The sequence below is a fragment of the Pelmatolapia mariae genome, linkage group LG14 (genome assembly GCF_036321145.2).
Source record: "Pelmatolapia mariae isolate MD_Pm_ZW linkage group LG14, Pm_UMD_F_2, whole genome shotgun sequence".
Taxonomy (NCBI): Eukaryota; Metazoa; Chordata; class Actinopteri; order Cichliformes; family Cichlidae; genus Pelmatolapia; species Pelmatolapia mariae.
The window spans coordinates 30390665-30462753 of record NC_086239.1 but is presented as its reverse complement, the minus strand read 5'-3'; the positions used below and the strand labels follow the sequence as shown (position 1 = coordinate 30462753).

At 41.4% G+C, this 72089-nt stretch overlaps 7 protein-coding genes across 7 annotated transcripts in view; 2 read left to right on the top strand and 5 right to left on the bottom strand.

The window, feature by feature from the left end:
• Window positions 1-8379: 8379 nt before the first annotated feature.
• LOC134640686 (olfactory receptor 2T5-like) lies at window positions 8380-9318 on the bottom strand. The gene has a single exon (XM_063492589.1). It carries the CDS (start codon window positions 9316-9318, stop codon window positions 8380-8382), a length of 939 nt encoding a protein of 312 aa, XP_063348659.1.
• A 6122-nt stretch (window positions 9319-15440) lies between these two features.
• On the bottom strand, window positions 15441-16379 carry LOC134640781 (olfactory receptor 7A42-like). The gene has a single exon (XM_063492700.1). It carries the CDS (start codon window positions 16377-16379, stop codon window positions 15441-15443), a length of 939 nt encoding a protein of 312 aa, XP_063348770.1.
• A 4491-nt stretch (window positions 16380-20870) lies between these two features.
• Window positions 20871-21809, bottom strand: LOC134640838 (olfactory receptor 10G4-like). Its single transcript, XM_063492841.1, has one exon. It carries the CDS (start codon window positions 21807-21809, stop codon window positions 20871-20873), a length of 939 nt encoding a protein of 312 aa, XP_063348911.1.
• Window positions 21810-36005: 14196 nt separating this feature from the next.
• On the bottom strand, window positions 36006-36944 carry LOC134640839 (olfactory receptor 10G4-like). Its single transcript, XM_063492842.1, has one exon. It carries the CDS (start codon window positions 36942-36944, stop codon window positions 36006-36008), a length of 939 nt encoding a protein of 312 aa, XP_063348912.1.
• Window positions 36945-41932: 4988 nt separating this feature from the next.
• On the bottom strand, window positions 41933-42871 carry LOC134640840 (olfactory receptor 5P68-like). Its single transcript, XM_063492844.1, has one exon. The coding sequence runs from the start codon at window positions 42869-42871 to the stop codon at window positions 41933-41935; it is 939 nt and encodes a 312-aa protein (XP_063348914.1).
• Window positions 42872-59801: 16930 nt separating this feature from the next.
• LOC134640685 (olfactory receptor 6N1-like) lies at window positions 59802-60740 on the top strand. Its single transcript, XM_063492588.1, has one exon. It carries the CDS (start codon window positions 59802-59804, stop codon window positions 60738-60740), a length of 939 nt encoding a protein of 312 aa, XP_063348658.1.
• An 11288-nt stretch (window positions 60741-72028) lies between these two features.
• LOC134640507 (olfactory receptor 10G4-like) overlaps window positions 72029-72089 on the top strand; it is a 942-nt gene continuing 881 nt past the window's right edge. The window contains exon 1 of the mRNA XM_063492334.1: window positions 72029-72089. This exon is cut by the window's right edge and continues 881 nt beyond it. Within this exon, the coding sequence (XP_063348404.1) occupies window positions 72029-72089 (61 nt within the window).

Here is a 72089-nt window from a genome sequence, read left to right as displayed (position 1 = left end):
ACTCATCTCAAAGCACCAGACAAATATATTTTAAATCTAAAGTCATACACAATTGTTAACAAAAAAAATAACTGCAGTAAAGCCAAGCAGCTTTGGGTTAACCCGACAGCATGCAGGCTTTGTCTTTTTAAGTCTCACAAAAACCCTAAGATATCATTTGTCAGTTCCCTCATCCATTCACAGTGGCTATAGAGCATGGTAATTCTTCATATTTACATGTCACCAGAGATTGCAGATACATGATGTCATCTCCTCCAATGGTGCAATTAGAATGGATTGAATTACCGTATTTTTCAGACCATAAGGCACACCGGATTATAAGGCGCACCGTCAATGAACGGGGTCTGTTTTCATACATAAGGCGCAACAGATTATAAGGCACATTAAGCGTAACAAAACAGTCAGATAAGTCAACTCATTCTTCTTGCTTCCTCCACTTCCGTACCATTGATTCATTAATGTTGAATTCTCTCGCAGCTGCTCTATTCCCATGTTGTTGCAGTATATTAATGACTAACCTCGTATTGTGGATGGATTATCTCAGTTGTTCTCCTGACTGAAGTTTGGTCCGTTTACAGCATCCTGCCATGCGATTGCATTTGTCCCTGACCATCGGGAACCCTCGCGTTAACGTTTATCGTGTGGAAAAAAGTTAGCATTCTTCCTCCAGCTTCACTGTGTTTATGTTATGCTGACATAGCTTTGTCGCTAGCAATCACGTAGCACTTCATTATATACCAGCTAGTCCAACTTCAGTAACCCTACAAACGTTACTGCTGTTTAGTTTTCTGTCTTCATTTATGTTGGCAGTGATAGCAAAACTGTACGTTTAAATTTTTTCAGAAATCTCTCAGTCAGAACATGGTATATCATGTTTAGGTGGAAACTAGCGAGCTAATTTCCTGCTAACTTCTAACTCCATTAAATTTAATAAATTCTGTTTTCATGGATGCCTGGATGTTAAACTTAATTGTTACACCTGGCAAAGCAGCAACGCTGATCATTTTATTAAAGATGAAATAATTTAGACCGTTTTTAACTCTCAGTGATGCCGCAGTGTTCGTTTGACTTTGGGACCTGAAGCGGATGGAGTTTTGGACCCAGATTACTCCGCGAGACTCATATCTACGGTAGCCGTAATACTCCGACAATCCATCAAGCGGTGCAGCTTCGTTGCTTACCAAAGTCGTACTAAAATATTTTTTGACAGTTTTTTGAGCGCCATGTACCACATAAAATCGGTTCGAGGTCAGTAAGCATAACCAGAATTCATACATAAGGCGCACTGGATTATAAGGCGCACTGCCGATTTTCAATTAAGTCAATCTCACCACTCACAGACTTTCATTAACCTTTATCTAGACGCTTTACATGAAACAAAAAGGAAAGCATGACATTTATAACTACACCACTACATCTTGGTATGGAGTTCCCTTAAGTTTAACAGAGAAAAAAAAAAAGCAAGAGCCACAAATCTATACAAATCTGGACTTTGCATGTGGATCTTAAATTCTTGAATTCTCATCTTGTCTTGAAGCAGATCCGGAAGCCATTAAGACACAGACTCTCTCTGCTTTTTGATTGTGCCTATAAATTGAGTCCATAAAAATTGTGAACAGAATCGATGACAAAGGACACCCACCAAGAATGGGTCTCACATTCTACTGCAAGAGATCTGAGAGTCACTGCAGGTCCCTCTTCTAATGATTAAACCATTTTGGGCTGGTTTCAATGTGTCAGTCCTTGTTATCTGGACATTTCAAAAATATTTCTCCAGCAGGTGTTCCCCTGACAACAGCAAGTCCTGTGCTTGGCCTCCAAACTTTTCCTAGCTCTGCATGTTTTCTCGAGAGAAACCTGGATTTTGTAAATATTCTTTTGTAAATAGCTCAGTCACTGTGTAAATATCACTTAAGCAGAAGGGTGAACTGCCCTGGCTGGCACTTTGTCAACTAGATACTAGGAATAGGATGGGATGGAGGCAGATTATCTGCTGTGGCAACTCCTAATGGAACAAGCAGACAAAAAGCAGACAAATGAAAAAAGTTAACAATGGAATTAGAAATCCCAACTTAACAGAGACCTTATTTCCACTGTTTGGCATCACCAGATATACAGCCACATCTGTCGTAGTCTTTGTGCCTTACAACCGTACACCTGACTCAGCGTTAAACAGTAGAGCTCTAACAAGAGAATATAACTCTGCAGTGCCACCCATACATGTGCAGTGCACATTCTACACATTTTTCTGATTTGCTGTGTCAGTCAGCTTGTGGACGCTGAAAAATCCACTGGGAAACATCTCACATCCATGATTTTAAACAGGCTGGAAGAGCTGAAAATTCCCTTTGAGGACTGCTGAGGTCAGTCTGATGACAACGGGGCCAACATGAGGGGAAAAAACAAGGGCATTTAAGCCAGGCTCCTAAGCATTAACCATCTGTCCTGTTTATCACTGGACCATTTGAGTTTTGGAATTGAAAACAGCGATCTTCACTGGTTGGGAGGCGAAACATTCTGGTAAATATGCCCCCAAAGACCCCTGAGGCGCTACCAGCAGAGGATAACAGCTATGTCAGTGTTAGCTTGCTAAAAGCTATGCGGGAACAGCAAAGAGAGTTTTACAAAGATCCGATTCATCACAGCAAGATAACTTTAAGACATTTGTCCAATTAATCATGGATTGAACTAACAAAAGGTTGGACAGCATTCTAAGGGATGTACAGGATGTTAAATCCAGCCTGCAATTCACGGATGGTGTTGTCAGCGAGTTGCAAACTGAAGAGAAGTGCATTAAAAGCAAAATAAAAGAGATTGAATCGGCAGTCAGCAGCATACGTGCCCCACGTGAACATAAAGAATTAACAACCAAGATGGAATATTTAGAAAATCAATCGAGGAGGAACATCCTAAAAGCAATAATGACGTTTTTAATGGTGTCAATAGCAGACCTATTAGTCTGCTCCTTGTTCTAAGTAAAATTATGGAGAGGATTGTTTATGAGCAAATTCAACATTACTTAACCCTTTAAGACCTACTATAGAACCAAGTCCGCCAGAGCTTATATTATATTTTTACATGTTGTAGTGCCATTTTTGGGAGTATTTCAAGTTGATATACATCAATACAACCATTATAGCCCAAATTTTAATAATATGCATTAAGTGCATAGTAATTACATAAATTGCAAAAAAGTGCAATAAACTACAAAAAAATTGTTTTTGTTTTTTTAACATATATTTCTAGTTAGAGAAATTTTAGAGGCTTATCCCTCAAAACTGTAAATACAAAAAAGTTGCACAAAATAGTTTCCCACCACAGGAAATTTATTTTGAGAGTCTTCATAATTTTATTTTTGAAATACACCAATGTTTATATACTGCAGGAAAAACGAAAATAAATATTATAATGCAAATTTGCAAAAAAAAACAGCATATGCATCAAAACAAACTATTTCCAGCAGTGCAATATGAGTCCTAAGCATCCCAGAAATGACACAAAGTCATAAAGTGGATAAGTAAAAACAACATGGTTTTAAATGTATCTAAATCCAAATCTATGTTAATTAGAATTAGATTACGCTTAGTCAACAGCCCACAACTGAACCTTTCCATAGCTGGATCGGTATTAGAACAGGTCACCCACATTAAATTACTTGGTGTTACCATAAATCACCACCTTCCATGGTCTCAGCACATAGACTCTGTTATTAAGAAAATGGGACAGGGCATAGCTATGGCTAGGAAATGCTCCTTTTATATTACTTCTTCAATTATGAAAGATGTCATTAATGCACTAGTATTATCTCATCTAGAGTATTGTTCAATCATTTGGTCAGCAGCTAATAAGACAGATCTTATGTCAGGGTCGGACGGTGCCCCGACCGGTCGACCTGCCTGTGTGTGTATGTGTGTGTGTTCTCCTCTCTCTCGCTCTGTTTCTCTCCGGCTCCGTCGCTATTGTTTACGGAGGTCGCATAGCAACGAGAGACCTCCGACCCGGAAGCGCTGCCACTCTGAGCTGCCTCACCTGCGACCGATTCTTCACCGGCTGCTGCCAATCATCCACCATCTTAGGCAGGACTATTTAATGGTGTGGCTGAGTGACAGACAGCGCTGGAGTAGTGTTACAAGCCATTCGCGTTGCTAAGTGTTGTCAACTCTATTTGGTTATTTACTGTTTGTTGTCTGTGTGCGACTAGGAACTGGGATGGAGGATTCACGAGCACAAGGAGACACTTGAAGGAGAGACGGGCACTCACTACCACGCACGGTCTGAGCACGGGAAGGAGGATGCACCAACCACTATTTGCACATTCAAACTATTGTCAACCATTACCCCACTCTAAATAAACGCACTGCTTATATTCAGATCTCCGCGCCTGAGTCCACTCTATCCTCAACCGTGACATCTTAACAGACTGCAATTAGTCCAGAATAAGGCAGCCAGATTAGTGTTAAGGTGTTCATACTATACAAATATCGATAAAATGCAGAATAAACTTTCTTGGCTTCCTGTACAAGCTAAATTATACTATGGCTTACTGGTATTTATAAAGAAAGCAATACTGTTAAACATACCACATTTTTTTTCTGCTCAGTTGTAGTATCCAGATGAAATACATAATCATACTACATGATTTTCAACAAACCGAAATTTAGTAATTCAGCGAGTTAAAAGCAACTTTTTGAAAAACTCTGTTATATTTAGAACATCTTCTAAGTGGAATAAATTGCCTTATGTAATTAGAGAATTGGCTTCTATTCATAATTTCAAAATGTCTATTTAGGCAGCTTTTAGTTATTGTAAATATTGTAGGAGGGCAATGTGATTTGTAATGGATATTTGTGCATTTTGTCTCAATGTTATTGATATTAATATCTCTATATTTTCACAATTGTAAAAATCTCACTCTGGATGTAAGAGCAAAATTATGTGGATTTTTTGCATTCACTTTATTGCGTAATGGTTTTTTTTTTTTTATTGTATTTGATGGCTGGGCCCCAGGAAGACTAGCAACCACTGTTGTGGAAACTAATGGGGTTCCTTATAAATAAACAAATAAACACTGAATTTAGTTGTGGCTGATGCTGCAATGGGACCTATTGCCACAAGTTACTTTGGGGTTTTGCAAAAACTTTACAATTTGTTTTCACCCTTTATTCAGAGATGGGTCATCCAGAAAAAACATGCTAATATTACACTGAAGACAGCGTTGCAGTGAGAATTTGATTGAGGTGAGAGACCATACCAAAGACCCAGTCATAAAGATTTAGGTCGAGTCTTTGGTCTTAGGACTGCCCCTGTTAATAACATGTTAATAACCTATTAAAGCAAACTTAAAACGTGTGAGATTATTACCTGGAGACACCTGTGGTAGTTTCTGTATAATAAGCATGAATACAACAGCCTGCAAAGAGCTGGCTGCCAGTAGGTGGCAGACTGCTGCCTACTGGGAGTCTGCGCTTTCTATTTTAGCTTAATTGACAAAGACAAAGAAGAAGTGGGGCACCAACTGCTAACTTTAGCCACCATCTCTGTCCTATGGGAATCAACCCATATTCTAGCTACTGTAGGACTGAAAGGTAAGTAAAAGGTTTTTCATTCCTTAAGTTATATTTAGGACCATGTCGTTTGTAGTTATTAACTTATGCTACATACTATCAACTTAGACCACTAACAAAGTAGCTAACTGTAGGTTAACAGCTAACATTAGCTTAGCTAATAATACTCAGAATAGTCATAAAAACTAAAGTTGCATAAAGGGCGGTGGTGTTGCACTCCCCCAACCACCACCACAACCCTGAATAGACAAACAGGAGAACATGGATGGCATCTTATTTTTATGTATTATGTATGTAAAAATGTGCTCCACTTTCTTTCTTACCTGAAATCTATTTATTTATATTAACATTTTGCATAAATGTTTCCAGTTCAAAACAGACTTTCTGATGTTTGGTTTAATCAGCTATCATGTAGCAGGTATTAAATTGCTCCTTATTACACAGAAACTGCCACAGGTGTTTCCTGGTAGACACTACTATTCTTAAAGTTTGTTTTAAAACCTGGTTATTAATATATTATTAAATACAAACAGGCAGTTTTTCATTTTACAGCGCTCTTACCTGCTTATTACACAGAAACTACCAGAGATATTGCCAGGTAATAAACACACTTTATTAAAGTTAGCTTTAGTAGGTGTTCATATGTTTTAAATAGAAACAGCCAGTTTTGCATTTCGCACCTCTGTTTCCTGCTTATTATGCAGAATCTACCATGGGCAGTTGAATGGTAATAACTTCGAAATCACCATATTATTACATTCTTGTTTCTTCCTTGTTACCGAGCTGTAATAAAAAGTGCTACCCAACACATTACTTCATTTTTATTATAAGAATATGAACATACAATGCATGTTTACCCTATGCCCAGCTGGCTGTGCATTGTGTTTCTGGCACACCAGAATGTCCCCTTTTGAAAGTTTAAAAGTTGGCAGATGAGAGCAAGCCTCATTCCAAAGCATGTCCACTGCAGTTGAGAAGTCAAGAACTGAACCATCTGTAAACTTTGGAAACTTGCTATTTTGGACTGGAAAATAAAATGCTTTTTATTTAATTTGAAGTTTTATTTAAATTTATGGACAGAAGCCGCTTTAGTTTTTATTTGCACGTGATATATTTGTTTGATTACTACTACCATTTGTATTACCTAATATTTTTATTTATTTCATTTTTATTCTGACCATCCTCTTGAGTAATATTAAAAATATAGGTGATTATTTTCAAATTCATATGTTTCCTGGGTCATTATTTTAATTTGCTGTGGGATGAGACTACCAAAATAACTTTTGCACAATTGCAAGTGGAACCAATAAGTGGAATCAATAGGTGAGCAGACTAACAGTTCCTAGGAAGTGAGCAACTGTGAACCGGTTTTCCACAAGACTCTCATCCTTACTTTCTTCTTAAATAATTTCTATTCCTCATCTACTATTAAAATTGTTGAGATTGGTTGTAGTGGAGGATTTCAACGATACATATCGATGATTACTTAGGTCTTACTACCATAAATTATATCAGCGTCATGGATTTTTTCATGATGCAGAATATGCATCAGGCCCCACATTTATGATAGGACACACAATGGACCTTGTTTTTATTTTGTTGTAAATATTGACTGTATTTGTTCCAAGGACATTTATTTCTGATCAATACTGTATTATTTTTAACTTATCTTTTCTTTCCTGTTCAGTATCTGGTTAGAACTCCCATTTTAAATTGTTTTTCAGTTGATTTTTATTTCATTATTACAATGTTCTCTTACTTGCTCTTTTGCTCTTGTCTTGTTTAATTAAAGTATGTCCTAATAAAGTTGTTTTAATGCCATCCCCTCAGATAAATCATCATATTTGCTTTTTAAAGGTTCTTTTCTGTGGAAAAAAAAAAGTTGACATCAAGTATTTCGGCACATTCACCTCCTTCATTTAAAACTTGTTTCAAATTCTTTCAGCAACTGAATCAAAGATGCAATGTTTCAAAGAGCAGGTGTAATCTAGGGGTGTTATTTGACACCGTTAATGATATTACTGCTCGAACTACACATGCAGTCACACTTTTTTGTGAAAATTTTCTTGCGTATTTTGTAGGGGGGGAAAATGAGTCAGGTGAGAATTTATATTTCTCCTTTGGCATTTTTCCTTTTTTTATGTGTTGCTTCCCCAACAGAGCTTCTTGTTTTAGAAACGTTTTTACCTGTGAGGAAAATTAGCCGATTCAATGAAAGCGTTCTCTTGCTCTCTTGACATTTTACCTATTTCTTTGTTAAAAAATCTTACAATCCCTGCCCCTACGTGCTCGCTATAATCATTGTCTCTTTGTTATCTGGTCAATTCACTGCTTATTATAAGAATACTGTCATCCATCCACCTAAAAAGAAAGAAATAGCAAACACACATACATACTAAAACGTTAGTAAGATAACAAATGTCATTTTGTTACTTTGGTTCAAAATGACAAAGTAATTATTTTATTAACAGATTAACTGTTGTCACATAATGCTGCTCACAAACAAACAGTGCATTTTAATGAAAACTTAAAAATATATCAAAATTAATAGGAGCAGTTTGTGTTTCAACAATTCAGTTGTGTAAGTAAATAATCCCGAGGCTATTTGGTTAAAATGTGACTGTTATATAAATCATTTATAAATGATCATAACATATATAAAGTTATGATAGCAGTTCACAGGTGGATGCTCCTCTCCTAAATAGGATTCAGAAGTTCGCAAATCCGACCAGAACAAAGTTTAGAAAATTCGTACATGAATTTTCCAATGATTCTGTCTATTTTACATGTAAGTGCATTCACAGTTCACGAGCCTCTAACCAGCTATGTTAACCTTTCTAAGTATCTTAAAAATCTTATTTTTAATTTCCTTCGTCCTAAGACAATACACAAAAGGATTTACAAGAGATGGACCGAGGATGGTGCCAATTAATAAACCCTGCCGTTCTTCAAGAGTCAATACCACACCAAACCTGGTCAAAATAACAATGAAAAACAGAGGACAGTATAAACATACTACACAAATCAGGTGACTCACAAGAGTGCTTCCCAATTTCTTTCTGTCATTATTTGATGATAATTTCACAAAAAACAAGATCACACAATATGAAAGACAAATGAAAGTGAATGTGAAAAATAACAGAAAAAATGATACAATGGCACCTTGATTGAAATATTTCTCTGGGTCAACACAAGTGGTTCGTAATACAGCAGCATAGTCACAGAAAGTGTACCTAAGCCTCAAGGTGCAGTGAGGGAGAGGGACAACGATTGTAGATGAAACAGCCGCTATATTAGAGGCAACAAACCACAGAATGTATGTAAGTACCATTATACGTGCATTTGTTAAATAACTATGGTACCGAAGAGGATAAATTATAGCTATTAATCGATCAAATGCCATAATTGTTAAAGAAAACAACTCCATTGTTGCTCCCAGCTGGAAAACACACATTTGAATTAAACACTCCACATATGATATGGTATTAACACCAGCAAGTAGAACCCGGATCATTGTTGGAGTGGAACTAGAGGTATACAGTATGTCAACAACAGCAAGATTGCAAATCAGAAGATACATTGGTTTATGTAACTGCTTATCAGAAACAATGAAGAGGATATTGATCAAACTGCCAGTAACAGCTAGTAAATAAGTTATCAGCATAACCACACCAACTGCTACAGGCCTTTTGACTGTGTCAAAGCCACCTATAATAAAATAAGTTAGTTTGATTGAAGCATTCTGTAAAGACATATTTAACAAATATTAAATTACAATGAGTTTCAAATTTCAGTTGATAACGTAATAAGACAAAAAGGAAAAACAAAAAAAACTCCTCAAACAAAAGGTGGTTAGAGATATTGCAAATCTTTAGCAGCAATAGACAGTGGTTAAGAACAAAAAATAATAACCCAGCTAAACACAGATAGTTTGGGGTTAACAACAAAACACCTGTGCTTTCACATTTTAAGCCTCACAAGGACAGTACATTTTCACTCGGCATCCAATGACATCCAGTGACACCGCATGTAGGGATGGACGATCTTCTGTTTACATATCCCTTGAGATTGCAGAAACATACTGCCATCCCCTCAAAGGTGGGATGACGATGGCTGGATGCTTTTATTTACTTTTACTTTGGCTCTTAAGGAGTTTCTATAGCACAGGAGGAACAGCAGGTTGTCTACTATTTGTAAGGTTGGTGGTTCTATATCTGCCATTTACCACATGTGAAACAATGAACTAATAATTTTCAGACCATACCTCAGCAGCTATATTGCTCTGATCCCCCATAATTATTATAAATCAGAAATTACAACTTAGCTTACAACTTAATTTGTTTTTATAACATCTTTCATTTTGATTAGGGTAGTTCAAAGTAATTCTCAGACAAATCACAGCTAATGCTAAAAACTAATAAAACAAAAACTAATAATAAAAAATGACAAGTAACAACCTAATTCTTAGAGGAAGACATGTCTCAGTCTAAGAGGATAATATATATTGAATACTAATACAGGAGGATATACAGAATTAATTACTAAACTTTAAAATGCAACAGTAAAATAGCTGTCAAAAAGCAAAGACTTGCAATTATATGTTTTTTTATATCATAGCAATCCCACCACCACATTGTCATACGAGTCGGTCATTTTACCTAATGTTTTAGAATTTGGGGGCTTTTTAGTGGTTTTGTATATTCTGTGCTGATTCTTGATTTGTTGAATGTTTGTATTGCGCTTGTGTATTGTTAGTATGTTTACTCTACCATTCAGTTTTTAGTTATCTCAAAGTTTTGTATTTTCAGTGTTGCCCATCCTCTTGTGTTTTGTTATTTTTGTCTCCCATGTCAGTCTTCTCTTTGTATTTAGTTACTGTTTTCTCTTCTCTAAGTTTGTGTGTTTTACTCCTTGTTTTAGTTTCCTGTGTTTTTCTTGTTCTATCTTGATAGTCCCTCGTGCTTTATGTTCAGTTTTGCTTCCCCTGTCTCATTACGTCTAATTTGTCCCTGCTGCGTTTCCCAGCTGCCTTCACTCCCTTAATCACCCCCCTGTGTAATTATTGTGACAGTCTCACTTTGTCCTCTGTCAGATTGTCAGTGTATTCTCCCCAGTGTTTCCTAGCTCCCTGTGTCTCCAATGTTTTTGCTTAGTTTAGTTCTGGCAATTTGAAAGGTTTAGTTTCTTTTTCCATTCCATGTTGAGTTTTGGTATTGGGATCAGCCAAATAAATGGCTTGCCTGTTGTTAAGATTATCCTCTCTCCAATAGTCTCTTTTTGGGTTCCCCTCTACACTTGGTCTGTTCATTCTGCAGACGTTAACACTCTCCTGTTTGTATGGGTGCAAAGTTAAAAACTATAGTTAGTAGGTGATGTTGCAATCAGCTTTGTGTTGCCCGTGTCATCGAGCCATGTTTGAGTATGAAGCACAAAGTCCTATTTATTGATAGCAATGATGTCATTGAAAATAAAAGCTTCTTTTTTGTGTTTGTTGTATAGACTTTAGAAAGCATGAAATATAAGAAAAATAAATGGCTTATGCAATGATGAAGAGTGGATTGAGATGTCCTGATTCTGTATGAGCTGTCTATTGTAAGCTATTGAAATTACAGAATAGGTATCACCAGACAATGTTCAGTTGTTTATATGCAAACTGTGCAACCTTAAATGGTGACTGCCCATAAGTAAAACTTGCCATATTTGAAGATGAAAATGTTTGTACTTTTTTTATACAAATTTTTTTTAAAGAAAATTCATATTTCTCCTTTTGGCAACTTTCATTTTGCTATCTGTTCCTACCCCAGCTGAGCTTGTTATTTAAGAAACAGTTTTATCTGAGCTGGTCAAAGTAGTTGAATCAATAAAAAGATCCCATTTCTCTTCACATTTTATCTTTATCTTTGTTTAAAAATTCCCTTCAATCCATGTGTGCTCACTATAATAATTCTCGCACTGTTACTACTGATACTGACGACACAAGATGGCGCCGGTGTACGTGGCTGCTCGTCTGTCACTGTCAGTTTTGTTTGTTTTTATATTGCTCCTGTCATGTGTCACTCAAGAAATCGGGTCGTTACTGGTGTACGATCACCAATCGCTTCTGAACCTCTGAAGTTCTGGACAAAATACAGCTCCATTTTCTAACGGAGGACAGAATTCCTGGTGTCCGCTGTTGTCACATATCCCGACTTGCCTATGCCGTGCTGTCATGCTACCTCCCCGGCGAAGACGTCGGGGTAGGCGCAGTGGTCGGCTGGTTAAACTCAAGATCTCTTTGGCGCACCATCCCACTACTGTCAGAGGAATACATAGATTATTTCTTGGAGTTTTTGTGCACCGACGTTTCCTGGACCCTGTGGATTCCTGCCTCATCCCCGTGGTCTGCCAGGATGACGCGCCACTCCTCCGTGACCCCTGTCCTCCTCGGCTCAATGTACGCCGGGCGAACCTCCGCAATCTGAGGCCGCTGTGTCAGGCTCCCTATGCTGCTGAGGCTCATACCTCATCCCCGGCTCCTGTCAGGATTGGGCTGGTAAACGCCAGATCGCTGGTGAACAAATCTTTTATTCTGAATGAGTTATTCACCTCCTGGAAACTAGACTTCATGTGTGTCATGGAGACTTGGCTACGATCATGTTCTTATTGTGGGAGATTTTAATATCTATGTCTGCTGCCCTGATAAACCTCTGGTGAAGGAGTTTTTAAGCCTCATTGACTCTTTTAATCTGGTCCATTCCATTCCTGGTCCCACACATGAACACGGACACACACTAGACCTGGTCTTGTCACACAGTCTACCTGTGTCTAACGTGGAAGTGACTGACACTGCTTTCTCTGACCATATGGCTGTATAATTTGATGCTGTGTTTTCACGCACTACAGTTCAAACCAGCGCTCCTGTTCGCCGCTGTCGGATTATTAACCCTTCCACTGCTGCCCAGTTCTCTGCTTCTTTTAGCCAGCTGTCTATCCCCGCCGATCGTACTCCCTTGGACACAGAGGACCTCAGCTCCTGGTTTCAATATTCTTGCCTTACTGTTCTGGACTCTGTGGCACCATTAAAAACCAGGAAGCCCAAGGCTAAAACTGACCCTTGGTTTAATGACGCCACTCAGGCTGTGAGGAGGGAGTGTCGTAGAGCTGAACACAGATGGAAGAGGGACAAACTGCAGGTGTCTCTTCAAATCCTAAAGGACTGCTGGCGCCTCTATCAGGATACAGTCAAAGAGGCTAAAAGAAAATATTTCTCTAAGATCATTTCCTCCAACAGTCACAATCCACGTGTGTTATTTAAATCTATTGACTCAGTCTTAAATGCTCCACAAAGTGGCTGTTTGGAGGCTTCTCATAAACTGTCTAATGATTTTATGTGTTTTTTCATTGAGAAGGTTGCAACCACGCGGGCTCTCATTTCTTCCCCTGAGTCTGACCCCTCTGTTTCGATCCCTTGCTCTGCTGTTTTTAACCAGTTTGAGCCTGTGTTTCTTTCTTATTTAGAGGATGTGGTCGGCCACCTGAGGCCCTCTGGTTCCCCAAATGATCCTGTCCCACCACAATTTTTTAAGGAGATTTTTCCTAGCATAGGCCAGGCTGTTCTTACTGTTATAAACAGCAGTTTAATATCTGGTGTAGTCCCTGCTAATTTTAAGCATGCAGTAGTACAACCCTTGCTTAAGAAACCTGCCCGGGACCACACTGTATTGGCTAACTACAGGCCTATCTCCAAGTTGTCTTTTATGTCTAAAATCTTAGAGAAAATTGTACACTGCCAATTGATGGATTTTTTAAATGAGAATGGTATCTTAGAGGTCTTCCAATCAGGTTTTAAAAACTTTCATAGCACGGAGTCAGCACTCTTAAAGGTTTTTAATGATATCCTCCTTTCCAGTGATTCTGGTAATCATGTTGTTCTTGTCCTCCTTGACCTAACAGCTGCCTTTGACACTGTAGAGCACAACATTTTACTGTCTCGCTTGCACCATCTTGCAGGCATTTGTGGTACTGCTTTGAAATGGTTTAGGTCTTATCTTTGTAACAGAACTTTTAGTGTTAACTTTTTAGGGTATGAGTCTTCCTCTGCCACTTTTCAGTGTAGGGTCCTGCAGGGCTCAATTTTAGGGCTTCTGCTTTTTTCATTATATTTACAGCCCCTGGGAACCATCCTCAGAAGGCATGGAATATCCTTCCACTGCTATGCTGACGACTGTCAGATTTATCTGCCTCTGAAGCAGAAAAAGGCCTTCTCTATTAAGCCACTTCTAGCATGTCTAGAAGACATTAAATCTTGGATGTCCCTAAACTTTCTAAGATGTAATTCAAGCAAAACTGAGGTGATTCTGTTTGGTCCTAGTGGACCTTATGAACCCTCCGCTATTGATTTGGGACCCCTGGCAGAGTATTTTAAATCTGTTGTTACAAACCTGGGTTTTAAGATGGACAGTGATTTTAAATTAGACGGTCAAATTAGGGCTACTGTCAAGTCCAGTTTTTATCATTTAAGGCGCTTGGCAAAGATAAGACCTATTTTATCCAGGCCGCATCTTGAAACAATAATCCATGCTTTTATTTCGTCTCGTTTAGATTACTGTAATGCACTGTATTTTGGAGTTAGTCAGCATCTTCTCTCTCGTCTGCAGCTGGTCCAAAATGCTGCTGCACGACTTTTAACCAGAACTCGTAAAAGAGAGCACATAACTCCCATCCCGGCTTCACTCCATTGGCTGCCTGTATATCTTAGAGTTCATTTTAAAATTCTCATGTTTGTTTTTAAATGTTTAAACGGTCTTGCCCCAACTTACCTCTCTGAGCTTCTGCATCCTTACTCACCCCCCAGGTCTCTCAGGTCAGCTGACGAGCTGCTCCTGGAGGTACCCAGGTCCAAGAGAAAGCTCAGAGGGGACAGTGCCTTCTCTATTGCTGCTCCTAATCTGTGGAACAATCTTTCCCAGCACATTAGAGAGGCCCCTTCACTGTGCACTTTTAAAACACGTCTTAAAACCCATTTTTACTCCTTGGCTTATGACACAGTCTGACCCTGATTTTATTGTTTTAAATGTAATTCTCATCATCATTTTTATATTATTTTATTATTGTTTTTGCTATTTGTGCTAATTTAATTATTTTAAATGTCATTTTAATAATCATCTTATTTTTTATTTTTATTTTTTTTTAAATATTTATTTTATATTTTTTTTTATTTCTTATTTTTTAACATGTTCAATGTATCATTTCTGGCATGTCAAGTGTACAACACTTTGTGTTCAGCTGGGGACTGATCTGAAAGTGCTATATAAATAAATTGCTTGCTTGCTTGCTTGCTTGTTATCTGGTCAATTCCCTACTGTTTTAAGAATGTTGTCATTCACCCACTTACAGAAAACAAAACAAAACAAAACAAACATTTAAAACAACTAAACAAAACAATTTAACCTTTTCTTCTCAGGCATTCCAGAATTTAATGACAAACATTATTTTGGTTCCAAATAACAGTAATTACTTCATAAATTGTTATTGTCAAACAGTGTCGCTCACAAACAACAAAAAATAATCATGATAAAGAATCAATGAGAGAAATTGCTTGTTCACTATTTGAATCGTAAGCTCTTTGAGCTGTCAGTGCATTTAATCCAAAACTCAAATGTGCCACAGTGAATTGGAACATTTTGTCTTTCCAAATTTTGTGGTGTAAGAAAATCATCTTCAATCTACTTTTTAAATACGACTGTAAGTGTAATGATTTACAGGTTGATTCTTCTCACATAAATAAGACTCAAAAGTTCACAAATCTGACCAGGACAAAGTTTAAAAAATGCATATATGAATATTCCAACATTTCTGCCCATTTTAAAAGTAAGTGTACTCACAGTTCACAAGACTCTAACGAGCTATGTTAACCTTACTAAGTATCTTAAAAATCTTATTTTTTATTTCCTTTGTCCTAAGACAATACACAAAAGGATTTACAAGAGATGGACCGAGGATGATGCCAATTGATAAACCTTGGCGTTCTTCAAGAGTTAATACCACACCAAACCTGGTCAAAATAGCAAGGATAAAAAATGGACAGTATAAACATATTACACAAATCAGGTGACTCACAAGAGTGCTTCCCATTTTCATTCTGTCATTATTTGATGCTAATTTCACAAAAATCAAGATCACACAGTATGAAAGACAAATGAAAGTGAATGTGAAAAATAACAGAAAAAATGATACAATGGCACCTTGATTGAAATATTTCTCTGGGTCAACACAAGTGGTTCGTAATACAGCAGCATAGTCACAGAAAGTGTACCTAAGCCTCAAGGTGCAGTGAGGGAGAGGGACAACGATTGTAGATGAAACAGCCGCTATATTAGAGGCAACAAACCACAGAATGTATGTAAGTACCATTATACGTGCATTTGTTAAATAACTATGGTACCGAAGAGGATAAATTATAGCTATTAATCGATCAAATGCCATAATTGTTAAAGAAAACAACTCCATTGTTGCTCCCAGCTGGAAAACACACATTTGAATTAAACACTCCACATATGATATGGTATTAACACCAGCAAGTAGAACCCCCATCATTGTTGGAGTGGAACTAGATGTATACAGTATGTCAACAACAGCAAGATTGCAAATCAGAAGATACATTGGTTTATGTAACTGCTTGTCAGAAATAATGATGATGATATTGACCAAACTGCCAGTAACAGCTAGTAAATAAATTATCAGCATAACCACACCAACTGCTACAGGCCTTTTGACTGTGTCAAACCCACCTATAATAAAATGTGTTAGTTTGGTTGAAGCATTCTGTAAAGACATATTTAACAAATATTAAGTTACAATAAGTTTCAAATTGGAGTTGATAAAGTAAAAAGACAAAAATAAAAAACACCTCTCAAAGCAAAAGGTGGTTAAAGATATTGCAAATCTTTAGCAGCAGTAGACAGTGGTTAAGAACAAAAAAATAATAGCCCAGCTAAACAGACAGTTTGGCTTTGATGACAAAGCACCTGTGCTTTCGCATTTTAAGCCTCACAAGAACCGTACATTCTCACTCTGCACTTCCGTCATCCAGTGACACTGTATTGTGGCATAGACAATTTTCTATTTACATATCCCCAGAGATTGCAGAACCATGCTCCCATCCACCCAAAGGTAGGATGAGGATGGCTGGATACTTTAATTTACTTTTACTTTGGCTCTTTAGAGTTGCTATAACACAGAAGCTATCACCACAAGGAAACTGCACCTTTGAAAATATTAACTTAACTAATGGCAATTATTAAAACTGACAGTAGATCCATCAGGGATGAAGCAACGACAAAATAACAAATAGTTTTGTACTTGATTAAGATTAACTACATTCTATGTAGTATTTTAATAGTTCGTTTAAAGAAAATTTCACATATACAAAGGCGCCGGTTTAGCTCACTGGGATAAGCTGGCTGAGAGAAGCCGCCCGGGTTCGAATCCAAGCTTTGGCCCTTTTCAAAATCAGAGATTCTGATTTATCTCTCTACTAGATTCTGAGATAAATCAGAATCTCTGATTCTGATTCCGGTTTATCTCCACCTCTGGTTTCCTGGTCAACCCCCTAAAGTGATTTGCCTCATTTGTTCAGTTATTTGTAGACTTTTTGTTAAACTTTACAGAGGAAAAGAAAATTTGAAAGTGGTAATTAATAATTATAAACCTGTGATACTTAGTTCTTGTCTTGAGTATTGGTGTGATGAAATTTAAGATAAACTGGGAAAATGCCAGACTGTAGAAAGCTGCTGATAATATTTACTAGATGATTTGTTTGGGTTTTTTTTGTTTTTTTTAAAGTGAGATACACAGTTTTGTGTGTGTATATAACACTGGAGATGATGGCTCGTTTTTAAGCACACTTTATTGTTTTTTTTGTTTTGTTTTTTTTCTTCGCCTGTCCCGTTTGGCTCTTTTGCCATCAGAATTATTGTCTAACGGTAAAGAAAGATGCCCAACGGATTTACTTTACGAAATGGACCATGCCAGCCTTGCCGTAATGGTCTATTTGATTCACCTTTTATTGTTTATTTTATTTTTTATTTTCACTTGCTAGATATGGGACAGACTTGAATGAGGAAAAGAAAAGGGAGAAAGAAAGAGGGAAAAAAACAGCGGAGAAGAGGGACAGGGATAAAGGGCAAAAAACAAAAACCAACAAAATAAGCAGACAAAAATACATATATCAATCACCTGGATCACCTGTTGAGAAAGAAAAAAGAAAACAAGCATTTAACAAGGGATAAACAACATCATGATGATCTATGGGAATATAACAGTAAATACTAAGTGTTAAACATTATTGTGCAGCACGTAAGATCGACAGCGCACAGCGTGCTTTAAGGTAGGAGCCAAAAAGGGTGTAGTTTGTGTGTGTGAGTACCCGTGTGTACACCTGCAGCAGGGAGGCCCCAAATTCCAGACCCCAGTCGGACGGCCAACTCCTCCTCCTAGCCCCCCCGCTCCAGCAGGCCACAGAGAACGGGGGTGTCAGAAGACTCCAAACCACACTTTATTGTTAGTGAAAACTGTTAACATCCGCCAACGGGTGCGGAAACCCCTGACTGAGGAGTGGCCGGGCCAGTGGGTGCGGAAACCCCTGGCTGAGGAGCGGGAGAGCTCACAGCTGGCTCTGGATGCTGTGGCTGCAGGTCCGGGAACTGAACAGGATGGTGAATGAGTGACTAGAGACTGAATAGGAGATTGGGCAACGGGCGACTGAACTACAGGATACTGGATGACAGACTGAACTGACTGGACTACAGAAGACTGGACAACAGACTGGACAGGCTGGAGGACGGGCGACTGGGGGATAGGAGGCGACTGGACGGGCTGGACAGGAGAAGACTGGAGAGGACGAGACTGGAGGACAGGAGACTGAGCTACAGGGGCCTGGAGGACGGGAGACTGAGCTACAGGGAACTGGAGGACAGGAGACTGAGCTACAGGGGACTGAGGAACAGGACACTGGGCTACAGAGGACAGGAGGAGACTGATTTACAGGTTGACTGGAGGACATGAGGAGACTGGACAGGAGAAGACTGGAAAGGACGAGACTGGAGAGGACGAGACTGGAGGACAGGAGACAGCTACAGGGAACTGGAGGACAGGAGACTGAGCTACAGGGGACTGAGGAACAGGACACTGGGCTACAGGGGACTGGAGGACAGGAGGAGCCTGATCTACAGGGGACTGGACGACAGGAGGTGACTGAACTACAGGGGACTGGACGACAGGAGGTGACTGAACTACAGGGGACTGGACGACAGGAGGTGACTGAACTACAGGGGACTGGACTGACTGGGCTGGAGGCTGAACTGCAGGCAAGGGAACTGACTGGACTGGAAGCTGAACAGCAGGTGAGTGAACTGACTGGACTGAGGAAGCTAAGGCATGAACAGAGGTTGGCGAGGCTAACGACAGAGCTGAGGTTGGTGTGGCTAATGGCTGAGCTACAGACTGAGCTAGTGAAGGAGATAAAGCTACAGCCTGGGCTAGTAAAGCTGGTGCCTGAGCAGGGGACAGGTTAGCTAGCCTAACCAGGGATAGTGTGAGGGCGTGAAAGGCTGGATCAGGAGGTGGATGAAGTGGTGGACTGACAGGTGGAGAGGCTAGCTCTTCCGAGCCTCTAGGGAGGTCAGGCTGGGTTCTGGCTGCCCTCAGCCTTGGCGCTGGGACAGGCACGGGAGGTGGCTGGACACCAGTCACCCCCACCCGGGGAACGGGAACGGGTGTGGAGGTAGACTGGGTCACAGCTGACCTCGTCCTGGGAGCTGGCACAGGTGTGGATGTGAGCTGACTGATAGGGGTGGAGATGATGACTGGGTGAATGATACTGACAGGTTAGGGTGCAGGAATATTTTTAACAGTGTCCCGGGCGGAAGAAACCGGAACAGGCTGACAGGTAGGTGAAGAAACAGTGATCTGGGAAAAGTTATCAGCCTGAGCGGCATTAAAGTCTTTAATGGGAGACTCTGAGGGCAAAGCAGTCCTTTTAGAAGCTGCATGGTAACAAGTGGCAATGGGATAGTCCAGAATGTCATCACAATATACAGTCTTTGGGTTAGATTTATGGCGAACGGTCTCTGGCTTATGGTGAGGTGAAAGAAAAAAGTCCATTTTGCTCACCGACTGATACTGCTGCTCCAAACGGGAAGAGCAACGGCAGCGTGAACTGTAAGAAGTAAGAAGCACAAAGTCCTATTTATTGTCCTATTTATTGATAGCAATGATGTCATTGAAAATAAAAGCTTCTTTTTTGTGTTTGTTGTATAGACTTTAGAAAGCATGAAATATAAGAAAAATAAATGGCTTATGCAATGATGATGAGCGGATTGAGATGTCCTGATTCTGTATGAGCTATCTATTGTAAGCTATTGAAATTACAGAATAGGTATCACCAGACAATGTTCAGTTGTTTATATGCAAACTGTGCAACCTTAAATGGTGACTGCCCATAAGTAAAACTTGCCATATTTGAAGATGAAAATGTTTGTACTTTTTTTATACAAATTTTTTTTAAAGAAAATTCATATTTCTCCTTTTGGCAACTTTCATTTTGCTATCTGTTCCTACCCCAGCTGAGCTTGTTATTTAAGAAACATTTTTATCTGAGCTGGTCAAAGTAGTTGAATCAATAAAAAGATCCCATTTCTCTTCACATTTTATCTTTATCTTTGTTTAAAAATTCCCTTCAGTCCATGTGTGCTCACTATAATAATTCTCGCACTGTTATCTGGTCAATTCCCTACTGTTTTAAGAATGTTGTCATTCACCCACTTACAAAAAACAAAACAAAACAAACATTTAAAACAACTAAACAAAACAATTTAACCTTTTCTTCTCAGGCATTCCAGAATTTAATGACAAACATTATTTTGGTTCCAAATAACACAGTAATTACTTCATAAATTGTTATTGTCAAACAGTGTCGCTCACAAACAACAAAAAATAATCATGATAAAGAATCAATGAGAGAAATTGCTTGTTCACTACTTGAATCGTAAGCTCTTTGAGCTGTCAGTGCATTTAATCCAAAACTCAAATGTGCCACAGTGAATTGGAACATTTTGTCTTTCCAAATTTTGTTGTGTAAGAAAATCATTTTCAATCTACTTTTTAAATACGACTGTAAGTGTAAAGATTTACAGGTTGATTCTTCTCACATAAATAGGACTCAAAAGTTCACAAATCTGACCAGGACAAAGTTTAAAAAATGCATAAATGAATATTCCAACATTTCTGCCCATTTTAAAAGTAAGTGTACTCACAGTTCACAAGACTCTAACGAGCTGTGTTAACCTTTCTAAGTATCTTAAAAATCTTATTTTTTATTTCCTTTGTCCTAAGACAATACACAAAAGGATTTACAAGAGATGGACCGAGGATGGTGCCAATTAATAAACCTTGGCGTTCTTCAAGAGTTAATACCACACCAAACCTGGTCAAAATAGCAAGGATAAAAATGGGACAGTATAAACATATTACACAAATCAGGTGACTCACAAGAGTGCTTCCCATTTTCATCCTGTCATTATTTGATGATAATTTCACAAAAAACAAGATCCCACAGTATGAAAGACAAATGAAAGTGAATGTGAAAAATAACAGAAAAAATAATCTACTGGCACCTTGATTGAAATATTTCTCTGGGTCAACACAAGTGGTTCGTAATACAGCAGCATAGTCACAGAAAGCGTACCTAAGCCTCAAGGTGCAGTGAGGGAGAGGGACAACTGTTGCAGGTGAAGCAGCCACAAAACCAGAGGCAACAAACCACAGAATGTATGTAAGTACCATTATACGTGTATTTGTTAAATAACTATGGTACCGAAGAGGATAAATTATAGCTATTAATCGATCAAATGCCATAATTGTTAAAGAAAACAACTCCATTGTTGATCCCAGCTGGAAAACACACATTTGAATTAAACACTCCACATATGATATGGTATTAACACCAGCAAGAAGAACCCCGATCATTGTTGGAGTGGCACTAGAGGTATACAGTATGTCAACAAAAGCAAGATTGCAAATCAGAAGATACATTGGTTTATGTAACTGCTTGTCAGAAACAATGAAGATGATATTGACCAAACTGCCAGTAACAGCTAGTAAATAAGTTATCAGCATAACCACACCAACTGCTACAGGCCTTTTGACTGTGTCAAACCCACCTATAATAAAATGTGTTAGTTTGATTGAAGCATTCTGTAAAGACATATTAAAAAATATTAAATTACAATAAGTTTCAAATTGGAGTTGATAAAGTAAAAAGACAAAAATAAAAAACACCTCTCAAAGCAAAAGGTGGTTAAAGATATTGCAAATCTTTAGCAGCAGTAGACAGTGGTTAAGAACAAAAAAATAATAGCCCAGCTAAACAGACAGTTTGGCTTTGATGACAAAGCACCTGTGCTTTCGCATTTTAAGCCTCACAAGAACCGTACATTCTCACTCTGCACTTCCGTCATCCAGTGACACTGCATTGTGGCATAGACAATTTTCTATTTACATATCCGCAGAGATTGCAGAACCATGCTCCCATCCACCCAAAGGTAGGATGAGGATGGCTGGATACTTTAATTTACTTTTACTTTGGCCCTTTAGAGTTGCTATAACACAGAAGCTATCACCACAAGGAAATTGCACCTTTGAAAATATTAACTTAACTAATGGCAATTATTAAAACTGACAGTAGATCCATCAGGGATGAAGCAAAGACAGAGATTCTGATTTTTATTCTGATTTATCTCTCTACTAGATTCTGAGATAAATTCTGAGATAAATCAGAATCTCTGATTCTGATTCCGGTTTATCTCCACCTCTGGTTTCCTGGTCAACCCCCTAAAGTGAACTGAAACAAAACCAGAAAAAACAAAGAATCCGAAGCACTCAGTCCAAATACAAGGGCATAAGAGTCGGAGACCCTGTTTCAGGAGGGCGACCATGATCTCGGCAGAAAAGGAGTTCATGGCGAAGTAGTTCAGGTGGCCGACCTGGAGGCCGATGGCACAAGAGTCCAAAGTCAGGCGGATCAGGGGGTCGACCTGGAGGTCGAGGGCACAACAGTCCATAGGTCAATGGTTCAGGGGGCCGGCCACGAGGTTGGCAACTCAACAGGCCACGCCATCTCATATTAGGAGGCTGACCGTGCAGAAGGCAGCGGTGGTGCAGTTCAGGAGGCCATCCAGGACGGCAATGATGCCCAGCTGACGGCCCGGAAAGTGGCCGGTGACGGGGCAGTCGTGGGTGTGTCTTGGCGGGCCCCGGGCCTGGACGTGGCTTGGCGGGCCCCGACGAGGCAGGAGGCCAGCCGGGCTGCTCGGGCCCTCCAGCAGATGAGGCGTGGGACTGGACGGGCTCCTCGGGCCCTCCAGCAGACAATGTGTGGGACTGGACGGGCTCCTCGGGCCCTCCAGCAGGCGAGGCGAGGGGCTGAACGGGCTCCTCGGGCCCTCCAGCTGACTTGGCGTGGGGCTGGATGGGCTCCTCGGGCCCTCCAGCTAACGTGGCAGGAGGCTGGACGGGCTCCTCGGGCCCTCCAGCGGAAACATGAGAAGGTGCAGGCGCCTGCAAGGCAGCAAGCGCTCCCCCATGGGTTCTTAGTATGGGTGTGGAGCTTAGCTTCGCCCTGGCTGACCTCACCCTGGGCACCGCAGTGGATGCAGGGTCAGACCAGATGCCAGCCACTCCCACCCGAGATGTAGAAAAGGGTGCAAGAGATGGCTGACCCACAGCTGCCCTGACCCTAGTAGCTGGAACTAGAACAGGCGCTGGCTGGGTGACCGCTGCCTCCACCCGGAATTCAGGCATGGGGGTAAGGTCGCGCGGCACCTCAGCCACCCTGGAAGTAGGAGATGGGTCTGGAACATTAGTTTCGTGGGTTAGCATGGGAGCAATGCATGAAACAGTCCTTGAGTTTATTAAGTCTTTAACACAAGTCATGCCGTCTTCATTCACTCTTTCTAAGGGGCAGAGCACAGTTCCTTCTGACTCACATGACTCTGTCCGTGCTTCAGCCTCTGAGGAAGACAGTCCAGCTACAAAAACAACACTCACATCTTTGCCCAAAGAAGGATTATTTATAAAGTCACACCCAGTACCAGCCTCTAGGGCGGCAGGCTTGTCCCCCCGAACTTTATTCTGAAGATCATAGTCTTTGAGTGCATTGTTAATGAGTCTGAAACAGGTGTTAGTCTCCTTGCTGGGAGACTCGGAATTGAGATTGAGAGGAGTGGCTGTGCTAGGGCTAAATAGTTCAAAACCATGATGCTCAACATCTTGAGAGAAACAGAAACCAGTCATTGGGGTTTCAAAATCCAAATTGCTATGAGCCACATTCATTTTCTCATTGTCAATATTCAGGATGGGTTCATGATTTGCTCCTTTAACTTTTAACTCACTGAGCACAGGTACTGCAGGCAAAACATGGTCCCTAGTAAACTCAAGCAGTCTCTTCACTTTTTAGATCATGAATGGCTACTCTGGAACCACAGACACTCACCGAGATTCCAGAAGGGACAGGAGGAAGGATGCCACAGTTCTTGACAACAGGCTCGGAAACACTCACCATGGCTAGTTCATTAACAGGGGGCATGACTTGGGGACTGAACAACTCAGGTACAGAGGCACCTTTATTATGAGTGACGTGCATAGACATAAGCCTTTCCAGAGAGTCAGAATCCCCATCATTACCCACATTATGAACACCATGGATCATGGACGACTCATTAAATTTAACTGTGGAATCTAAGATGCCTGCAGGACCGCTACACTTGTCTATGGTAGCCTCTGCAACTGAATTTTGTAACCATGGCTGTGCTTTACAAAACCCACATTTTGCCTCGGCTAGCTCAGAAACAGTGTCTTTATTCATGCAAACCGCGGCACACAGATAGTTGGATTCATTGCTAACATCGGTCACTTCCAAACTATGAGTCTCTCTGTGCTTTTCAAACGCTGGTAACACAGTACCATTCTTCCTCTCCTCGGTGGAAGTTTGGGATGAAGAAACACCGTCACTCACCTCCGACTGTTGCGAGGGGTGACGACGACGCGGACGTCGTTTCCTTCCAGTAGGAACCCGTGAGCCCAACTGTGGAGCCTCCTGCGCGCTGGATGGCGTTGCTGAGGCTGGAGAGCTGAGCGCTGGTGGTGTGAGTCTCTGGCGACTCAGGGGGCCCCCGAGAGCCAGACGAGTTCCCTGGAAAAGGTGCTGATAATCGGGGGTGAGCCACGGCTCTCCCCGGAGCTCCTCCTCTAGCTGGGCACAAGCTGCTTCCGCTCATTGAGGTCGGGATCCTTGACACCCGTAGTAGATCCCTCTGAACAACTAAACACAGTTCTGTCAGCTTCAGAGCACAATTCCGCTATAGTTTCCGGCCCCGGCAAATCAATGCTCATCTCACTCTTCTCCACAGAAAGATCGTGAGGCACAAAAACACAGTCACTCACCGGAGTTAGCGCGGTGCAATGGCGGCGCCGGTGCCGCTTCTTTCTGGTAGCAGGTGCGATGGACGCTGATGCCTCCAAAGCAGAGGGTGACGTGGCGGCAATCTCATCTTCTGCCCACATCCTCGCTAAAGACGAGGAAGGGGAAGTGAAGTCTGAGCGGGGCGGTGAGGGCGAGCAGCCGGTCCAAGGCGAAGCAACAGGTGAGAGCTCCCTGTCGGGAAGGAGCCAGGGCTTCCAACGGAGCTCTTCCTCCCGATAAGCCCGTAACACCTGCTGCCGCTCTTCCTCACCAAAGTCTATGGCTTACGTCGTCTCCGTGCGCCGCGCCGTGCGGCTAAACTGTGGTGAAGACGCAGAAGCACGAGCGGATGGTGTATCGGTGGTCAGTGGCGGTCCTAGCCTGTTTGGCGCCCTGGGCGAACACCCCCTCTGGCTTACCTGTATCGTTGTAGGAGCCATAATTAAATGTATTGAATTTTAATGATCACTGGGTTTTCATTTGTTTGGTTGCTATGGTGATGTGTAACGGGAGTCATGTGGGTGCTAGCGGCGACATTAAGAGGGCGTTGTCAGTCTGTCATTCACTGGTTTGATTTTGACAGAGAGGAGGGCTGGGTAGCCGTAGTTTTTGTTGACCGCAGCACAACGAGTTTCCCCTTGTTGCATTAGAGCCTGTGATGTTTTAAGAGTTTGAATCGCGAGCCGATCACATTGCTCTGTAAACTTTTCAAGCACTTTAATAAACAAGCAAGCAATTCCTCCTCTCGCATTATTGCGTAAAGTTGACAGCGCGTCAGGCAGGCTCAGTCCTCGGCCTCTAGCGACTGTGGAAGTCGCTACACTCCTCCTCTTCTTTTCTCTTTTTTTTTAAACTTTAAAAATGGGTTGTGTGCGAGACTTTAAATCAACAAAATATAAAATATACATTTTAAATTGTTATTGATCCCTTTACCCCGAGTCCTAAAGTGTATATTTACTTTTTTTACTCTTAAATATTTATTGTTTGTTTACTTGCACTGCTGTAACTGGAGCCTCGTCGTCTCGTCTCTCTATATACTGTACTGTATGTAGCGGAGATGACAATAAAGTTTACTTTGACTTCAGCAGCGAGCAGGCGCACCGAGGGCTCTCATGCTCACTTTTCGCGTATAGAATTTTGAAAAAACATCGGTGCAAATTATAAGTCTGTATCATAATGTCTGGTGTTTTCGTGTTTGTTGGTTTGTTTTTAATTTGTTTTATTTTGCGAGTTGGTAATTTTTGCTGCTCCAGCCAGCCAGAGAATCCCCCCGCCGCCCCGCCCTCTCCTCCCTGTGATGCAAGCAGCAGGCGCACCTCGCAAACGGAGGGTGCCCTTACTCCCAGCAAATGGGCGATAGAAAACCGATCGGTGAGTTGGAGAGCGGTGACGAGAAAGTCAATGATCAGCGGGTGTAGTGCCCCCCATAACCAGGGAAATATAGACGCGCATACCCCTACTTGGCGAGCTAACTCTTCTCGTTCCTCCCCTCCTGAACACTGCAACCATTTACTACATAGCGACTCTACCATCTGGATGATCTCCCTCTCTTGTGTCACTGGGTCCGGCATGGTCAGGTCGTACTGTTACGGTTTGTGGAGACAGACCGTCCGGAGATGTGTGTGGTGGACCTAGGTGCGAACACAAGTGAGGATACGGGAGTGAACTTAAACAAAAGCGAGCCTTTTATTGTGGCTGATGATCACCAAAGAAACAAACGAGAATGAGGGCAGCAGAAGAGCAATAACTAAACAGAAACCTAAACTGGGAACAAACTATGAAAGCTAACTATGGCTGTGACTCTGACTATGGCGAGAAAAACAGACGACCTGACGACGAACAAAGGAAGACTGAGGACTTAATACACACATGAGGTGATCAGGGGAAGTGGAGACACATGAGAACACAGCTGACTAGAATGAAACATAATGACAATACAGGGGAGAGTAACACTAACTACAATGAACAAAGAACACCAGACTCTTCCAAAATAAAACAGGAAACGTGAAGAAGACATGACAATACAAACTTGATAACATAAGACATGCAGTCAAAACAGCCTCACAGACAAAGGGTGAGGGAAACGTAAATACAGGGGAAGAAAATACAAGAGGAATCGAAATAGACAAATGAGCTTAGGTAATCTAATGAACTTGAAAATAAACCATAAACATCAAAAATTACCTAAAACTTATAACGCTGGGTCAAAGACCCAGGATCGTGACACAGTGTGCTTTAAGGTAGGAGCCAAAAAGGGTGTAGTTTGTGTGTGTGAGTATCCGTGTGTACACCTGTGAGCATGAACGCGCTTGTTTTTAAAAGGTTCCTACATGTAATGATCTGTTAGAGGGTGTGGGGAGCCACAGCCCCGTCCACCAGGGCATGAAGCAGGTATGGAGGAGATCAAGACTCCAGACATCCAGAGGCCCTCAGAACACAAGAGACCAAGGAAGACCAACAGAGGGGCAGCCGCGCCACTATCCCAGAAAGAGCTGAGGAGAGTCCCAGATGAGGGGTCACTCAGCAGCCGCGGAGCATAAGCCATGGGGGGTTGCAGTGACGTGCCCCGAAGCTCCACCGGCAGCCAGCTGCGCCACAGTGACCGAGCCCCAGGCCGAGAGGCCCCCGAAGTGGCCCGAGCGAGCCCCAGGCTCCAGGCCCCGATAAGCAGCCACCAAGGAGTGAGCCGGTGTGTACCTGGACGCCCATCCCCGGACACAAAGACCCACCAACGCACCGATGCCTGAGGGCGTCTGCCACTGGCAGGGGAAGTGGTGGGGGGAGATAGGCCTCCATACCTTGGAGGGCCTGAGATGTCCCCAGAGAGGTGGCGCCTGATACCCGACCTGACATATGGACACAGACATACAGGCACACACAGATACAAACATCCCTTCCCACCCTCCAGCTCTCATATGCAATTACTCAACACTCACCCAACGTGGAGACAGACATAAAGAGACACTGTACACACAATCACACTCCCCAAGCGTACTCTAAGCCTCGGGTCTAGGTACCCTTGCCCCTGGAGGGGGAAACTACACCCAGACCCTGGTGGTGTTACCCTTTTCCCTGCGGTGGGGAGATGCAGACCGCCCCAACACCACAGCAGCAGGGATGCCCCAAATTCCAGACCCCAGTCAGACGGCCAGCTCCTCCTCCTAGCCCCCCCGCTCCAGCAGGCCGCAGAGAACGGGGGTGTGAGAAGACTCCAAACCACACTTTATTGTTAGTGAAAACTGTTTACATCCGCCAGCGGGTGCGGAAACCCCTGGCTAGGGATGGGTATCGAAACCCGGTTCTTGTTGAGAACCGGTTCCCACTGTTTCAATTCCTTGGAATTGTTTGCCATTTTTGCAAACAATTCCCTTATCGATTCCAGTTGACCCGAAAGACGCCACCGCGTTGCGGCGCGTCATTTACCTGACAGGAAACATGGTGGCTCAAACGCTAAAAAGTTTGGTCATACTTTACGAGAACGGATGACAACACGGCAACTTGCAATACTTGCAAAGTAGATATTTCATTTAAGGGAGGAAAAACTACGAATATGCAAAAGCATTTGCTCACAAAACACGCGATGACCTCAAATGAATGTCGTCTTTTTAATTCCGCTCCGGACTCGTGAATCTCAACCCAGCAGCAGCGGTAACGTTTGCACGTCCTCTCCCGTTAATGCGGCAGGTAAATAATCAACTAACAGTGCATATTATGTTAGCGCGATCTGCCTTATTACAAAACCTGCCATTACTGTGCATTTAGGTGACCATGATGAGAGAGACAGGCAGAGTCTGGCTGGCTCAGATGCTGGCGGTTTTCGCTGCAGTCTACCGGTAGCGTCTCCTTTCAGGCCAGAATGTCACCGAGCAGTGACTAAGTTTGTGGTAAAAGGCATTTGCCACACCAGATGCCCCCGATTTTCGGTAAGTGAATGTGTTTAATTGTAGGCAGGGAGATTACTGGATATTCTTGTGTAATTGCTACAGAATAATTTATGTTATACTTTGCTATTGCTACAGAAGAATATTTATTTTATCATTTTACATTTACAATTTTTTCCCCAGGGACCCTGTGACACCCCATTGAAGAGCCATAGGCTGTGGATCTCTTAAGATCTCACTGTTGGGTTTGTAAGGCCATGTTACTCCTAAATTTCTATCTTGTTCAAAGAGAAGATATAAAACAAAGTTCTAAGCTAATCGACCTTAGTGTTCTCCTTTTTTTTTAAAAAAAGGAATCGATAAGAGAATCGATAAAGAATCGAATCGTTAAACAGAATCGAAAATGGAATCGGAATCGTGAAAATCTTATCAATATCCATCCCTACCCCTGGCTGAGGAGTGGCTGGGCCAGCGGGTGCGGAAACCCCTGGCTGAGGAGCGGGAGAGCTCACAGCTGGCTCTGGATGCTGTGGCTGCAGGTCCGGGAACTGAACAGGATGGTGAATGAGTGACTGGGCCAGAGACTGAATAGGAGATTGGGCAACGGGCGACTGAACTACAGGATACTGGATGACAGACTGAACTGACTGGACAACAGAAGACTGGACAACAGACTGGACAGGCTGGAGGATGGCCGACTGGGGGACAGGAGAAGACTGGACAGGAGAAGACTGAAGAGGACGAGACTGGAGAGGACGAGACTGGAGGACAGGAGACTGAGCTACAGGGGCCTGGAGGACAGGAGACTGAGCTACAGGGAACTGGAGGACAGGAGACTGAGCTACAGGGGACTGAGGAACAGGACACTGGGCTACAGGGGACTGGAGGACAGGAGGAGACTGATTTACAGGGGACTGGAGGACAGGAGAAGACTGAACTACAGGGGAGTGGACTGACTGGGCTGGAGGCTGAACTGCAGGCAAGGGAACTGACTGGACTGGAAGCTGAACAGCAGGTGAGTGAACTGACTGGACTGAGGAAGCTAAGGGATGAACAGAGGTTGGCGAGGCTAACGACAGAGCTGAGGTTGGTGTGGCTAATGGCTGAGCTACAGACTGAGCTAGTGAAGGAGATAAAGCTACAGCCTGGGCTAGTAAGGCTGGTGCCTGAGCAGGGGACAGGTTAGCTAGCCTAACCAGGGATAGTGCGAGGGCGTGAAATGCTGGATCAGGAGGTGGATGAAGTGGTGGACTGACAGGTGGAGAGGCTAGCTCTTCTGAGCCTTTAGGGAGGTCAGGCTGGGTTCTGGCTGCCCTCAGCCTTGTTGCTGGTACAGGCACGGGAGGTGGCTGGACACCAGTCACCCCCACCCGGGGAACGGGAACGGGTGTGGAGGTAGACTGGGTCACAGCTGACCTCGTCCTGGGAGCTGGCACAGGTGTGGATGTGAGCTGACTGATAGGGGTGGAGATGATGACTGGGTGAATGATACTGACAGGTTTGGGTGCAGGAATACTTTTAACAGTGTCCCGGGCGGAAGAAACCGGAACAGGCTGACAGGTAGGTGAAGAAACAGTGATCTGGGAAAAGTTATCAGCCTGAGCGGCATTAAAGTCTTTAATGGAATTGTAACAAATGTAGCATATTTGCAGCTCTGGAGGCCAGGATTACTGAATTGGAGACTCGGCTTCGCACCCTTCATTCACCCGTAGCTAGCCAGGCCCCTGTAGCTGGTGCAGCCGAAGATAGCTTATGCCCCGCTAGCTGTTCCCCGGCAGAGCCCAAGCAGCTGGGGAAAGAGGGCGGCTGGGTGACGGTGAGGAGGAAGCATAGTCCTAAACAGAAACCCCAGGTACACCACCAACCCGTTTATGTGTCTAACCGTTTTTCCCCACTCGGCGACACACCCGCCGGGGGTCAAACTCTGGTAATTGGTGATTCTGTTCTCAGACATGTGAAGCTAGAGACACCGGCAACCATAGTCAATTGTCTTCCAGGGGCCAGAGCAGGCGACATTGAAGGAAATTTAAAACTGCTGGCTAAGGGTAAACGTAAATTCAGTAAAATCATAATTCACGTCGGCAGTAATGACACCCGGTTACGCCAATCGGCGGTCACTAAAATCAATATTGAATCGGTGTGCAACTTTGCCAAAACAATGTCGGACTCTGTAGTTTTCTCTGGTCCCCTCCCCAATCAGACCAGGAGTGACATGTTTAGCCACATGTTCTCCTTAAATTGCTGGCTGTCTGAGTGGTGTCCCAGAAACGATGTGGGCTTCATAGATAATTGGGAAACCTTCTGGAGGAAACCTGGTCTTGTTAGGAGAGACGGCATCCATCCCACTTTGGATGGAGCAGCTCTCATTTCTAGAAATATGGACAAATTTATTAAACCCCCCAAAATATGACTATCTAGAGTTGGAACCAGGAAGCAGAGTTGCAGTCTTACACGCCTCTCTGCAGCTTCTCTCCTCCTGCTACCCCCCAAAAAACCCATCTCCATAAAGACTGTGTCAGCTCCCAAAAAGACAAAAAACAAACTAAAAACCAGCAACAAACAACTTAAACATAAACAATTACAAAGAAAGAACAATACAGTATCCACATCTGAGCCAAAGAGTAAAACAGTGAAATGTGGATTATTAAATATTAGGTCTCTCTCCTCCAAGTCTCTGTTAGTACATGACTTAATAATTGATCGACAAATCGATTTACTCTGCCTTACAGAAACCTGGTTGCAGCAGGATGATTATGTTAGTTTAAATGAATCAACACCCCCGAGTCATTCTAACTACCAGAAATCTCGAAGCACAGGCCGAGGGGGCGGTGTGGCAGCAATTTTTCACACCAGCCTATTAATTAATGAAAGACCAAGACAGACTTTTAATTCATTTGAAAGCCTGATGCTTAGCCTTGTTCACCCCAGCTGTAAAACTCAGAAACCAGTCTTGCTTGTTATCATCTATCGTCCACCTGGGCCTTACACAGAGTTTCTGTCTGATTTCTCAGACTTTATATCTAATTTAGTTCTGAGCTCAGATAAAATAATTATTGTGGGTGATTTTAACATCCATGTAGATGCTAAAAATGACAGCCTCAACATGGCATTTAATCTGTTATTAGACTCAATTGGCTTCTCTCAAAATGTAAAAGAACCCACCCACCACTTTAATCACACTCTAGATCTTGTTTTAACATATGGCATAGAAATTGAACATTTAACAGTATTTCCTGAAAACCCTCTCCTGTGTGATCATTTCCTGATAACATTTACATTTACAATAATTGATTACACAGCAGTGGAGAGTAGACTTCATCACAGTAGATGTCTTTCTGAAAGCGCTGTAACTAAGTTTAAGAATATAATCCACCCACTGTTATCATCTTCAATGCCCTGTACCAACACAGAGCAGAGCAGCTACCTGAATACTACTCCAACAGAGGTCGATTATCTTGTTAATCTTGTCGCACTACGTACGACTCTGGATACTGTAGCTCCGGTGAAAACTAAGGCCTCAAATCAGAAGTACCTGACTCTGCGGTATAATTCTCAAACACGTACCCTAAAGCAGATAACTCGTAAGCTGGAGAGGAAATGGCGTGTCACAAATTTAGAGGATCATCATTTAGCCTGGAGAAATAGTTTGTTGCTTTATAAGAAAGTCCTCCGCAAAGCCAGAACATCTTACTATTCGTCACTGATTGAAGAAAATAAGAACCCCAGGTTTCTCTTCAGCACTGTAGCCAGGCTGACAAAAAGTCAGAGCTCTTTTGAGCCAACCATCCCTTTAACGTTAACTAGTAATGACTTCATGAACTTCTTCACAGATAAAAATTTTATCATTAGAGAAAAAATTACCAATAATCATCCCACAGATGTAATATTATCTACAGCTACTTTTAGTACCATTGATGTTAAGTTAGACTCTTTTTCTCCAATTGATCTTTCTGAGTTAACTTCAGTAATTACTTCCTCCAAACCATCAACGTGTCTTTTAGACCCCATTCCTACAAAACTGCTCAAAGGAGTCCTGCCATTAATTAATGGTTTAATCTTAAATATGATCAACCTATCTCTAATAATCGGCTATGTACCACAGGCCTTCAAGCTGGCTGTAGTTAAACCTTTACTCAAAAAGCCATCTCTAGACCCAGCAGTCTTAGCTAATTATAGGCCAATCGCCAACCTTCCTTTCATATCAAAAATCCTTGAAAGAGTAGTTGTCAAACAGCTAACAGATCATCTGCAGAGGAATGGCTTATTTGAAGAGTTTCAGTCAGGTTTCAGAGCTCATCACAGCACAGAAACAGCTTTAGTGAAGGTTACAAATGATCTTCTTATGGCCTCTGACAGTGGACTCATCTCCGTGCTTGTCCTGCTAGACCTTAGTGCAGCATTCGATACTGTTGACCATAATATCCTATTAGAGCGATTAGAGCACGCTGTAGGTATTACAGGTACTGTGCTGCAGTGGTTTGTATCATATCTATCTAATAGACTCCAATTTGTGCATGTAAATGGAGAGTCCTCTTCACACACTGAGGTTAATTATGGAGTTCCACAGGGTTCGATGCTAGGACCAATTCTGTTTACATTATACATGCTTCCCTTAGGCAGTATCATTAGAAGACATAGCATAAATTTTCACTGCTATGCAGATGACACCCAGCTCTATCTATCCATGAAGCCAGATAACACACACCAATTAGTTAAACTGCAGGAATGTCTTAAAGACATAAAGACCTGGATGGCCGCTTTTTGACCAGGATATGTCCTTCAACGCACATATTAAACAAATATGTAAGACTGCGTTCTTCCATTTGCGCAACATCTCTAAAGTTAGAAATATCCTGTCTCAGAGTGACGCTAAGAAACTAGTTGATGCATTTATTACTTCCAGGCTGGACTACTGTAATTCATTATTATCAGGATGTCCAAAAAACTCGCTGAAAAGCCTTCAGCTAATTCAAAATGCTGCAGCAAGAGTACTGACAGGGACTAGAAAGAGAGAGCATATTTCTCCTGTATTGGCTTCCCTTCATTGGCTTCCTGTTAAATCCAGAATTGAATTCAAAATCCTGCTCCTCACATACAAGGTCTTAAATAATCAGGCCCCATCTTATCTTAATGACCTTGTAGTACCATATCACCCTATTAGAGCACTTCGCTCTCGCACTGCAGGCTTACTTGTTGTTCCTAGAGTATTTCAAAGTAGAATGGGAGGGAGAGCCTTCAGTTTTCAGGCCCCTCTTCTGTGGAACCAGCTTCCAGTTTGGATTTGGGAGACAGACACTATCTCTACTTTTAAGATTAGGCTTAAAACTTTCCTTTTTGCTAAAGCATATAGTTAGGGCTGGATCAGGTGACCCTGAATCCTCCCTTAGTTATGCTGCAATAGACGTAGGCTGCTGGGGGATTCCAGTCACCTTTCTCACTCACTATGTATTAATAGACCTCTCTGCATTGAATCATATCTGTTATTAACCTCTGTCTCTCTTCCACAGCATGTCTTTTATCCTGTCTTCCTTCTCTCACCCCAACCGGTCGCAACAGATGGCCGCCCCTCCCTGAGCCTGGTTCTGCCGGAGGTTTCTTCCTGTTAAAAGGGAGTTTTTCCTTCCCACTGTCGCCAAAGTGCTTGCTCATAGGGGGTCATATGATTGTTGGGTTTTTGTCTGTATCTATGAAGCACCTTGAGGTGACTTTTGTTGTGATTTGGCGCTATATAAATAAAATTGAATTGAATTGAATTGAGCCTCTGAGGGCAAAGCAGTCCTTTTAGAAGCTGCATGGTAACAAGTGGCAATGGGATCGTCCAGAATGTCATCACAATATACAGTCTTTGGGTTAGATTTATGGCGAACGGTCTCTGGCTTATGGTGAGGTGAAAGAAAAAAGTCCATTTTGCTCACCGACTGATACTGCTGCTCCAAACGGGAAGAGCAACGGCAGCGTGAGCTGTAAGAAGTAAGAAGCACAAAGTCCTATTCATTGATAGCAATGATGTCATTGAAAATAAAAGCTTCTTTTTTGTGTTTGTTGTATAGACTTTAGAAAGCATGAAATATAAGAAAAATAAATGGCTTATGCAATGATGAAGAGCGGATTGAGATGTCCTGATTCTGTATGAGCTATCTATTGTAAGCTATTGAAATTACAGAATAGGTATCACCAGACAATGTTCAGTTGTTTATATGCAAACTGTGCAACCTTAAATGGTGACTGCCCATAAGTAAAACTTGCCATATTTGAAGATGAAAATGTTTGTACTTTTTTTATACAAATTTTTTTTAAAGAAAATTCATATTTCTCCTTTAGGCAACTTTCATTTTGCTATCTGTTCCTACCCCAGCTGAGCTTGTTATTTAAGAAACATTTTTATCTGAGCTGGTCAAAGTAGTTGAATCAATAAAAAGATCCCATTTCTCTTCACATTTTATCTTTATCTTTGTTTAAAAATTCCCTTCAGTCCATGTGTGCTCACTATAATAATTCTCGCACTGTTATCTGGTCAATTCCCTACTGTTTTAAGAATGTTGTCATTCACCCACTTACAAAAAACAAAACAAAACAAAACAAACATTTAAAACAACTAAACAAAACAATTTAACCTTTTCTTCTCAGGCATTCCAGAATTTAATGACAAACATTATTTTGGTTCAAAATAACACAGTAATTATTTCATAAATTGTTATTGTCAAACAGTGTCGCTCACAAACAACAAAAAATAATCATGATAAAGAATCAATGAGAGAAATTGCTTGTTCACTACTTGAATCGTAAGCTCTTTGAGCTGTCAGTGCATTTAATCCAAAACTCAAATGTGCCACAGTGAATTGGAACATTTTGTGTTTCAAAATTTTGTTGTGTAAGAAAATCATCTTCAATCTACTTTTTAAATACAACTGTAAGTGTAAAGATTTACAGGTTGATTCTTCTCACATAAATAGGACTCAAAATTCACAAATCTGACCAGGACAAAGTTTAAAAAATGCATATATGAATATTCCAACATTTCTGCCCATTTTAAAAGTAAGTGTACTCACAGTTCACAAGACTCTAACGAGCTGTGTTAACCTTTCTAAGTATCTTAAAAATCTTATTTTTAATTTCCTTTGTCCTAAGACAATACACAAAAGGATTTACAAGAGATGGACCGAGGATGGTGCCAATTGATAAACCTTGGCGTTCTTCAAGAGTTAATACCACACCAATCCTGGTCAAAAAAGCAAAGACAAAAATGGGACAGTATAAACATATTACACAAATCAGGTGACTCACAAGAGTGCTTCCCATTTTCATTCTGTCATTATTTGATGATAATTTCACAAAAAACAAGATCCCACAGTATGAAAGACAAATGAAAACGAATGTGAAAAATAACAGAAAAAATAACCTACTGGCACCTTGATTGAAATATTTCTCTGGGTCAACACAAAGGGTTCGTATTACAGCACCAGCATCACAGAAAGTGTACCTAAGCCTCAAGGTGCAGTGAGGGAGAGGGACAACTGTTGCAGGTAAAGAAGCCCAAAAACTAGAGGCAACAATCCATAGAATGTATGTAAGTACCATTATACGTGTATTTGTTAAATAACTATGGTACTGAAGAGGATAAATTATAGCTATTAATCGATCAAATGCCATAATTGTTAAAGAAAACAACTCCATTGTTGCTCCCAGGTGGAAAACACACATTTGAATTAAACACTCCACATATGATATGGTATTAACACCAGCAAGTAAAACCCCGATCATTGTTGGAGTGGCACTAGAGGTATACAGTATGTCAACAACAGCAAGATTGCAAATCAGAAGATACATTGGTTTATGTAACTGCTTGTCAGAAATAATGAAGATGATATTGACCAAACTGCCAGTAACAGCTAGTAAATAAATTATCAGCATAACCACACCAACTGCTACAGGCCTTTTGACTGTGTCAAACCCACCTATAATAAAATGTGTTAGTTTGGTTGAAGCATTCTGTAAAGACATATTAAAAATATTAAATTACAATAAGTTTCAAATTGGAGTTGATAAAGTAAAAAGACAAAAATAAAAAACACCTCTCAAAGCAAAAGGTGGTTAAAGATATTGCAAATCTTTAACAGCAGTAGACAGTGGTTAAGAACAAAAAAATAATAGCCCAGCTAAACAGACAGTTTGGCTTTGATGACAAAGCACCTGTGCTTTCGCATTTTAAGCCTCACAAGAACCGTACATTCTCACTCTGCACTTCCGTCATCCAGTGACACTGCATTGTGGCATAGACAATTTTCTATTTACATATCCGCAGAGATTGCAGAACCATGCTCCCATCCACCCAAAGGTAGGATGAGGATGGCTGGATACTTTAATTTACTTTTACTTTGGCTCTTTAGAGTTGTTATAACACAGAAGCTATCACCACAAGGAAATTGCACCTTTGAAAATATTAACTTAACTAATGGCAATTATTAAAACTGACAGTAGATCCATCAGGGATGAAGCAACAACAAAATAACAAATAGTTTTGTACTTGATTAAGATTAACTACATTCTATGTGGTATTTTAATAGTTCGTTTAAAGAAAATTTCACATATACAAAGGCGCCGGTTTAGCTCACTGGGATAAGCTACCTGACAGCAGCCGCCCAGGTTCAAATCCAAGCTTTGGCCCTTTTCAAAATCAGAGATTCTGATTTTTATTCTGATTTATCTCTCTGCTAGATTCTGAGATAAATTCTGAGATAAATCCGGTTTATCTCCACCTCTGGTTTCCTGGTCAACCCCCTAAAGTGATTTGCCTCATTCGTTCAGTTATTTGTAGACTTTTTGTTAAACTTTACAGAGGAAAAGAAAATTTGAAAGTGGTAATTAATAATTATAAACCTGTGATACTTAGTTCTTGTCTTGAGTATTGGTGTGATGAAATTTAAGATAAACTGGGAACATGCCAGACTGTAGAAAGCTGCTGATAATATTTACTAGATGATTTGTTTGTTTGTTTTTGTTTTTTTTAAGTGAGATACACAGTTTTGTGTGTGTATATAACACTGGAGATGATGTCTCGTTTTTAAGCACACTTTATTGTTTTTTTTGTTTTGTTCTTTTTTCTTCGCCTGTCCCGTTTGGCTCTTTTGGCATCAGAATTATTGTCTAATGGCGAAGAAAGATGCCCAACGGATTTACTTTACGAAATGGACCATCCCAGCCTTGCCGTAATGGTCTATTTGATTCACCTTTTATTGTTTATTTTATTTTTCATTTTCACTTGCTAGATATGGGACAGACTTGAATGAGGAAAAGAAAAGGGAGAAAGAAAGAGGAAAAAAAACAGCGGAGAAGAGGGACAGGGATAAAGGGCAAAAAACAAAAACCAACAAAATAAGCAGACAAAAATACATATATCAATCACCTGGATCACCTGTTGAGAAAGAAAAAAAGAAAACAAGCATTTAACAAGGGATAAACAACATCATGATGATCTATGGGAATATAACAGTAAATACTAAGTGTTAAACATTATTGTGCAGCACGTAAGATCGACAGCGCACAGCGTGCTTTAAGGTAGGAGCCAAAAAGGGTGTAGTTTGTGTATGTGAGTACCCGTGTGTACACCTGTGAGCATGAACGTGCTTGTTTTTAAAAGGTTCCTTCATGTAATGATCTGCTAGAGGGTGTGGGGAGCCACAGCCCCGTCCACCAGGGCATGAAGCAGGTATGGAGGAGATCAAAACTCCAGACATCCAGAGGCCCCCAGAACACAAGAGACCAAGGAAGACCAACAGAAGGGCAGCCGCGCCACTGTCCCAGAAAGAGCTGAGGAGAGTCCCAGATGAGGGGTCACTCAGCAGCCGCGGAGCATAAGCCAGGGGGGGTTGCAGTGACGTGCCCGTGAGCTCCGCCGGCAGCCAGCTGCGCCACAGTGACCGAGCCCCAGGCCGAAAGGCCGAGGGTACCCCACGCCCGAAGTGGCCCGAGCGAGCCCCAGGCTCGAGGCCCCGATAAACAGCCACCAAGGAGTGAGCCGGTGTGTACCCGGACGCCCACCCCCGGACACAAAGACCCACCAACGCACCGATGCCTGAGGGCGTATGCCACTGGCAGGGGAAGTGGTGGGGGGAGATAGGCCTCCATACCTTGGAGGGCCTGAGATGTCCCCAGAGAGGTGGCGTCTGATACCCAACCTGACATATGGACACAGACATACAGGCACACACAGATACAAACATCCATTCCCACCCTCATGCTCTCATATGCAATTACTCAACACTCACCCAACGTGGAGACAGACATAAAGAGACACTGTACACACAATCACACTCCCCAAGCGTACTCTAAGCCCCGGGTCTAGGTACCCTTGCCCCTGGAGGGGGAAACTGCACCCAGACCCAGGTGGTGTTACCCTTTTCCCTGCGGTGGGGAGACCGCCCCGACTCCGCAGCAGCAGGGAGGCCCCAAATTCCAGACCCCAGTCGGACGGCCAACTCCTCCTCCTAGCCCCCCCGCTCCAGCAGGCCACAGAGAACAGGGGTGTCAGAAGACTCCAAACCACACTTTATTGTTAGTGAAAACTGTTTACATCCGCCAGCGGGTGCGGAAACCCCTGGCTGAGGAGCGGGAGAGCTCACAGCTGGCTCTGGATGCTGTGGCTGCAGGTCCGGGAACTGAACAGGATGGTGAATGAGTGACCAGAGACTGAATAGGAGATTGGGCAACGGGCGACTGAACTACAGGATACTGGATGACAGACTGAACTGACTGGATTACAGAAGACTGGACAACAGACTGGACAGGCTGGAGGACGGGCGACTGGGGGACAGGAGGCGACTGGACGGGCTGGACAGGAGAAGACTGGACAGGAGAAGACTGGAGAGGACGAGACTGGAGAGGACGAGACTGGAGGACAGGAGACTGAGCTACAGGGGCCTGGAGGACAGGAGACTGAGCTACAGGGGACTGAGGAACAGGACACTGGGCTACAGGGGACTGGAGGACAGGAGGAGACTGATTTACAGGTTGACTGGAGGACATGAGGAGACTGGACAGGAGAAGACTGGAGAGGACGAGACTGGAGGACAGGAGACAGCTACAGGGAACTGGAGGACAGGAGGAGACTGATCTACAGGGGACTGGAGGACAGGAGGAGACTGAACTACAGGGGACTGGACGACAGGAGGAGACTGAACTACAGGGGACTGGACTGACTGGGCTGGAGGCTGAACTGCAGGCAAGGGAACTGACTGGACTGGAAGCTGAACAGCAGGTGAGTGAACTGACTGGACTGAGGAAGCTAAGGGATGAACAGAGGTTGGCAAGGCTAACGACAGAGCTGAGGTTGGTGTGGCTAATGGCTGAGCTACAGACTGAGCTAGTGAAGGAGACAAAGCTACAGCCTGGGCTAGTAAAGCTGGTGCCTGAGCAGGGGACAGGTCAGCTAGCCTAACCAGGGATAGTGCGAGGGCGTGAAAGGCTGGATCAGGAGGTGGATGAAGTGGTGGACTGACAGGTGGAGAGGCTAGCTCTTCCGAGCCTCTAGGGAGGTCAGGCTGGGTTCTGGCTGCCTTCAGCCTTGGCGCTGGGACAGGCACGGGAGGTGGCTGGACACCAGTCACCCCCACCCGGGGAACGGGAACGGGTGTGGAGGTAGACTGGGCCACAGCTGACCTCGTCCTGGGAGCTGGCACAGGTGTGGATATGAGCTGACTGATAGGGGTGGAGATGATGACTGGGTGAATGATACTGACAGGTTAGGGTGCAGGAATATTTTTAACAGTGGTCCGGGCGGAAGAAACCGGAACAGGCTGACAGGTAGGTGAAAAAATAGTGATCTGGGAAAAGTTATCAGCCTGAGCGGCATTAAAGTCTTTAATGGGAGCCTCTGAGGGCAAAGCAGTCCTTTTAGAAGCTGCATGGTAACAAGTGGCAATGGGATAGTCCAGAATGTCATCACAATATACAGTCTTTGGGTTAGATTTATGGCGAATGGTCTTTGGCTTATGGTGAGGTGAAAGAAAAAAGTCCATTTTGCTCACCGACTGATACTGCTGCTCCAAACGGGAAGAGCAACGGCAGCGTGAACTGTAAGAAGTAAGAAGCACAAAGTCCTATTTATTGTCCTATTCATTGATAGCAATGATGTCATTGAAAATAAAAGCTTCTTTTTTGTGTTTGTTGTATAGACTTTAGAAAGCATGAAATATAAGAAAAATAAATGGCTTATGCAATGATGAAGAGCGGATTGAGATGTCTTGATTCTGCATGAGCTATCTATTGTAAGCTATTGAAATTACAGAATAGGTATCACCAGACAATGTTCAGTTGTTTATATGCAAACTGTGCAACCTTAAATGGTGACTGCCCATAAGTAAAACTTGCCATATTTGAAGATGAAAATGTTTGTACTTTTTTTATACACATTTCTTTTTTAAAGAAAATTCATATTTCTCCTTTTGGCAACTTTCATTTTGCTATCTGTTCCTACCCCAGCTGAGCTTGTTATTTAAGAAACATTTTTATCTGAGCTGGTCAAAGTAGTTGAATCAATAAAAAGATCCCATTTCTCTTCACATTTTATCTTTATCTTTGTTTAAAAATTCCCTTCAATCCATGTGTGCTCACTATAATAATTCTCACACTGTTATCTGGTCAATTCCCTACTGTTTTAAGAATGTTGTCATTCACCCACTTACAAAAAACAAAACAAAACAAACATTTAAAACAACTAAACAAAACAATTTAACCTTTTCTTCTCAGGCATTCCAGAATTTAATTACAAACATTATTTTGGTTCCAAATAACACAGTAATTATTTCATAAACTTTTTCATCTACTTTTTAAATACGACTGTAAGTGTAAACATTTACAGGTTGATTCTTCTCACATAAATAGGACTCAAAATTCAAAAATCTGACCAGGACAAAGTTTTAAAAAATGCATAAATGAATATTCCAACATTTCTGCCCATTTTAAAAGTAAGTGTACTCACAGTTCACAAGACTCTAACGAGCTGTGTTAACCTTTCTAAGTATCTTAAAAATCTTATTTTTTATTTCCTTTGTCCTAAGACAATACACATAAGGATTTACAAGAGATGGACCGAGGATGATGCCAATTAATAAACCCTGGCGTTCTTCAAGAGTTAATACCACACCAAACCTGGTCAAAATAAGAAGGATAAAAAGGGGACAATATAAACATATTACACAAACCAGGTGACTCACAAGAGTGGTTCCCATTTTCATTCTGTCATTATTTGATGATAATTTCACAAATAACAAGATCCCACAGTATGAAAGACAAATGAAAATGAACGTGATAAATAACAGAAAAAATAACCTACTGGCATCTTGATTGAAATATTTCTCTGGGTCAACACAAGTGGTTCGTATTACAGCAGCAAAATCACAGAAAGTGTACTTAAGCCTTAGGCTGCAGTGAGGGAGAGGGACAACTGTTGCAGGTAAAAAAGCCACAAAACTAGAGGCAACAATCCACAGAATGTATGTAAGTACCATTATACGTGTATTTGTTAAATAACTATGGTACCGAAGAGGATAAATTATAGCTATTAATCGATCAAATGCCATAATTGTTAAAGAAAACAACTCCATTATTCCTCCCAACTGGAAAACACACATTTGAATTACGCACTCCACATATGATATGGTATTAACACCAGCAAGAAGAACCCCGATCATTGTTGGAGTGGCACTAGAGGTATACAGTATGTCAACAACAGCAAGATTGCAAATCAGAAGATACATTGGTTTATGTAACTGCTTGTCAGAAATAATGAAGATGATATTGACCAAACTGCCAGTAACAGCTAGTAAATAAATTATCAGCATAACCACACCAACTGCTACAGGCCTTTTGACTGTGTCAAACCCACCTATAATAAAATGTGTTAGTTTGATTGAAGCATTCTGTAAAGACATATTAAAAAATATTAAATTACAATAAGTTTCAAATTGGAGTTGATAAAGTAAAAAGACAAAAATAAAAAACACCTCTCAAAGCAAAAGGTGGTTAAAGATATTGCAAATCTTTAGCAGCAGTAGACAGTGGTTAAGAACAAAAAAATAATAGCCCAGCTAAACAGACAGTTTGGCTTTGATGACAAAGCACCTGTGCTTTTGCATTTTAAGCCTCACAAGAACCGTACAATCCCACTCTGCACTTCCGTCATCCAGTGACACTGTATTGTGGCATAGACAATTTTCTATTTACATATCCCCAGAGATTGCAGAACCATGCTCCCATCCACCCAAAGGTAGGATGAGGATGGCTGGCTCTTTAGAGTTGCTATAACACAGAAGCTATCACCACAAGGAAATTGCACCTTTGAAAATATTAACTGACAGTAGATCCACCACGGATGAAGCAAAGACAAAATAACAAATAGTTTTGTACTTGATTAAGATTAACTACATTCTATGTAGTATTTTAATAGTTCGTTTAAAGAAAATTTCACATACACAAAGGCGCCGGTTTAGCTCACTGGGATAAGCTGGCTGAGAGCAGCCACCCGGGTTCGAATCCAAGCTTTGGCCCTTTGCGGCAGGTCTTCCCTCTCTCGCAGTACAGCCCATCAGATACAGTGGGACCCATTTTATCTGACCAAAATGTCATCTCCTCAGCCATCGGCAACCAAGACACTGCCCCTCATAGTTTCTCTGTCTCCTTCACTGCCCCCACAGTTGCTTTATCTCCACCCCTGGTTCCTTTACTTTACTTTTCCTCAGTAAAGTTAAAATAAAGTTGACCAATAACTGAGCGAATGAGGCAAATCACTTTAGGAGGTTGACCAGGAAAACAGAGGTGGAGATAAATCAGAATCAGAGATTCTGATTTTTAATTCTGATTTATCTCTCTACTAGATTCTGAGATAAATCAGAATAAATCAGAATCTCTGATTCTGATTCCGGTTTATCTCCACCTCTGGTTTCCTGGTCAACCCCCTAAAGTGATTTGCCTCATTCATTCAGTTATTTGTAGACTTTTTGTTAAACTTTACAGAGGAAAAGAAAATTTGAAATTGGTAATTAATAATTATAAACCTGTGATACTTAGTTCTTGTCTTGAGTATTGGTGTGATGAAATTTAAGATAAACTGGGAAAATGCCAGACTGTAGAAAGCTCCTTATAATATTTACTAGATGATTTGTTTTTTTTAAAAAAAGTGAGATACACAGTTTTGTATGTGTATATAACACTGGAGATGATGGCTCGTTTTTAGGCACACTTTATTGTTAGTGAAAACTGTTTACATCACGCTCCTTGACTTCTTCTCTCCTTGCTCATTTACCTATTTCACAGCAGCACTTCTGGCCTGAAGAAGTAATTGCAACCATAACAACACATAACATTCAGATTCAGTCTACAAAAGCTTGTAAACACAACACACATTTGAATAGTTTGGTAAGGATGGAGTCAAGTAAACAGGTGGAAAACTAATTAGTGACTTCTGCCAGATCTTCATGATTTACACGTGAGAATATGAAAATCAGGCATATATAACTGATCAGAATGTAAGACAATGCTAAATAAATTCGTTTCAGACACTAAGATATTATCTCTATAGAAACGTTGTTCTTGTAGAAAGAAGAATTCCTTATATTTATTAGCTGAAACAAATTAAGTTGTTACGGTTTTGGAGGGATTACGCCTCTGTCAGTGCGCCCCAGGGCAGCTGTGGCTACAATGTAGCTTGCCATCACCAGAGTGTGAATGTGTGTGTGAATGGGTGAATGACTGAATGCATTGTAAAGCGCTTTGGGGTCCTTAGGGACTAAGAAAAGCGCTATACAAATACAGGCCATTTACCATTACAAACTTTATCATCCATCGGCTTTGTCATGGTCCTTGATCTCTGACCCAGGGTTTATGTTCTGGACAGTGTGAATCTGGTTAAAATTATATTCTAAGTTTGGTTATATTATCTGAGTGACTTGTGTTTAGTGCTTAGGAGTTCTGATTTGATCGTTTAGTTCCTTTTGCATTTCCCCTCTCTCTCTCTCTCTATCTCTTTCCTGAGTTCCCTGTGTCTGGTCTGGTATATTTATCATGCAGATTACATATTCATGTTTATTCATCATTTTTCCAGTTGTCTCTCTCACTCACTCTGTTCCCTGTATTCAGTCTATCAATATATTAGCGTGCCTCTTGGGTTTCCTGTTTTATTTTGATAGTCCTGTGTTCAGTGTGTTCAGTTTTCCTTACTCTTGTTATGTACTCTTGTTATTTCCTTTGGGTGGCGCCTGTCAGGTACACTTGTGCTGTAGTATGTAGTTGTTGGCTCATTTGATTTTTTTTTTGGCCTCCAGTAATGCTGTGAGGAACCTTGGAGTCATTTTTGACCAGGACATGTCCTTCAAGGCACATATTAAACAAATATGTAAGACTGCTTTCTTCCATTTGCGCAACATCTCTAAAATTAGAAATATCCTGTCTCAGAGTGATGCTGAAAAACTAGTTCATGCCTTCATTACTTCCAGGCTGGACTACTGTAACTCATTATTATCAGGATGTCCTAAAAACTCCCTGAAAAGTCTTCAGTTAATCCAAAATGCTGCAGCAAGAGTACTGACAGGGACTAGAAAGAGAGAGCATATTTCTCCTGTTTTGGCTTCCCTTCATTGGCTTCCTGTTAAATCCAGAATTGAATTCAAAATCCTGCTCCTCACATACAAGGTCTTAAATAATCAGGCCCCATCTTATCTTAATGACCTTGTAGTACCATATCACCCTATTAGAGCACTTCGCTCTCGCTCTGCAGGCTTACTTGTTGTTCCTAGAGTATTTAAAAGTAGAATGGGAGGGAGAGCCTTCAGTTTTCAGGCCCCTCTTCTGTGGAACCAGCTTCCAGTTTGGATTCAGGAGACAGACACTATCTCTACTTTCAAGGTTAGGCTTAAAACTTTCCTTTTTGCTAAAGCATATAGTTAGGGCTGGACCAGGTGACCCTGAATCCTCCCTTAGTTATGCTGCAATAGACGTAGGCTGCCGGGGATTCCCATGATGCATTGAGTTTTTCCTTTCCAGTCACCTTCTCACTCACTATGTGTTAATAGACCTCTCTGCATCGAATCATATCTGTTATTAATCTCTGTCTCTCTTCCACAGCATGTCTTTCATCCTGTTTTCCTTCTTTCACCCCAACCGGTCGCAGCAGATGGCCGCCCCTCCCTGAGCCTGGTTCTGCCGGAGGTTTCTTCCTGTTAAAAGGGAGTTTTTCCTTCCCACTGTCGCCAAAGTGCTTGCTCATAGGGGGTCATATGATATGATTGTTGGGTTTTTCTCTGTATTTATTATTGTGCTATCTACTGTACAATATAAAGCGCCTTGAGGCGACTTTTGTTGTGATTTGGCGCTATATAAATAAAATTGAATTGAATTGAATTGAATTGAATGTCTGATTAGTTCCAGCTGTTTTCCTCCTGTTTCGCATCCCCTTGTTATCCTCTGTCTATTCAACCCTTTAAGACCGGTTGGAGCAGGCACGCTCCGTTTTGCGTAACTATTTTTAAATCCCTGTAGAACTCCAACCACATAAGCTAGCGCAATATTTTTATTTATTTATTTTTTTTGCATATGAAACCGGAGGAGTTGTACTTACAACTTATGCCATCAGCTTGTCCTAGGTCATGGTTTCTTACACATATAGTGTTGCAACAACTGCATAAAAAACGCAGCAACAAAAACATAATATTCCAGAAACACACTTTGCCGATCCGATCAGCTGTTCATAACACTTCCTACGTTGGAATAGGCGTCAGCACAAACTATCGCATGTCCGCCATTACTTACCCAAAACCGGAAGTGACATCAATGTAGGCTTCTTTTTTTTTTTTACCTTCAGGGCCTTATAAGCCTATACTGGTGTTTTTAAAAGTCATGTTCAACTTGCTTTTCTGTATAGTTTCTGGGTTGCTTAGAACTCAAACTGCACTGCTGGAAATCGTTTATTTTGATGCACATGCTATTTTTTTGTTGTTTTTTTTTGTTTTTCCTGCATTATATAAAAATTGGTGTATCTCAAAAATAAAACTATTGAGACACTCAAAATAAATTTCCTGTGGTTGGAAACTATTTTGTGAAACTTTTTTGTATTTACAGTTTTGACGGATAAACCTCTTAAATTTCTCTAACTAGAAATATATGTAAAAAACCATGAACGATTTTCAATTGTTCTGTAGTTTATTGCACTTTTTTTGCAATTCATGAGGTTACTATTCATTTAATGCATGCATTTTATTAAAATTTGCGCTATAACGGTTGAATTGATGTATAGCAACCTGAAATGCTCCCAAAAAAGGCACTACAGCATGCAAAAATATAAACATAATCTCTGGCGGACTTGGTTCTATGGTGGATGTATGGGGGCCCAGCCCTGTCGCAGGGTGCCGCCAGTGCATCGAGCCACCTGGGGGGCTCTTTAACTGGTGGGGGAGGCTGTTACATCTTGCAGGAGGTCTCCTCTCTTCAGGAACTCACTCTGCAGGAGGGGGAGATATAGGAGAGGTGGAGGAAAATCCCAGCCTGGGCGTCTATTGTCTTGTGTAGTCTGGAAGATGAGTGGATGACGGGGTGGGTGAAGTTTTCTCTGTGGTGGGGTCGGGTGGGCTGTCCCGAGTGAGGGAGGGTCACTTGCCCCTCCCTTCATTCCCTCCCCATCTTCAGCTGCCTCCCTCTTCCTGCTCCACCACAATTACCCACACATGCAGGGCCTTGGAGTAAAGGTGTGTCACCAGGGTGCAGGGGAGGCATCCTCCCTCTTCCCGCTCCACCACAATTACCCACACATGCAGGGCCTTGGAGTAAAGGTGTGTCACCAGGGTGCAGGGGAGGCATCCCCCCCCCCCCCCCTCTCTGTCCCCTTCTGGCTGCCTGTGCCTCAATTTTATCCCACAACTTAGACATTCACATTACTCACACTCTCATAACACATACATATAGGATCTTGGGGGTGGGCACACTACACGGAATCCAAAAGACCATCAGGGTGTACAACCTCACCCCTGGCGTCATTGCCCACCTCTCAATTTTAAATACATGTAGACATTGAGGGCGATCAGGAGGGGCTATGCGCTTACCTGCTGCTCTCTGGCAGGTAGCTCCATGCCCTCCTGGGTTTTAAATGCACCTTAGAACACACATGCATCAACACTACATATGAGCGGGCGGAGGGAGGTTTGGAGTCTTCACACACTCCCATTCTCTGCAGCCTGCTGGAGCGGGGGAGCTGGGGAAGGAGTTGGCTGTCCGATTGAGGTCTGGATTGTGGGGCCTCCCTGCTGCTGCCGAGTCGGGGCAGTCTGCTTCTCTCTACCCGAGGTAAAAGGGTAACACTACCAGGGTCTGGGTGCAGTTTCCCCCTCCAGGGGCAAGAGTACCTAGACCTGGCTTAGAGTAAGCTTGGGGAGTGTGAATGTGTGTACAGTGTCTATTTATGTCTGTGTCCACGTTGGGTGAGTGCTGAGTAATTGCATATGAGAGCATGAGGGTGGGAATGGATGTTTGTATCTGTGTGTGCTTGTATGTCTGTGTCTATATGTCAGGTTGGGTATCAGACGCCACCTCTCTAGGGACATCTCAGGCCCTCCAAGGTATGGAGGCCTATCTCCCCCCACCACTTCCCCTGCCAGTGGCAGACGCCCTCAGACATCGGTGCATTGGTGGTTCTTTGTGTCCAGGGATGGGCGTCCAGATACACACCGGCTCACTCCTTGGTGGCTGTTTGTCGGGGCCTGGAGCCTGGGGCTCGCTCGGGCCACTTCGGGGGTGGGGTACCCTCCCGGCCTCTCGGCCTGGGGCTCGATCACTCTGGCACAGCTGGCGGAGTGGACATTGTGCCGGTGGAGCTCACGGGCACGTCACTGCAACCCCCTTTGGCTTCTGCTTCGCGGCTGCTGAGTGACCCCTCATCTGGGGCTCTCCTCAGCTCTTTCTGGGATAGTGGCGCGGCTGCCCTTCTGTTGGTCTTCCTTGGTCTCTTGTGTTCTGGGGGCCTCTAGATGTCTGGAGTTTTGATCTCCTCCATACCTGCTTCATGCCCTGGAGGACGGGGCTGTGGCTCCCCACACCCTCTAGCAGATCATTATGTAGTACGAGGATTAACAGGTGGTAAGTTTAAAACAGAAGGGAAACCCTTCTGACCGGAAGAGCAGTGGAGCAGCCAAGGGAAGTAGTAAAATGCAATGGGCTCAGCCGTGACAATCAAGTCCCATAAAAGTCCAAACGGCGCAGAAACTGACAGGATCGTCACTGTCCTGTCTGCCTCTTCATTCTGGTGCCAACTAAAAAGGAGAGAGGGCCAGCAGCAGTCACCATTCTTGGATTCCACTCCTTAGACGGGATTGATAGGGACTTACCCCGGATGGGCAGAGCTCCTAACTCCGCCCGCCACTGTGCTGTGCTTCACACGCGTAGCCATGGTCTCGCCGTCCCGGGGACATAAGGCGCCATCCCGCTGCCTCTCAATCCCCTGCCATAGGCTTCTGTCAGCGAGGAGCTACCTCCCCTCAACACCAACACAGACCTCTCTGCTCAGCCCCGATCATCCTCTCCAGTGCGCGGTCGTCCGCGATCTCCGGTCCCGTTCTCCTTTGCCGCACGCCCCGGCCAGCTGCCTATAGCCGGGCCTCTGTGCCGCTCTGGACGGCCGTCGTCCACACCGGTTACCACGCCATGTCGCTCCTCTCCTCCCTGCGTCTCTCACGCTCTCTCTCTTATTAAATAGCTGTGGCAAACCCCAGGTGTGCCAGGTTAACGTTCAGGAGGGGCGGTGGAATGGGCATCTCCCCGGAACAATTCACATAACAAAACAAAAGCATGCAAAAACCCAACAAAATAAAACACTACACGCTAAAAAAAAGATCAAGAATAAAAAACATCACTACATGCAAGCAAATAAAAACACCAAGTTAAACTTTGTCCATTCCACCCTGTGACAATTACATGAAGGAACCTTTTAAATACAAGCGCGCTCATGCTCACAGGTGTACACACGGGTGCTCACACACACAAACTACACCTTTTTTGGCTCCTACCTCAAAGCACACTGTGCGCTGTCGATCTTACGTGCTGCACAATAATGTTTAATATTTAGTATTTACTGTTATATTCCCATAGATCAGTGGTTCCCAAACTTTTTTTGCTAGGCCCCCCTTGTTTTACAAGAAAAATGTTCGTGCGCACGCACATCCTCCAACCACACACCCATATTTTGCTCCATTCCGATTTATTTCACACCTCAAACATTTATTAAACAATTAAGCAAATACATGTAATCTGCAATAAATTACAGGCAGCAATGAAATAAACTACTAACTCTTTTACGCTACGTCCACACCTACACGGGTATTTTTGAAAACGCAGCTGGTTTGTCCACACGTAAACGGCGTTTCGAATCACCGAAAACGGAGATTTTCCTGTTTTGCGTTTACGTGTGGACGAGGAATACAGAGTTCGTCACGCAACGTCAAAGGTATGTGCCTTTTTTCACATCACGTTATTGTTTACATGAGATGAATTGCAGAATGGCAGATAGAGACGATCTGTTACTGTTAATCTGACTACCTTCAGGTTTTACACGCTTACACACAACACACAGTTACTGTTCCTCCATTTACAAAGGCAGAGGCGTCACGGTGTGATTATTTTACATGTAGTTGTTTTTTTCCTGTGTAATAATATTCAACATTGTTATCAATACATTTTTCAAAAAATGCCTCTCTGTGCAAAATGGGTTTAAAAACATAAACAGCTGTGGGATACTGTTTGTCCGTGATTTGAACCGGGGGAACAAACCGTGGTAGGATCAGCCTGATATTATTTGTATCCTGCTGTAACGTTACTGTATAAAGAGCTAACATCTCCAAAATGTCAGGAGTAGTTAGTCATTACAACAAGTGTTTGTGAACTAAAAATCAAGAATGTGGGATCCTGTTTGTCCGTGATTTGAACAGCCCAGTGTGTGCTCCCGATGCAGGGAAAAGCAATTCTGCAGGGGAGACCTACCTACCTTGGCACTTGCGCAGGTGAAGCCAAAGGGAAGATATGCTTCACCATATTTTCTAGTCTTTGGCTTAGAATGAAGTTGGTTTGGAAACATATTCAGCCATGCTTCATCTCCTGCTTTGCGTTTCTGTGGGTGCACCGTGCTAGCAGTGTCCAAGCGTTTTTTGTTTTTTTTTTCCCTTTTCATCCCGCGCCCCCCCTAGGGGGCGGGCCCCACACTTTGGGAAGGTCTGCCATAGATCATCGTGATGTTTTTTATTATGTTGCTCTTTTTTTCTTCTGCTTGTTTTCTCTTTTTTCTTTCTCAACAGGTGATCCTATGGAACGCCAGGACTGCCATAATGAATTAATTAAATACACCATTAAATAATTAATTAAATGTGGCAATAATTAATTAAAATTGGAATTAATTAATTAAATACATAGTTATGACACATGTAATTAATTAATTAATTATTGACACATTTCATTAATTATTTATGTATTTCACATTTTAATTAATTATTGACACATTTAATTAATTAATTATTGACACATTTAATTAATTATTTATGTATTTCACATTTTAATTAATTATTGACACATTTAATTAATTATTTAATGATATATTTATTTATTTCATTTTGGCAGTCCTGGCGCCTGGCTCTCATCATGAATTAATTTTATCTGTCAGCCTCACCCATCAAACTCAGGGGGCGGGGTTAACGCTGATCGAGTCAAAACCATTGCTTTGGCCTGGTGGCCATTGTTTTTAGCACACAACAACCGGCATGTGAAAACTAACAGAACTGAACTTTGAAAAACCCTGTTTGTGTGTCACCAAATACAGTTTTAATATTTTTTAGCCGAGAATGTAGTGGTTTAATCTTCATATGTGTGGTCGGTTTGTCAAGATACAGCCTCTTTGCAGAAGTGCTTCGATGATTTCGGAGATGTCTGCCCAGTCTCATGGCAAAGCGTGGGATAGACCCGCTCGCCTCGCAAGGAATCGAGCTGTTATTACCGCCGACAAAGCGCAGGCCCCGGTACAGAGCTGTAATAACCCCCGCTGACACTGACTTCTTTTACTGAGGTTATATTTATCGGGGTTTTATTTCCTGATGTTCGTATGTGTCCTACGTGTTTCAGTTGCCAATTCTGAATTATAACTAACATTAAAAACATGTTTAAGGAGGAGAGAGAGCAAATAAATTCGATTAACAGCTGATCTTTGGGTTTTTGTTCAGTAATCAGCGTGACCTGTGTATAAACGCATAAAAGAGATAACGTTGGTGTTTCCGTCATGTAGTAGCTGCTGGCTTTAACTGTACAAAGGTTGTTCGACACTATGAAACACAGACTTCATGATGTTCAGCTAATATTTTTATTGTGAATATTAATCATGAGGGTAAACGGCCCTGTACACCACGGAGCAAGATCAGCATATCCACGATATCTTCAGCTCTCTGAGTTAACCCAGAGTTTCCCAGCTGACTAATCTAACGGTCATCTACGAATATGTCACGGGTCATATCAATATGATTTTACAGAAAATCATCCTTAATACTGCCAACTATTTCAGAGACGTGAAAATCTACAGAACAAATAACACAAAAATATAGCAGTCTAACGCAACACTGTAACAGAGATGAACCGTCATTTTGTCGCAGATCAAAGTGGAATGAAAGTGATTGGTTGAACTGGTGTTCGTGATCTGTGTTTTCTGCATTTTCATCAGCGTAAGAGACTCAGCAGATTAGAATAACAGTTATACATTTAATAAATTACCAAATGAATACACGCAAGAAACGAGCAAACCTGTTCCGACAATTTGAGTTTGTGTTCCCTCAGCTGCAGACTCGCTGCTGTTTAAATGTTTGAGAGGAAGATTATATAAAGCAAACGTCATAGACTCAGTCTGCGTTCACATTTGATATGAGGCCAGCACGTATAGTGGCTGTGTCCTGTTTTAAGATCATACATGTAAAATTGTTGTCCGACCTCCGTCGATCCAGCCGCTCCGAGTTAACTAAAGTTAACTTGGATAAATTATAGTTAAGGAGTATCACAGATAACACCCACGTGAGCTGTGTGACTGTTCACCACTACACTGAAATCAGTAGGCTATTACTGAAATACACGTGCTATTTCATAAACTATGATATAAATAGGGAGGTCCTACTAACATGTTTAGTTTTAAAGGACACCTTCCTGCCTTCAGTCTCATTCATGAGCAGTATTAGTTTTCTTCTAACATCCAGAAGTCTGCACGATGTGTTTCATAGTTTGTAACAAACCTTTGACAGTTAAAGATAACATGACCGAAAAAGCAAACAAATAAATAAATGAATAAAAAGAGAGAGAGAAAAAAAAAAATCACACAAATTATATGTTAACCTCATTTATTTTTAGTTAAGTAAACTCTAAAAATTCTAACAGATAGCTGGTGCTTAGAATACAGTTGAATAACTATTAAAAAACAGATGATTTAATATTTCTGTCCAGGTTGCAGTCTGCATTATGAACATGTAGTTGGAAACTCTGCTCCTCTCGGTGGAAATGCGCCTTCTCTTTCCTCTTTGTATAAAAACATTTGAAAAGTCAGTTTAATCTCAAAATTCACTGTTAGAGCTCTGCGCTCGGGAAAAATACTATATTTACTTATCTTGTGCAGAAAAATGCGCTGACATTGCGTTATATCAAGCACCAGCTGCCCAGTTAAACTGTGACTATCACCAGGTAACGTGGGTGTGTTTCTTGAATTAGCAGCAGGTGTTAAACAGCTGACAGGTGAGGAGGAGGATGCATGCAGGTAAACTGAGGGTCTGTTGAGCTGATCGCTGGTGTCGTGAGAAACGTGTCAGCTCGTTCTTTATGTTACAGAAGCACAGACACACAAGACCAGGTGGAAAGAGACGATCGTTCGGTGAAAATGAGAATATGCCAATGCAACATGTGGAACACGGAGAGTGGAATATGTAAACAAACCCGTTGACGTAACCCCCTCGGTGCACTCTGCATGCTGACTGTTAGCAGAGCTACTGAAATCTCTGAAAACATCTGAGCACTTTTGCAAACATGTTCTATGTTGACAACCTGACCAGACATGTGAAGATTACGGCGCGACATTCGCGGCTAAAACACTGTTAAAAGTGTAGTTGGTGACAGAAAAACGGGGTATTTTAAAACTACACCACCACCATTGCTGCCTGTGATTTGAAATGCATTCTGGGATACCTGGCTGCCCCAAGTCTACAGAAGCAATCGATTATCTAGGATCGACCTGTTTTGACTTACTTTGCACGGCAACCAATCAAATGTTAGAGAAGCTGCATGGGCAGCGTTAACCCCGCCCCCTGGGTTTGATGGGTGAGGCTGACAGATAAAATTAATTCATGATGAGAGCCAGGCGCCAGGACTGCCAAAATGAAATAAATAAATATATCATTAAATAATCAATTAAATGTGTCAATAATTAATTAAATTGTGAAATACATAAATAATTAATTAAATGTGTCAATAATTAATTAATTAAATGTGTCAATAATTAATTAAAATGTGAAATACATAAATAATTAATTAAATGTGTCAATAATTAATTAATTACATGTGTCATAACTATGTATTTAATTAATTAATTCCAATTTTAATTAATTATTGCCACATTTAATTAATTATTTAATGGTGTATTTAATTAATTCATTATGGCAGTCCTGGCGTTCCATATGATCCAGGTGATTGATATATGTATTTATTGTCTGCTTATTTTGTTGGTTTTTGTTTTTTGCTCTTTATCCCGTCCCTCTTCCCCGCTGTTTTTCTTTCCCTCTTTCTTTCTCCCCTTTCTTTTCCCCAGTCAAGTCTGTCCCGTATTTAGCAAGTGAAAATAAAATAAAATAAAATAAACAATAAAAGGTGAATCAAATAGACCATTACGGCAAGGCTGGGATGGTCCATTTAGTAAAGTAAACCCGTTGGGCATCTTTCTTCGCCTTTAGACAATAATTCTGATGGCAAAAGAGCCAAAAGTTCTGTCTTTCTCTGCTTGTTGTCATGTCGTCCAAATTAGCAATGCCTCCACTCTTCCAGGGCCAACTTAAAAGCGAGCAGCTCACAGGCGTTTAGAAAGGAAGGCACATAGTTGTAGCTTATACCGGGGTCAGTTTCACTGGGAGAGCAGCACCCCTATTCCTACATCCGAAGCGTAAATCCAGTAATTTTGGTCAGAATTGGACCGATACCGATATTGTATATCGGAACAGTCCATCCCTAAGTTTAATCTTTTAACTTTATGCACATTGCATCAAGCAAAAATCAAATTATATGCAACATTCTCTGACTGGAAACAATTTGTTTAACATTTAAGCCTCTTCTCTGTGTATTCCGGCATAAAATAATTTTTTGCATTTACACTCACTCTTTCAAATAGATGCAAGTAAAACACAGCAAAAAATAAATAAAATCAAGGATTCAGCAGCACTAAGTCCTGCTGCTCTTAAGTCTATTTTCACCTATTTAGCAGGAGTGGGGCCGTGCTACAGTGGTCATGTCAGTGGGGGGATCCGGAGGTTTCTCTGTGAATTTCACATTTCCTTGCCGGCTTGCTAGGTGCTTGCTCGGATTTTAATTTTTTTTTTGTTGTTGTAGAAAGAAGTTTTCTTCCCACACAGAGTGTACAACAGATGCTAATGTTTTTGTCACTTTTTATAGAGTCAAACACAAAGTAATGTCAGTCAGGGCACTAGAGTGCGACCAATTTGAGACCAAAATTTTCAATGGTGCGACTAAAAAAAAAATTGCACCGGTGCAACCATAGCTGGACTGGCCATCGCGCATACCGGGCATTTGCCCGGTGGGCCAATAGTGATTTTTCGTTTTTATGGGCCGATGGGTTTGTTTGTTTTGTTTTGTTTTTCTTCTTTTTTCCCGTAACGGTATAAACACTGAAAGGTGGTGGATTGGCCAGATGCTGGGAGATGTGTAAAAATAACTCAATTGTTTGGTGGTGGCTATTGCGGAGCTTCCACAGATTCAGTAACATTAGCAAGTGGTGGAGGCCAGCAGATGCAACACGCTGGCAGGTGGATGACGGAAAGGCAGGAGGAGCAGAGACCCGAGGCGGTGAACTGAACTTCAGGTAAGAAGTTATGACCTGCAGTCTATCTGGGTCAGATATAAACCAAGTTTAGGTGGAGTTTATTTTCGTTATGCTGACTTTTTACAGTCAGTTACAATAACTCGTACTGCTTACTAGCTAGCATGACGGAGTTTATATACTGCTGGGCGGGTGCTATGATATTATTGATGTTGAACTTGTTTTATCTTATTTTATTTATAAGGTTAGTTATTAGAGTTTCCAACCCTCCCGTAAAAAACTGAATCTTCTCATATTCAGAGTAAATATTGCGCGTTTCGTATTGAGGTGAAAAGGAACATAGTTTGTCCCGTTGGACTTCAGCTACAATGAAAAAGACACAAAGCTGGAATTATTCTGTATCTTTGCTGCAAAGCTGCCTCTTCTCCTCTCATTCTCTCCCCTCCCTCTCCTGTTTCTACTTCAATCATGAAACTGATCAATGATCAGCTGATCGGCTTTTCTCTCTTGTTTGTTTATCTCCCACTTTGCGTCAGAAACAGGAAACCGGTGGATGTCGCGCTAAACAACAGCAACACGTTTAAGCTTAAACGGCTGTTGTTAGAATTTATTTAATATTAATTTCTAGTATCAGCTGATGTTTGCTGGAGCACAGCTGTAAAAGCTGCTGGTCATGATATCGGTTTGGTTATCTGGTGAGAGGGAAACATGCAGATGAAACCAGGAGATGTCCTTACTGAATCATCAGAGCTGAACAGGTGATGGAGAAACAGGTTTACCTTTTAGGTGACATGAATGAGTTGAAGGGAAGTTATGAACTGTTTCTGAGAGACAAATAACACCAGGATCCTTTTCTAAGTAGCTGACAGCTGGTAACTGTGCAGGGGCGGATCTAGCAAAGTTTAGCCAGGGGGGCCGATAGGGCATTAACAGGGAAAAGGGGGGCACAAAGTTATACTTTTCTTTCTTATTCTCATTTAAAATGTCTAGCTTTTAATAAATAATTATCTGAATCTTACACCCAAAGTTTTAATCTGATGTAAAATGTATAGAAGTCCATTACTGTATATAGTAACTATTAAGTCTAATATACCCTAGTAAGCTATGCTACTTTTTCCTTTGGGAAGATACCATCTGTGCAGTCTGCAATTCTGTTGAAGAAAGATGTTGAATCTATTTAATTATTCTTGAAAAATAATTTATTTCTGTGCATTTTTTTTTTCTCACACTGCATCAAATTAAAGTTGATTACGTCGATTAAGCATCATGAGGTGAAGGGTGGGAGGTGGTGCCCTATTTTTTTTTGCTGGGAGTTTGCAACCCTATTAGTTAGGTTGCTTAATATTTCTGCTAAGTACTCTTTAAAATACCAGAATAGGGAGGATGGAGTAGGTTTAAGTTTATTAGATTGATCAGTATTGCTGAACTATGAAATACTTTGGGTGCAGTGTATTTTTTACATACAGGTATAACAGAATAGCTTTAGTGTTGTTGTTTATTTAAACTTGAGTATGAACCTATACAAAATGCAGCAAGACATTAAATAAACAGTTTTATTGATTAACCCTCTGGGGTCCAGGGTATAATTGGCCGTTTTTGACTACTTTTGATTTTACCTCTATATTTCACCTTTAAAATATGTTTTTCTTGCCTTGTTTGGTATCATTATTTTCAGCACAACCTCAAATATCTGAAATTTGAGTTATTTTTTCATTTTGGCATACCATATTAGCACAGTTGATCTAAATTCAGACAAGAAATTCAAAATCCGAGTAGAAAAAAGTTATATTTTTTACTGTAAAACCCACAGACATGTTTAACGAATCATTTTCACAACTTGAAATGCAAATAGAAATTGTACATTTCTAAAAAATTATGCACAAGTTTTGCAAACAACAAAGTTATATGGTACTATTTACCTAAAAATGCAGCAAAGGCCTCAGGCGTTTTTTATATAACCATTTAAATCTATTTACAGAACAATCAGGTGTGCTGCATCAAGGAAGAAGGCACACAAATGATTTGTGCCAGTCCAAAAAATGTAGTTTGTGTTCAGTATAAGACAGAGGAGAACACCACAGGCCTAAACCCTGCAGGTCTGACAGCAGGAGGTGCATGAGTGCAGTTTTCCATGTGGGAACATGCGTTTACACTGGAATCTGCCTCTGACGGCTTTTTTAGAGCAAATATGAAATTAAGCAGTCTAACTGACACACAATACAAGACAATAACTACACAACAAACTAACTATAGCCTCCAAACACGCTAAACGTCACTAATGTCTCAGACGTGAAAACTCGCTCTCTCTCTTTCCGTCACAGGTGTCACTCCTAAAAACTTCCCCTTCTCCCTAAACAACCAAGTGCCACATGTTGCCATATCATTTTTTTGATTGGCTGACATGGTAAACTCTAACACCAATAGGGAAGGGGTATTTTTTGTTATCGTTTTTTCACTCGCAAAAGGGAGAGTGCTTGCTAGCGCTGTCTGTAGAAAACGCCGTTTTTACCGTTCTTCCCGCTGTAAACACCACTGTTTTGTTCAGAAAAAAACATCGCGTGTATTTTTTATCATAACTCTGGTTTTACGTGGCCCATCGACACAATTCAAAAACTGGTATGTAGTTTGAAGTCCGCACTTTCGACCCAAGTTGAAATGGAGACTCTGACGTGCTGCATCTTGTAGCTGTGTCGTCTTAAATTGGTCATGTGATTTTGATGCGCCGGCGCGTCCAGCGACCCCAGAGGGTTAAAAAACACACTATATCGGATTCATATCGGTATCGGCAGATATCCAAATTTATGATATCGGTATCGGTATCGGACATAAAAAAGTGATATCGTGCCATCTCTAATCAAAATAAAGCTAACACTTGTAAAACTTCACCAAAGGTGTAAATATTGCAGCAGATGTTACTGTGTCAAAGCTACTGAGGCTAGAACACAGAAAAAATAAGCCTAATTATTTTTTGGATTTTATTGCATATAATCACTTTGAAAATTATGTAACTTTATTTACATGCCTAAAACCTTTTTATTTTTAATTTTTTTGGTTTTTTTTACATTACCCACACACTCGGGTACATTGGGCTTTTTTGTCATTGGTGTTACCTACTGTTTTGTGTTTAATTTATATTTCTTGATTATTTGTTATTCATGGTTTTAGTTCTCTTGAGGTTATATTTTGTTGTTCTAGCTGTGCCTTTCCTGTGTCCATGGTATGTCTATTCTGTGCTTTTTTTCTGTCCCACGGTTCATGCCTCTGTCTCAGTGTTAAGTCTGTGTCTCTGTGTTATACTTCTTGTTTCTTTGACAGTCTGTCTTTTTTCATTGTATTCTGCTTCGCTTCCTTTGTCTTGTTAGGTCTGATCACTCCCAGCTGTGCTTACACAGGGGGGAAAAAAGTAGTGATATTTTCTATGTAAAGTACTTTTGAGCGATTGGATGTGATTGCTACTGCTTATCATGTCCAGGATGGTGGACAGTTCTTGAGCGATGTCCACATGATGTCATATGCAAAACCTCTATGCCAAGCCCTATATGAACTGTGATTGGATGAGGGAGCTGAGACCAATGAAAACTTAGCATTCTTTTGATACTTAAAGTGTTTACCCAAAGCTGTTTGGGTTTAACACGGTTGTGCTTTTAACAAATGTGTCCAGCTGATAAAGATTTAAAATATATTTGAAAGTCTAATGCTTGAGGCTGAGGTGTTGTTGTTTTACTTCTTTAACTAAATTTTGAAACATCTCCTAATTTAAAAAGTTGTTGAGTATGTTGTTACAGAATGCTTCAATCAATGTAACACACTTTATTATAAGTGGTTTTGACACAGTCAAAAGGCCAGTGGCAGTTGGTGTGGTTATATTGATAATCTATATACTAGCTATTTTTGCCAATACGGTAAACATCCTCTTCATTATTTTTGACAAGAGATTACATAAACCAATGTATCTTCTGGTTTGCAACCTTGCTGTTGTTGATATAATGTACACTTCCAGTGCCACTCCAACAATGATTGGGGTTCTCCTTGCTGATGTTAAAACCATATCATACGTGGACTGCTTAATTCAAATGTGTGTTTTCCACTTAGCAATGGTGATGGAACGGTTTGCTCTAGCAATTATGGCATTCGATCGATTAATTGCTATAATTTTTCCTTTTCATTACCACAGTTATTTGACAAATACACGTACTGTTGTTCTTACATATATCTTGTGGATTATTGGATGTGGTACTGTTGTCTTGTTTCCTGCGACAGTTATCCCTCTCCCTCACTGCACATTGAGGCTTAAGTACAATTTCTGTGATTATGCTGCCGTAATGCGAACCACTTGTGTCAACGTTGATGAGTATTTCAACCAAAGTGCCATTTGGTCATTTTTTATTTTATTTTTCACTTTCACTTTCATTTGTATTTCATACTGTGGAATCTTATTTTGTGTGAAATTATCTTCAAATAATGACAAAAAGAAAATGGGCAGCACTGTTGTGAGTCATGCAATTTGTGTAACATGCTTTTACTCTCCTATATTCATTATTGTTATCCTGACTAGAGTTGGTGTGGTATTATCTCTTGATGAACGTCAGGGTTTATTGATAGGGAACATTCTCGGTCCATCTCTTGTAAATCCTTTTGTGTATTGTCTTAGAACAGCAGAAATTAAAAATAAGATGGTTAAGATATTCAAAAAGATTCTTAGATTCTTGTGAGCTGAGTATGCTTTTCTATTATAATAATTACTATGCATTTTTTGTCTTTTTCCTCACTGAAGTTTTGTGAATATTATATATGTAAATGGTTGTGAGTTTATGCTAGCATCCTAACAGCTCTAAAAATGGCTGTTTTGTATGTGTGTGTTCTAAATATTAATTTTTTTTTTTTGCTTAATCAACAGAAGCTAATCATCTTTATGAATAATTGCTTTCAACCTCAGAAAATATTGCTTTGTGGAACAGCTCTTAAGTTTTGTTTAACTACATGTTAAATGAACACAAGCATTTGATATCTGAAAACAGCACATTTTTCATTCTCTTTCAAGAAATATTCAAATGACTAATTGATAGGTTATTATTATTTATTTGTTTTTATTGTTTTTAATTGATCCACTCCTTGACTGTCTTAAGACAAATGAGATTAAGAATACATTTTTACAATTAAACTAGCTTTTGTCATTTTAATCAAGACCATCTGTTATCCATCTGTAAGCAATACTATATGCTGATACACGTGTTAGAAAAATTCCCTTGTGAAGTGAGACACACAGAGTAGCATGTTCCAACATGTTTATTTACTTGCAAGGAAGCAATAGAATACATAGTTAATGTTTATGCAAACACTCACCAATTCATTCCCGCGAGTTTCATATATGTACTTCTTCCAACATTATCCTGGGAACGGATGTGTGTGAGATGGTCTTACAGAGAAATAGTTAGAATCATGTACTAGTACATCATGTAACAAACTGCCACAACAAGGCCTGAGAAAAGGACGGATTAGACGGACAGAGAGGGAGAGATGTATTCTTTCACCTTACCAAAAAGAGTGTTGAATAGCTTTAATTTCTGAGTGTTGCATAACTATCAGAAAAGAATGAGGTAGGTCAGTTAAAATTTTGCAATGCAACAGAATTCAACTATTATGATGTCTGCTATTTATACAATTATAGTACAAACTGTATGTCAGACAGTTTGTACAGGAACTCACAGATTCTTTTCAGTGTCTTTTTTGTTTCTCTATCCCTCTCCTCCTATATTTTTCTTTCCCTCTCTTTCTGTTAACTTTCTCCCCAACTTCTCTTTCCCTTTTCTTTCTCTTTCCTGTCCCCAGTCCTATCTGTTATGATTGTAATTACTGAAAAAAAAATCATAATTAGGGGTGGGAATTTAACACGTTTATTGCAATTAATTAAATTGGAAAAAAAAATAACACGTTAAAAAAATAACGCATTTGATCGCACTTTACATTCCAAGCAAAGGGGAACTTTTGTCAAGGTATGATTTCCTGGTATGTCTATTACACCGATGCACACATCTGAGCTACAAAGAATCAGAAGAAAGTGCATTGCTAGGACTGATCAGAGGCAAATTTATTTCAAAAGACTACCTGACGGAAGCCTTTATAAAAGCGTGGTTTTGTGCAAACTGTGCCAAAAGGAGTTTGCACAGCACCGAAGCACTTCAACCTTAGAGTACCATCAACCAACTGAAAAGCAAGCAAAATTACATGCATTACGGACAGCCCTGCTAATATGGAGGAACTACACCAGGAGCAAACAAGACTGGGTCAACAGAAAGAGCCACTCATATAGAATATTTCCACATGGTGGAATCAATGCTGGATCTGGTTTCTCTTCTACTAAAGAAAGAATCTACTAAAGGATGTCTTTGCTGCTTTAGACAAACACTAGCAAAAGCTAGTCATTTTAACTCCATCAGGGCTGGTAAAACTCCAAAAGCTGGCAACTGTCCTTGAGCAATGCAGGTAAATAAAACTATTTTTTAACTTATTGTTACTGTTTCTTCAAAAAGTTCTATAGTTGACAGTTATTGTGTAGCTCAGTGGTTCTCAAACTTTTCACATTGAGTACCACCTCATAAAATATATGGCTCTTAAACCACCCTTATGACCGACATTAAAGTGCAGTAGTATATGCCTATTTAACACCATATACAGTTTATATGAGACAATTTTATTTCTTATATGAATGTTATTTATTTTTACTGTCATAAACAGGATGTGACAAGTGATAATAATAATAATAACTGTACTACATTAAAACATTCGCAGAAGGTGGGATATCCGGTCTTTAAGTGATGATGTATGAACCCTGCTTCTGGCTCTAAACTACTCTGCGTTTATCAATGCTGGTGTGTCTTTAACATGCTTGAATGCTTAATATCTTGTTCTATTTTATCTGAACAAGCCCCTTAAAAAAGGCAGTGATCACTGTCGGCCTCTCTCAGTTATTATTATCACTGTTTATTTTCAAACTCAGTTATTAAAACCTTGCAATGTAACTACAGCCCAGCCCATGCAGCAGTATATTAATTACTAACCTCGTATTGTGGATGGATTATCTCAGTTGTTCTCCTGACTGAAGTTTGGTCCGTTTACATCATCCCAACATGCGATTGTATTTGTTCCTAACCATCGGGAACCCTCGCGTTAACTTTAATCGAGTAGAAAAAGGTTAGTGTTCATCCTCCAGTTTCACTGTGCCAATGTATTTATATTATGTTAACCATAGTTGTGCAGCTAGCCACCACGTAGCACATCATTATATACCAGCTAGCCCAACTTCAGTAACCCTACAAATGTCACTGCTGTTTAGTTTCCTGTCTTCATTTATGTGGGAAGTGATAGCAGTACTGTACATTTTAATGTTTCAGAAATCCCTCAATCAAAACACGGTATATTATTCAATTTTTAAAAAATTTTGGGTACACGTACCACAGTTTGAGAACCACTGGTGTAGATTAATAATTCCTTTCTTGAACTGTCTACTATAGGTTTGTGACTGAGCTTATTGGAGGTGATATGTCTGATGTTAAGTGGTTTTACCTGCTTTCTGCCACCTGCATCACACCATGGAGGTCTTCAATGATGACTGAAACTACATGGTGAAATTTAAGATTGCCTTAACAAAGGACGTATCCCAACGTGTAGCTACACTCAACCATCAGTGGCTCAAGATAGCTACTGTGCTTGACCCATGCTTTAAGGATTTAAAGTGTCTTGCAAGGGGAGAGCGAGAAGAGGTTTGGACCAGTCTTGAAGCCAGTGGCGGTCCTAGCCTGTTTGGCGCCCCGGGCGAACACTCCCTCTGGCACCCCCCCCCCCCCCACACACACAAAACATATTAAGGATTGTACATTAACATAAAACTGTTGTCGGAACTAATTGATATTAAAATCTGTAACATAATGTATTGTTTGGAGTTTAGTCTGTTACTGTTACTATTTTCACCATTTCTTTTTGGAGCAACTGTAACCCACATTATTTCCTTAGGGATTAATAAAGTATTCTGATTCTGATTGTTTCAGGATGACCCACCATTATCCAATGACACATCTGCGTACCTGTATCTTTTGCTCGTTTCTCCTGCTCTTCTTTTCTGTTTTTTCTAAACTGAGCACCTGATGGCTTTGAACTTTTCTTGTCCATCTTCATTGGTTTTAATTTTGCACTCCAGTATGAAGACAAATCCCCCATATCGAGGATCGCCACAACATAACCTAATAGACCTACACCTTAGTTCACATATTCACTTTGTCTAAGGTGTATTTCTGGGATTTCGCACAACCCGGGATTCAAATCATGAATACATAACGGGCTTGGATTTACATCATTATGAATGAAATGTGCTCTATTTGGAAGCAGCCGGCCCCCCTCCCGTTTCGACGGGTTGTGTGTGAGACTTTAAATCATCAAACTGTAAATTATAAATTTTAAATTGTTATTGATCCCTTTACCCCTGGTCCTAAAGTGTATATTTATTTTCTTACTCTTCTTATATTTATTGTTTGTTTATTGCACTGCTGTAACTGAAGCTTCGTCGTCTCGTCTCTCTATATACTGGACTGTATGTAGCGGAGATGACAATAAAGTTTACTTTGACTTCAGCAGCAAGCAGACGCACTGAGGGCTCTCGCGCTCACTTTTCGCGTATAGAATTTCGAAAAAACATCGGTGCAAATTATAAATCTGTATTATAATGTCTGGTGTTTTCATGTTTGTTGGTTTTTTTTAATTTTGTTTTATTTTGCGTGTTGGTTATTAGATGCCGCTCCAGCCAGCCAGAGAATCCCCCATCGCCCCGCCCTGTCCTCCCTCTGCTGCAAGTAGCAGGCGCACCTCGCAAACGGAGGGCGCCCTTACTCCCAGCAAATGGGCGATAGAAAACCGATCAGTGCCTATGCCATTCCCAATATGCGCTGGCTGATGTCGGGGCAGCATGAGTACGAGCAATGGTTTTTTTTGTTTTTTGTTTTTTTTTTTGCCGATGCCTGTGATGCCGCCCCCCACCACGATGCCTCCCCGGGCAACTGCCCGTGTCGCCCGTATCAAAAACCACTACTGCTTGAAGCCCTGCTGCAGGAACACTGTAAAGATGTCACCACAAAGGAGCCAGCAAAGACGAAGAGCCTCCTCCTCTCTTCATTGTCTTAAGATTCTGATTCAGATTCAAGAAGCCCTGTAGAACAGGGACCAGAGTTCTTTTTTTTGTTTTGGGTTTTTTTTTGCCTGCCCCGTTTAGTTCTTTAGCCATCAGAATTGTTGTCTGAAGGCCAAGAAAGATGCCCCGGAACCGGCGCCATAGTTGAGGTTGAATACACAGACCGTCCTCTGGACACTGTATAGGACGCCATATAGCATGCCGTATAGCATGCCCACCGAGTGTATCAACCAGGAGCTGGAGGAGTTGGAGGCAGAGCTCCGCTGTGTGGCATCTTCAAACCAGAGCCCCTGGAGCTCCCATCTCTCCTGAGTGGATGTTGAAATGGACCTGATACCAACAGCGTTTGCAGTTGCACACGTTTTCATTTGCACTGGGTTTTTCACTGAGCAACCTTTCAGCTGCCCTGCTTTTAGCACACACACACTTCCCACCTCAGCTCCCAGCACATCTTTTATCAGGGAGCCATGACTAGATGATTGTGTGCAGGTGTGTCAGCCTCCCCTGACACCACACCCTGTACCCACTACTCCACCCCTCCCCTGCAGCTGAGCCACAAACCACACCCCGCCACAGTGTAGTATGCTGATAGTAGCCTCACCTCCTCGGCCACTTGTCTGTCCCCTTTCGAGGCTTCCCTGGGGTTCCAACCACCGTTGTTGCTATCTGTTGAAAGTGAGCATATGGTTCTGTCTATACAGCGTCATTTATGTTGGTGTCGTCGCATCTGGTGTACCACCTGGGTGACCCTTCTCCACATCAAGGAGCAGAACTGGCACGCAGTGGATCGACGTTGGGTACCCGTGCCTCGTTATAGCCCTGGACAAAAAGTATGGCTGTCTACGAGGTATGTTCCGGTCCTTACAGAATCCATGAAGCTTACTCCTAACTTAATTGGTCCATTTTTGATTGACACCATAATTATTCCAGTCTAGGCCCGTTTAAAGTTTCCCAGGAACATGTGCATACTTATTTACTTCTTGTTTAGTGTGCATGCATCAGCCATGCATGCAGCCTGTTACAGTTGCTCCTGCTTCTCTCTTTGGTTTAACTTTTTGTTACCTATTTCTTGTCCTTTACTTTGTACTTTTTGTTTGTCTGTTTAATAGCTTTCCTTTCAGTCATGTGGATTGAGAGAGTTTTTTTTTTTTATTCTTGATACGAGGGCAAGTTTGGGAACAGGTGGTAGTCACTGGGTGCAAAGTCCGGACTGTAGGGTGGGTGGGTGATGAAGTTCCAACAAAGGTTTTGCGGAAGAGCAACACTGCACGTCCACACGTCACCCATCAAACTGTCGCTCTCCTGCAAAACTTTGGTTGGAACTTTATCACCCACCCACCCTACATTCTGGAGTTCGCACCCAGTGACTACCACATGTTCCCAAAGTTGAAAGAACATTTGTCTGGAAGGCGATTCTGCGGCATATGACATGGGCATTGTAAAACTGCCACAGTGTTTACAAAAAATGCATCAATTGAAATGGCGATTATGTAGGAAAACAAATAAGTCTTCAAGCTTTAAAATGATGTAAATGTTATGAAAAATAAATGGTTGTTTGTATTTCTAAAACAATAGGCGACTTTACTTTTGCGATTGCCCTTGTACTTATAATCACCTCTGTATTATTTAAATAGTTAAGTCTGGTACTGTTGCTGTCTTGGAGCAACCCGCATAATTTCCTTAGGGATTAATATTGTCACGGTTTGGCATGGCAAAACAAGAAAAAACAATAAATCAACAACCCCTCCCAGGTCACAGTCCCAAAGTCAGACCGCGCATCCCGCAGCGGTGCAAAAAAAGAAAAACGCCACAAAACAGTCCCAGGCGGCCCATCAGTACAACGAAAGAGTTCAGGTGGCCTACCACGAGTCCAGTGGGGGCAGCATTGCAGCTCCGGCGGGCGGCCATGGGTCCGGCAGCCACGATGAAACGGTTCTGGTGGTCTGCCATTGATCCAGTGGCGGCGGCGGCGCTGCTGCTCCTCCGGCGGCTTGCCCCAGAGGGACAGCAACACCAAATACATACAATATCACCAGTCCATGACTGCCCAGGGATCCTGGGTCACTCAGATGCAGGACCCTGACAAATATAGGATTCTGATTCTCGTTCACAATGTCGTTCATGTATCTCAGTTGAAACCTTACCTGTCCAGTCTGTTCCACTTGGTTTTGTAAATAAATTCACCTTTTTTGATCCCACAGTTTGAGTCCTGCAATTCAGACCCGCTTCACCTTACGTGACAGCATCATTGTTTGGGGAAAGCCATCTCTTGCTCTCTGCTGTAGTTGCAATTTTTTCACTTAAGATGACATATCCATTTTCTCCAAGTCTCTCAAGGAACATGAAACCTAGGTGCATTTGGCCATCTCCTTTTGGAAAATAGGCTCTAGGTCAAAGGAGGAAAATGGGAGGTCAGGAGCTAGAAGCCAGTCTTGCTGCATCACTTTGTCTAATCAATCACCTTCGAGTTCACAGCTGGTTTTGGGTGGCCTTCATTATCAGCCTCCACTCTTTCCTGCAGTCGAAGATGTGCTCTCTATTCTCACTGTTCATGGTCAATGGTCCTGGGTCCCATGTTCTGCGATCTTGCATGAGACAGACAAACAGAAGGAATCGGTTGGTCGCCAGGAGGCTCCCGTTGAAGAGGGGTACTAACTATCTCTCTCTCCGCTTGCCACTCTTTCTCTCCTCAGTCATGTGTGTGTGTGTGTGCGTGTTCTGGTTTTGGTGCTGAAGTGGGACTCTCCGGGGTTCCCACCTTCTGCCTCCACACATGTAGTCTAATCACACATGATCATGATGATCTCATTTTGGCCTTTTCTTAAGGGAGTGGTGGATCTTCAGTGTTCACTGGATCATTGTTTCGCAATAGTTAGTGCAACACGTCTGGTCCTTTAGTTAATGTTTCCACTTTCCCGTGTTCCCCTGCCTTTTCCTTGTGCTCAGGTTTGCCTGGAGAATCACCTTTTTCAGAGTGGTGAGCTTTTTTAAAAAAAAAATTATTATTCACTGTAAAAAAAAGAAAATGCACTGAAGTTTGACTTGGAGACCTATATGTGAGTCCAACCTGTGTCCACATCTTGACATGAAGGGATAATCTAGGGATACAGAAGTGCTATCCGAAATCATGATCAGAAAAGTCCACTTGCCAACCATTTTAAGCTTGTGAATGTGTGGGCATGTACTCCCAAGAAGGGGAGGCACCATTGATATCTACGGTGTAAACCTTTTTTTGGATTTATACTCTTTATACTTGACTGACTACTATGAAGAATGGATACTTGTCTATTTCATGATTCTTTGTATTCTGGAGTCATAAAAATGTAGGTTTTCTGTGTGTTTCTCATGGATTCATGTACTTTCAGCTGTTGGTAATATTATATTAAGCATCTTTATTGCATCTAATAATGCAAGCACCTCTTTGAGAGCTTTCATAGACTTGATGATGGAGTAACCTGATGAGATCTCTGGTTGAGGTTTTCTTTTGATATTGTATGTTGGTTATATTTTCACATTTTTTATGTAGCACCTATTACAGTGGCTTGCAAAAGTATTCGGCCCCCTTGAACTTTCCCACATTTTGTCACATTACAGCCACAAACATTAATCAATTTTATTAGAATTCCACGTGAAAGACCAATACAAAGTGGTGTACACGTGAGAAGTGGAACGAAAATCATACATGATTCCAAATATTTTTTACAAATAAATAACTGAAAAGTGAGGTGTGCGTAATTATTCAGCCCCCTGAGTCAATACTTTGTAGAACCACCTTTTGCTGCAGTTACAGCTGCCAGTCTTTTAGGGTATGTCTCTACCAGCTTTGCACATCTACAGACTGAAATCCTTGCCCATTCTTCTTTGCAAAACAGCTCCAGCTCAGTCAGATTAGATGGACAGCGTTTGTGAACAGCAGTTTTCAGATCTTGCCACAGATTTTCGATTGGATTTAGATCTGGACTTTGACTGGGCCATTCTAACACATGGATATGTTTTGTTTTAAACCATTCCATTGTTGCCCTGGCTTTATGTTTAGGGTCGTTGTCCTGCTGGAAGGTGAACCTCCGCCCCAGTCTCAAGTCTTTTGCAGACTCCAAGAGGTTTTCTTCCAAGATTGCCCTGTATTTGGCTCCATCCATCTTCCCATCAACTCTGACCAGCTTCCCTGTCCCTGCAGAAGAAAAGCACCCCCAGAGCATGATGCTGCCACCACCATATTTGACAGTGGGGATGGTGTGTTCAGAGTGATGTGCAGTGTTAGTTTTCCATCACACATAGCATTTTGCATTTTGGCCAAAAAGTTCCATTTTGGTCTCATCTGACCAGAGACACCTTCTTCCACATGTTTGCTGTGTCCCCCACATGGCTTGTGGCAAACTGCAAACGGGGCTTCTTATGGTTTTCTGTTAACAATGGCTTTCTTCTTGCCACTCTTCCATAAAGGCCAACTTTGTGCAGTGCACGACTAATAGCTGTCCTATGGACAGATTCCCCCACCTGAGCTGTAGATCTCTGCAGCTCGTCCAGAGTCACCATGGGCCTCTTGGCTGCATTTCTGATCAGCGCTCTCCTTGTTCAGCCTTTGAGTTTAGGTGGATGGCCCTGTCTTGGTAGGTTTACAGTTGTGCCATACTCCTTCCATTTCTGAATGATCGCTGGAACAGTGCTCCGTGGGATGTTCAAGGTTTGGGAAATCTTTTTGTAGCCTAAGCCTGCTTTAAATTTCTCAATAACTTTATCCCTGACCTGTCTGGTGTGTTCTTTGGACTTCATGGTGTTGTTGCTCCCAATATTCTCTTAGACAACCTCTGAGGCCGTCACAGAGCAGCTGTATTTGTACTGACATTAGATTACACACAGGTGCACTCTATTTAGTCATTAGCACTCATCAGGCAATGTCTATGGGCAACTGACTGCACTCAGACCAAAGGGGGCTGAATAATTACGCACACCCCACTTTTCAGTTATTTATTTGTAAAAAATGTTTGGAATCATGTATGATTTTCGTTCCACTTCTCACGTGTACACCACTTTGTATTGGTCTTTCACGTGGAATTCCAATAAAATTGATTCATGTTTGTGGCTGTAATGTGACAAAATGTGGGAAAGTTCAAGGGGGCCGAATACTTTTGCAAGCCACTGTATATGTGACACATTGTGGTTAATTGGGTGAATAGATTTATATTTGTCCAACCAACTGTATAACATTCTTTTACATTTTCTTTCTTTTTGTATTTCTGGGCACTGATTTTTCCTCATTCATACCAAGGCATTATGTGTTACACGTGAATCATTTCTTAACTGTTTATTCTATATTTGTCATTGGGCTGTCCTAAAAATGCCCTGAAAAGTCTTCAGTTCTATATCACCACTGTAAGATTCGGGAGAGGCACCATTTAATGGATTTTTAAAAAATACTTTCCAGTGTGTTTGGCGTTTAACATTTATTTTGAAATGTTACCTCCTCTCCTGTTTATCAATACTACAATGGTTAAAATATCAATACTACAGTCTAAATATCAGGAGAGCAAATCAATAGTTAATTTTCACCCAGAAGAATCTATAAAATCTACAAGACTATCTTCAACTAACAACTGTATTGTACCTTTTTGTCACTCTGCTTTGAGGCAGTCAGCATTCTCTGTGAAATCTTCAACTCAACTGAATACCATCCCTGATACCATTAAGTATTCCAGCTTTTCTACCACCTTTAAAACAGATTAGGATATGATATTTAAAAGTAGAATAGGAGGGAGAGCCTTCAGCTTTCAAGCCCCTCTTCTGTGGAACCACCCCCTGGGGGCTTCCCATGATGAGTGTTTTTTCTTAACTCATCTTTTTCACTCACCATGCGTTTATATACCACTACACGTTTAATCATGAGTTGTTATTAATATCTAACTCTCTGCAACAGTGTGTCTTTTGTTTTGTCTTCCTCTAATCTGAGATTGTATGTTTCACTGAAACTTTTGAAAGTATTTCTGACATGTTAAAACAACTGCTGGGGACCAGAGTTAAACAGCTCCAACTACTTGAGGATCTGGGCATAGACACAAGTGAATGGGCCAAGTTTGAGAACCTTGTCAGTCTATTTGAATCCTTTACCATTTATGCAGACAGTCTTCAGAATGACAGCCAGCCAGTCTCACAAGTACTGCTGTCTGTTCAACCTTGAGGCACATAAACTGATTAATCGGTTTAGGAATCTGTTAGCTGAAGTGCTGCTGAAATTTTTGAGAGTAAGAGAGTAAGATTTGCTGATATTCTTAATCCTGATTTTACATAATTTGATGTTGCACAATCTAGAGCCTGGCTGTTGGACTCAAATGTTTCACTGATTCTTCAATAATCAGATAAAATGTCGCTGATAAGAGCAGGACAGCCCTTGGTACAGACTCCCAGTCATCCTCATCCCTCCATTGGAGGGGATGATGTCAAATATCTGAAATCTCTGGTGATATGTAAATATAAAAATTGCCAAGCCCTATATCCAGTGTGATTGGATGAATGAGCTACCAACTGAAAACTTGTGAGCCTTTAAATACCAAAGTCTACACTTTGCCTGGTTAACACACAACTGTTTGGGTGTGCCACAGTTATTTCTTCATAACAATTTTATATGGCTGGTAAAGACTTAAAATATTTAACCTCTTTCTTTCCTTGAAAAAGTTCCTTATTTTTTTGTAACTCCAAAGCTTACATATTACATGTTTTTTTTTTCTTTTTCTTTTTTCTGAAACATATTTTACCACATTTTTCCTTTGAGACAAGTTGTTTCTGTCTTTTCTGCCTTAACAACTGCAATTTAAAATTTTGTTGAATATGTCATTACCAAATGCTTCGATCAAAGTAACACACTTTATTATAGGTGGTTTTGACACAG

Coding starts and splice junctions, on each gene's coding strand:
- LOC134640686 (XM_063492589.1), bottom strand. CDS start 9,318: ATGTCTTTACAGAATGCTTCAATCAAACTAACTTATTTTATTATAGGT.
- LOC134640781 (XM_063492700.1), bottom strand. CDS start 16,379: ATGTCTTTACAGAATGCTTCAACCAAACTAACACATTTTATTATAGGT.
- LOC134640838 (XM_063492841.1), bottom strand. CDS start 21,809: ATGTCTTTACAGAATGCTTCAATCAAACTAACACATTTTATTATAGGT.
- LOC134640839 (XM_063492842.1), bottom strand. CDS start 36,944: ATGTCTTTACAGAATGCTTCAACCAAACTAACACATTTTATTATAGGT.
- LOC134640840 (XM_063492844.1), bottom strand. CDS start 42,871: ATGTCTTTACAGAATGCTTCAATCAAACTAACACATTTTATTATAGGT.
- LOC134640685 (XM_063492588.1), top strand. CDS start 59,802: ATGTTGTTACAGAATGCTTCAATCAATGTAACACACTTTATTATAAGT.